General features: G+C 44.3%; 1 protein-coding gene across 1 annotated transcript; it reads right to left on the reverse strand.

The window, feature by feature from the left end:
• Positions 1-15,524: 15,524 nt before the first annotated feature.
• On the reverse strand, positions 15,525-43,688 carry Apcdd1 (APC down-regulated 1). Its single transcript, XM_028774192.1, has 5 exons — positions 43,631-43,688; positions 32,784-32,967; positions 29,551-30,082; positions 17,752-18,073; positions 15,525-16,171 (listed from the first exon to the last, which is right to left on the reverse strand). Exons 1-5 carry the CDS (start codon positions 43,686-43,688, stop codon positions 15,723-15,725), a joined length of 1,545 nt encoding a protein of 514 aa, XP_028630025.1. The 3' UTR covers positions 15,525-15,722.
• Between the last annotated feature and the right edge of the window lie 28,401 nt (positions 43,689-72,089).

Raw genomic sequence — 72,089 nt, forward strand, 5'->3', positions numbered from 1 at the left:
GATTCCAGTAACCTCCCCTCTCCCTGTGATCAGTGCTAGTCCTGTGGGTGAATGGGAAACACCCAGATCTTGTGGTGCAAGGTGAAGAAGCAGAAGCATCTTAACCAGGTTCTTCTCATCCAGTCTTGGGTTCCTTAAGTTGTGGATTTTGCTACTATAGAATATTACCTGTTGATTTTAAAACCAGAGTTCCAAACTGGACCTATGACTAAGAGTAAAGATTAGCCAAAAATTAGCCAAAGCAAATGACTGAGTGCAGCTTTGATGTTCAAGATAGGCTTTCTAGTCAACCCTTTTTTCCTCTTTATTAAAGGATGAGTTTCTGAAAAGGTTTAGCAGCCTCCATGTCTTCTGTGTCCAGACTTCTGCTGGAAGTTTTGTCTTGTGAAGGTCACTCACTTTTCCCTGACCCCATCAGATCAGCTGAGTTGGTGCCTTTGACTCTCAGAGGCCAGTTGTAGATGCAGACTAGTACATGTGCATACACACAGGCACACAGACACAGATACACACACACAGACACACACAGACACACACACACATACACACACACACTGTAAAGACAATACAAAACCTCCTGGGAAGATCTGTTGCCTCTATGATTCTGACAGTACCTAGAGCCTGGCTGCCTTGCTTGTTAGGAACTCAAACATTAAGGAGACTTGTTGCTGAGTCTGTGACATTTTTCCAGATTTTTCCTCTGGTTCTTTCAGAACTCCTGCACTAAGTAATAGAGGGAACTTTCTTTATAGTTTGCTTTGCACTTGACAGTAGTTTTGGATCCAAGATTAAAGTAACATTCATATTAGGGGAAAAAAAGTATATATTTTGCACAGAATTGAATGTTTTGAGTTGACTTGCAAGACAGTTTTTGAAGTAAAAGTTCTTTAGTTTCCTTGCCAGAACTCTGATGAAATCTGTTCATGCTTCGGTTCTATTTCATAATATCCTATACATTTAATTTCATGTAGAGCAGTTCTTAATGAAGCAGGGCTCTGGGGTTGCTAGGAAACCAGATGGCATAGTGTGCTCTCCTTTTGAACATCGCTCTTTATGTGTGTCTGCTGTGGGTGGAGGCTGCAGGGAGGAAAGGAGACAAAGGATTATTTTAAAAGTATTTTCTGTGTTTATTCCTACATTGTAAGAATCTCCAGAAAAGAGTCAGGGTTTTTTTTTTTAAAACTTTGGTTAATAAAGAAAGGAAGGAAGGAATGGGAGGAAGAGAGAGAGAGAGAGAGAGAGAGAGAGAGAGAGAGAGAGAAAGAAATAGTATCTGTATTGCTATGGAACCATTTCCTCTGGTGATGGAAACCCCTTGTCACAGAAGTCTCAGGCCATACAGTAAGGACACGGAGAAGGAGAAGGACATGCAGGGAGTTCTTCAGAGCTGGCTTCCAAATGCTGCGTCTGTGCTTCAGCAGATGACATGGTGGAGAAGGAACCATCACTAGACCCTGGGTGGGGACCCTAGAACACTGCACAAACAAAAAGGCTGCAAGGGAGTGTTTCTTCAGTCCGACAATGTGAGCATATTCTACACTGACACATGTATGCACATGCAGAGAAGGAAGCAAGCATATGCACAGAGTCACATACCACACAGTCACAGTGTATGTATGCATACACAAACAGTACCACAGATACATGTGTGTAGACACATATACTGAGCATACAACCTCTCTCTCTCTCTTGCACACACACACACACACACACACACACACACTACAAAGACACAGATATGTATGAACAAACACATAGCAGAAAAGCACAAATATGTACACACATAAATACCAGACATAGACCCCACATAGACATATGTGTGTAATACAGTGACAAACACCATGCAGGCATATCACACACACACGCACACACACACACACACACACACACACACGATACTAAGATATATGTAAACACACCGCTGGCACTCATTACATACATCCACTGAACACGCAAACACCACAGATACACATCTGACACACAACACAGTCAGAAACTACAACCACATAAGCCATCTGGATATACACAGACATGTTCACCATACATATACACACATTCATCCATAAACTACGGGGAGCAGAGGTAACTGTGGGTGGGTGCCTATTATTGACAAGGACCCAAACATCTCAGATGCAAGGAACTGGCAAAGTCTTATGCAGGTCAGGCTCAGGCACTTGGCCAAGCCTTCCTCTGGTCCATGGGTGAATGTTGACAGAGTGTACGGAAAGCCTTGCTGGCAGTATCCTCTTCCTCCATGTTGACAGCCTGAGACTTCCCCTACAGAGAACTCCCACAGAGAGTAGCAAATCCCTCCTTCTATGCTGTACTTAATAAAAGTGCCAGGTCTTCTGGTTGTCGCACACGGTGTGTAGACAGAGAGTGCACAGCCCACCCGATCCCAGGTTTTCTGTACATGTTCCTGTGTCACTGTCCTTCCTTCATTCCTTCATTGCCCTAGTTAGGTTTCCAAGACCAAACCATGCTGGATGCAAACACATGAGGACTGAAACACAGACACACCACACAGAGAGACATACGGATACACCGAACATCCGTATACTTACACACTTACCAGCATGTGCAACAGGAAGATACTAACACATTTACATACATAAAACACAGATGCGAGTGTGCACACACACACCTATATTAGGAGGATTAGGAATTGCTTTTCCAGGCAAGAGGCTGCCTTAGACTAAGGACTTTTAATAGTTCCTCTGTGAGCAGAGAGGGACATGCACAAAGAGGATGGGATGAGGCGCAAAGGGGGCCAGAGGGGCTCTGTCTGCAAGACGTTTCTTTCCTGGGCTCACTGGGATGGTGAAGTAAGAATTCACATGTTTACTGTTTCTCTGACTCCATGAAGCCACCGTATTATTATCTATTGTGCCCTCTCAGGGTCAGCTGGCTAGTGGGAGGACCACATGAGGAACTGACTCTCCACTCCCGACCTGTGAGAGAATAGACAGGAGGAGAAGCCACTTATGCAGGCCCATGTCCATGGCAGAGCCCCCCCACCTCCACCAGGAACAGCTACATTAAGACCCTGTGAGAGATAACAGCAGGCAGGCAGTGGCTGTCGCCTCCCCAAATAGTCCACCTGAGATCTTTGGTGAGTGTTCTTCTAGAAACTGCCTGGATAGCACATGGTAAATACTTTTGGTTCAGAGAGGTAGAGCAGATTGGAGCCTTAAACCTTGTGCAGCTCAGCCAAAAGCTAATGTCAGGCGCATCACACAGCAGAGCATATTCGGCATGCAGATGGCATCCTGTGGGCATTTATTGACACCTAATAATAGCATGCCCCAGTCACATGAAAGCTCAGAGACAGATAATGAGACTCTCTGAAGAGAACGAGGCCTTGCCTTTATGACTTGTGTAACCAGGAGACTCGCTCTACCTGTCTGTCTTTTATTAGCACGTAATAACATCTCATTTTATGGGAAGTTCCTTCAGTTGGCTTTCCTAATTAGATTTAACTGAAAGATGAAAGTCAAATCCTGCTCCACAAAATCCCTGGGAAAGAGCTCCTCGGTGGTGAACACAGTAATTCAACATGAAAGCCACATACATCAAAGGTGTGCAAAATAAGACAAGTATGATTTCTAAAGCTCCATGGGCCAGTGAAAGCTAATTTTAGATGAGTTCAGGGTTGTAAACATCACTAGTCCTCCACACTAGGACTGCCATGGGAAGCTCAGTGTATGTTACACAGGTATCCTGACTCCATTTTCCAAAAGTGACCTCTGGGGTGGTAGGTAACCTGAAGAGGTCTTTTTGCCTCCTCGTTCTTGGATGAGAATGAAACATACCAAGGTAAACAAGAGCTTATTCTTCATGAACTGAGCTTCCCAGAGGAGAGATGGAGGTCTCTTCATGCTCTTGGAATCAGTTATTCTTTTCCCGGAGCAACTGATTCCTTTGAGTTTCACAAACTGTTCCGCCATGCTGCCACTACAATTCAAGAGAACTTGGCACTGACCACAGCTCACCGCTAGCTAGAGTTTACTCGTTGACAGCATATCCTAACACATACCAAGGCCACATCTGGATTGTTCTTATTTGCATGGCCTTCCATTCTGGTTGTCCAGATGGACGGAGCTATTTTTATACTGCTTGGTCTTGTTGAGTTGTAGGTATTTCCGTAAGCTGCCTTGATCCATTTTTGGAAGAAAGTCGGATATAAATAAGTAAATAAAGAATCGCTGACGGCACAGTGAAGCGCTCAGATGCTTTAACCATACACTCTAAGCTAGAGCAGGAAGATCCAAGCCAAGAAGGCAAGACACCCATTCAAACACAAATAACCAAGCACCAAGACAAGCAAAAGCTGGATTTACAGCCAACCCTCTGCTCTAGGGAGAGCCCTACCCATCCAACCAGGGATTTTCATGGAAATAAAGCCCAGTGTCCCTGCCTCCAGCAACTCTCACTATACCAGAGTTTCTCTCCTCACAGTCCACTGCAGTAAGTACCTTCTGCGAGCTTCCATAAGGATGGAGTCTCCCAGATATAAAATAGTTGAAAAGTGTCTTCATGCACTGAGTGCTATTTTGTGGCTTATGAACGATGCATCCCATGAACACTAGGCACAAAGAGGTAAAACTCTCCTTACCTTCAGATAGCCATCGCAACTATATGCATGATTCTTTTTTCCCCTTCAAAAGCATTGAGTCATCTCAAATTCTTTTCTAAGCAGGGAGTGGGAATATGGATGTGCGGGGTGGGATTGAAAACTTTGCCCATGCAGTGTGGGCATTCTACCAGTAAGCTACCTTCAGGCTGAACCTTCTCAGAGCCTTATGCTGGTAGGGTTTTCTGAACCCCTGTGTTTCTGTATCATACGGCATAAAAGAATCTGGAGCTTTAAGGACAACAGTTTCAAAGTTGGGTGTCTTACTTTGGAAGTAGTCGCTTCTTGACTCCATTGGAATTAATTTGATTCAGGAAAATATGTGAGCCAGCTTTCTATTCCTATAACGAATATCTGAGATAATTAAGTTACAAAGAGGAGTCGTTGTTGTTGTTGTTGTTGTTGTTGTTGTACACAGCTTTACAGACTTCAGCCCATGATCATCAGCCTGTAGCTTGGGGCCTACAGCAGCCCAGCCTTAGCTCACTGGACTTCAGGAGGTAAAACAGACAAAAGAATACACTGGGTTCCTCCTCCAAGTCCACCCTTCCAGAACTTTGTTGACCCAACTTGTTTCTATACAGCCCCATTAGCTAAAGATCCCACCACCTCCCCATAGCTCCGTTTGAGGCCAAGGCTTTGCTACACAGGCTTGTGGACTCCACTTAACATGGGGACTATACAGGGAAGCAGCGTTATCAATCTTATTTGCAATGCTTCCTGCACAGTGATGGTGGGTTAAGCAACATCGTCTAGAAATATTTGTCTGTCAAACTGGAAACTGAGTGAAAAAACAAAAGCAGAGAAGTGACTAGAAGTGCTGGTGTCCGAGTGGGATTGGGAAAGCTCCACGTTCAGAAGAGTAGGAATAGACAGGACACGCAGTCAGTTGGAAGGGAACCAAGTGGAAGGAGAGGCTAATATTCAGACAGAACTAGGGCCATGGGTAAAAACAGACTGATTTCAGGGCAAGAGAAGAAAGAGTTCCTTAGAACTCCAAGTTTCTAAGTAGAATAAGATGCCTTAGAGAGTTGAGCAATGTCCTAGGAAGTGTCCAGCTGGCACTGGGTATCCTCCATCCGTTATAGTGTCAAAGGATCACTACGTTGGATCTCGGTGGGTACTGATGAGACCAAGGCTTTCTTTGCATACACAATCCTGTTTTGTCCCTACACACTTTCTGCCCTTGAGTAGTGAAAGGGTTAAGCCCCAGTGATCAGCTTACAATACACTGGTCTTTTAAAAATTAGGGATAGTTGCTGGCATAGATGCTTAGACTTTAGAATACTTGGTTTAAGTCACAGCATCTGGGGCTCACTTACCTGAGCTTTTGTTAGCACGACTTCCGGTAGAACACAGGCTGGGTGGTTAGCATGAAGAAACATGGAAGCACTTCACACACCTCACAGGAATAGGCAGGGTCGCTGTTTCAGACATGTTTCTCAGGAGAGTTTTGGAGTGAGCGTCACCTGCAGAGCTGTGTAATAAGTTTGAAGGGTAGCAGGCTGTGACATCACAGTTCGTTCATATCCATCAAAAGTAATCTAATGACAATAATGAGTGATGTCTTATTCCCAGCAGCTGTCCTTTTGTGGCAGACAGAATATCGTGAAGTAGAATTAGCTAAAGAAAAAGACCCTGAAATTTATCTAAACCCCAAAACTAAAGTTTGTAAGACTAAGTTAAGCAAGTAAGCCAACTTATCTTTGAGGCACCCAAGGATTTTCATAAATACAGGAACAGACCGAACTTCTGCACATGTAATAAAACGTGTTTATGAAAATTAATTTAGAGGGTTAGCAAGGTCTCAGATTTTCAGGCCAGGGTAGATTCAGCATCAGGGACCTTTTCGGAGATCAACACAAATTATGTTATTAATACAAAAAAGGGCAAAAGTTCTAGACAAGACAAAATGATCTAGAACAGGCAAATCCAGAAACAAAAAGCAGATTAGTCGTTGTTGGTGGTGTGTGTGTGTGTTTATGTGTGTGTATACTTTGTGTGCCCATGCATATGTCTCACATACATGCAGGCACCCAAGGAGACCAGAAGAGGCTGTTGGATCCCTTGAAGCTACAATTACAGACAGATATGAGCTTTCAGACCTAGGTGCTGGAAAACAAACTTGGCTTCCCTATAAGAGCAGCAAGCATTTTTAACCAGTGATTGATCCCGATTGTCCCAAGAGTAACTTTTAAAGGGGACTTTTTGTGTGATGGAATGTTCTCAAAGTAGATAATAGAGACGATTGCGTGAAGGGGCGAAGCACCATGCTTCATGGAATTGTACTCTCGAAGATGGTTAAAATGACAAATCTACACTCTGTGTTCTACAGACAGGCAAATCATTATTTAAGTTACATGTGGGCATTGTTCTTATGTAAGTCTAACTGTATGTCACTCTTTTATGAAAACATATACCTGATTCACAGAGAGCCTTAATTGATGTCACCTTATCAGAGACAACCCTGTTAAGACAAGTCAGCATGGTCACCCCCTTTGATCTCCCATGCAGCCTCTTTCAGTCTCACGTATATGATGGTGCAAGATAGGACATCATCCACCTCCACTGGAGGCAGATGCCTAAAGACTAACCATGGTCCTCTCTCAATTTGTGAGTCCATAGGAGTCTCCTGGGGAATCCCATTGAAAAGCAGGTTCAGAGGCCTGGACAGAGTGCAGATCATGAACCTGCAACAAACTGTCCAGGTGCTGTGGTACTGGTGGACACAGAATATGTACATTTTACATGTATGTACAGGTGTCTTTATCACTCTCCACCGTATTTTTTAAGATAGGGTCTCCAACTGAACCTGATGTCCATGGATCTAACTAGACCAGCACACCCAGGAAGCCCGCAGGATCCTACAGTGTCCTCCCTTAAGTGCTGGAGTTGCATGTGTATGCCACTGGGAATCTGGGATAAGGTCCTCATGGTTGTGTGGCAAGTAAGCATTTCACAGGCTGAGCCTTCTCTCTGGGCCCCTCATTCTCATTTTGTAAGTCAGGAAGCTGAGTGCAGAGATGCTGAGGACTTCCCCAAGGGCTCATATGTAGTTGGGGAGCACAAATTCACACAGGTCTGTTTGCTTTGCTTCTCTTGCACTCTCTCTGTGTGTATGTGTGTGTATGTGACTGTGTATGTAAGTGTATGTGTGTATGTGACTGTATGTGTGTGTGTGTGTGTGTGTGTGTTTTGACATCATAGCACACTATAGAACTCAGAGCATAGTTTTGCAGGAGCCAGTTGGTTCTCTCCTTCTACTGTGAGGGCCTGGGGTATAGAACTCTGCTCAATTGTCAGGCTCAACACAAGTGTCTTTTAACTGGCTGGCCAATGTTTGCCTCTACTTCTTGCCTAGCAAAGCTAATTGTACCAGGCAGGAATGATATTCTACTTAAAAATGGAGGAAATTGACCCAGCTCTGCCAGACTTCTTCAGAGAGATCAGCCAGGGAGAAACCATCTCTAGGGCAAGGACTGTGATGCTTCCACCTCCTCCATATACATGTCTACATCCTGAGCTCAGCTGCAGACAGGGGTGGAGGCTTCCATCATCCTTCTTAGATGTTTGTATAGTGTTCCTTATTCCTATTCAGTTCCTAATTATTTCAATCACTATCATTTTCTCTAAAATCCCGGTGTTTCTCAAGTAAATTAAAATGGAAAAGTTAACATATCAGCTCACCATGGTCTGGAAAAATGATCAAAATCTTAGACCATTTAAGTGAAAAATTAGGTATAGTGGAAGGCCCAATTTTTGTATCTGTGTTGTTCCCTCGGAGAGAGCTTGCTCAGGGGCAGGAAGGATTGCTGGGTTTAAACATGGCTGATCATTTGAATTCATATGCCCTGCTTATTTATGCTGAAAATGCACACAACTTCCTTGGATTTTTGGCTCAAAAAATCACTTCGATGTTTTATTTATTTATTTATTGATGCAAAAAAAAGTGCTTGCCTTTCAAGTGTGTTATCTCTCATTTCAATGGAATTTCTCAAAGTATTAAGAAATGAGCTGCACAGTTCTGTCTGCTCCGTTTTAAGTTGGCACAAGATTCCGAAGTGTTATTGGTGCCCCTGGGTGTTTCCTGCCATTTAGTTTCAGGCTAATAAGGAAACACTGAGATTGGCTAGAATTTGCTGTGGATACTGGAGTGTGCAAGGATAGACTCACAGAAGGCTCTTTAGACAATGTGCTTTGTCATGGGGGGGGGACTTTTTTTTCTTGGCCATTGAGAGCTTTTGTGTGAGGAATCAGAATGATCTCCCGTCTTTTAGTAAACCTTCCATGAAAGCCTAAACCTCCATGTTTATAAAACTCTCTGTGACATCACTAAGTGCTTTTCATGATAAATAAACAGCAGCCAAGGAAGGGGCCAATATAAAATGCCATAGACTTTGGAAAGAAATGTCTTTAAAAGTCTTTTTATTTATTTTTCTATTGATTTGTGCCTTTTATTGTGCTCCAAGACATCTCAATTTGTTCTTATAAGCCAGGATCTAGTTCACGCAGCTGAATAACTCAGGTCTTACACATTTGCCCACTCCACTGTTCCTCTCCATCCCCCCCAGAAACAGACATCATTTAAAGAGTTTTAGCATCTCCTTGTTTATAACTGCTGCATTTGCTGAATCAAAGCCACTGAATTTGAAACATGATCAAGATCATTTCTTTCAAGGTGTAACCCTTCCTTCTGGGATTGAGAGCCAGAATGAGCAACACCTGTCACCATCCAAAGCCTGGGCAGGGATGGACTTTTCACCTAAGGAATTTCAGACTTCAGCAAGAGACCCATTCTCTTGAATTACGATATTGGTGAGGAAATACACACATCAAGGCCATCTTGTAATGGAGCCTGGAGTCGTGCTCTGACTGTGTTCTGTGTCTGAGTGGACAGTGACAGAAATAAATAAAAAAGAGCAGTAGTCCGTTCCTTCTCTTTTTTCCACCAGTTGTCAACCTGCAGCTTCCTTTTCTTTCTGAAGAGACAGTATTGTAACCTCTGTCTCCAGTCCTAGGGAAGTTTCTGTCACACCACCCCGGGACTATGAGAGTCTGACCTGCTTTCTTAGCAGACAGGAAAACGATTTGCAAAGAACGTTTAGACAGACACATGTTCACCATAACTTTGGTCTTCTGAAGATTTCTTTCAATTTGAATTTCTTACTTAGGTTGTCTCATTAGCCGCAGAAAGATTAGACCAGTAGTTCTCAACCTATGGGTTATGACCCTTTGGGGGTGTCAAATGACCCTTTCACATGGGGTCACCTAAAACCAATGGAAAACACAGATATTTATATTACAGCTCATAACAGTATCAGAATTACAGTTATGCATTAGTGCTGAAAATGATTTCATGGCTGGGACTCACTGCAACATGAGGAACTATATATGAGGGTCACAGCATTAGGAATGTTGAGGACCACTAGACTAAGCCTTCTGTGCCCAAAGTCCTCGGAAAATACAAATTCCTGGTGAGCCCTCTGTCACTGATTTAAAAAATGCATTGCTTATATGTATGTAGGTGTGGCTGTGCACATACCATGACACGTCTGTGGAAGTCTGTTGGTTCTCTCCTTCTACCATGCAGCTCTAGGATCAAACTCGGGTCAGCAGGCTTGGCAGCAAGCTCATTACACTGAGCCATATCCCTGGCCCATCAAGTATTGCCAAATGCATCCTCAACTTAATGGGCATCAGTGGATTTATTTTTCCGTCTCCTGGGTGATTGAACCCAGAAGGACTTCATACATGCTGATCAAATACTCTACCACTGGACTGCATCCCTCTGTGATTGTTCTATATTTTTATTTATTTTGGCTGAATGAGAAAAGGTCTGAAGCAACTCCCTATTTGTTGGCCACGGCCAAAAGTATCCATTGCCACCGAAACTCAGGAAGTGAATGCTGAGCTGGTGTGGTGGGTGGCACATCCAGGAACGTCAGGATGTCCTCTCTGTTCATACACTCTCTTGGTGTCAGTTCAGTGGCTCAAAGGAAGGGGTCAAAAATCACTCCAGTGGTGTTTCAGAGAGTGTAGGGCTATGGAGTCCATGTAAATAGAGACAGAATCCAAGGACACCATTGGTTGCTTTGTGAAAGAGAATCTATTATCCAGGATGTCTGCTTGCAGGACGAGGTTGGAGCACAAATGTGTGAATATATGCTGCTGCATAGTTTTATGTCAACTTGACACAAGCTAAAGTCATCTGAGAGGAGAGAACCAAAATTAAAAAAAATGCCTCCCGGCTTGGTCTACAGAGTAAATTCCAGGATAGCCAGGGCTACATAGAGCAACCTTGTCTCAAAAACAAAACAAAAGAAAACAAAAAGGAAAGAAAGAAAATGCCTCCAGAATATCCAGCTGTAGTCAAACCTGTAAGGCATTCAAAATTTTTAGTTATTGAGGAGAGAAAGCCCAGCCCATTGTGGATGGTTCCATCCCTGGGCTCCTGGCCATGGGTTCTATAAGAAAGCAGGTTGAGCAAACACGGAGGAGCAAGATAGTAAGCAGCACCCTTTCATGGCTTTCAAATCAGTTCCTGCTTCCAGGTTCCTGCCCATCATGAGTCCCTGTCATGACTTTCTTTGATGATGAACAGTGATATGAAAGTATAAGCCAAATAAACTCCTTCCTCTCCAACTTGTTTTTTGGTTATATTGTTTCATAACAGCAATAGAAACCGTAATTAAGACAAGGTGTTTGGGTTCATGCCTTTGGTGGTGCAACACTTCTGTTAGTTTTTTTGTAATTTAACTCAGTATAAGACATCGATCTGATCATATCCCAGTGACAGAGAAGTAGAGACCACAGCTTCCCATATGTTTTTTCCCCATAAGATAATATTATTTCTTTCAGCTGAACCATCAAGGAAGTGGGATAATGACTAAAAAGGAACGACCTTCTTAACTGGTGATTGTTTTGCAAGCCAGCAACACTCTGACCCTCTGTTTTGTAGGACATGTAATTTTATAGGTAAAGAAAGAATGCTTATAAATTTTTTCTAGAATCTAGATGTCTGTGGAGAGCATTTACCTGAACTGTCTTTATTTGTTCTTCTTTAGACATAGCCTTATGGGAGTTGTTTGGGCCCATAAAAGTTCAGGTGTCTACATAAAGTCTGGGGAGCACCTGTGTGGAGCACTGCATAGGTTCTGCTGTGTCTCCATCCAACCTCCCTCTCCATTTTTCTTTGGGATAGTACCTGATGTCTGGCTAGTTTCCTTCGTGGTTTCTGAATCTCAGTGTCATGTACTTCAAATCTCGTAGGGATGGGATGCACTATTCATAGCAAAACAGTGCATGGTGTATGTGGACTACCAGGAAAATCATGCATTCAGGATAAGTGGAGAGAGATAGTAGACTCCCAATTGGTTCTTTTACTGAAGTTTCTTCCTCAACCAGAAGCCACAAGACCCATAGGCTGTTTCTGCAGGCCATCATGACATCCAGGAATGCCAGCAACCCTGGTTGTGTCTCTTTATGTTGGGCACTGCTGAATTGCCTCGTGTTTGAGAAAATGGACCCTTTATTCTGTGGTGTCTGAAGGGGAGACTCCATCAATTTCCTGTTGAGATTGGAAGGTGGGGGTGATTTGAATTTTAGAGTTTGAAGTCTTAATTTTACTGTCAACTCAAGGGACTTTTCTGACTCGTACCAGCAAGCTCCTCAGGAAGAAAAGAGGCCTGGTGCTATGCTTTGACTGTGTCATGATTGGGAGTCCTACACTCCTCACTGTGGCAGGGTTGGAATGTGGAGCCAATGGCAGGGTTGGAGGTCAACAATGGAGCTATAATGTACGAACGATGCTACTCTCAGCAGTTCTCAATCTCATGAAACTGGATTCGTTGTCAGAATAGGCTGTATAAATCAAGTCCACCCTCAAGCTTGCCTCAAGTTCACCTAGGGCTCACTGCCCTGAGAAAGCTGCAGAAGACACTCACCGGATGCAGCTGCTCAATTTCAGTGTTCTGAGTCTCCAGAACCACAAACCCAAATAAACCTGTGCTCTTTGCCAATCATCCACCCTCATGTTCTGTTACACCAGTGGCCTAAAGCCTTGTTGCAGCTGACCTGTGAGTTCTGCGAGAACCTTCCATGATTTATAACTTCCCTCAGAGCTAGAATTTACTAGCAGAGTTACACACCACTAAGGGGGAGACTTGCCAGGTGCTGAGTACTGAACTATGGTGTATTTCAAACTTGCTATGTAAATGGAATATTCTAGGGTCGGGCATACCTTCCTCAGAAAGTATCTTGTTCCAAGCCAGACACAGTAGAACTGGCCTGTCAACCCAGCATTTACTGAGTGGAGGCAGAAGGACCATGAATTCAAAGCCAACCCGGGAGCCTGACAAATAGAGGCCGATGCTCGCAGCCAACCATTAGATTGAGCACAGAGTCTCCAATGGAGGAGTTAAAGAAAGGACTGAAGGAGTTGAAAAGAGTTTGCAACCCCATAGGAAGAACAACAATATCAACCAACCAGACCCCCCAGAGCTCCCAGGGACTAAACCACCAACCCAAGAGTACACATGGAGCAACCCAAGGCTCCAGCCACATATGTACCCGAGGATGGCCTTGTTGGGCATCAGTGGGAGGAGAGGCCCTTGGTCCTTTGAAGGCTTGATGCCCCAGTGTAGGGGAATGCCAGGGTGGGGAGGCGGAGTGGGTGGGTAGGGGAACATCCTCATAGAAGCAGGGGGAGGGGGAATGGGATAGGGCGTTTCCAGAGGGGAAATCGGAAAAGGGGATAACATTTGAAATGTAAATAAAGAAAATATCCAATAAAAGAAAAGAAAAAAAAAAGTAAGCAGGAGCTGGAAGACAGAATCATGTACTCCTCTTGCAGAGGACCAGAGTTTGGTTCTTTGCACACTGTAAGGTGCTCTAAGCCACCTGTAAACTCCAGCTCCAGGGATCTCTGCACTGTGTGACACCTGTACTCGGTAGGCATAGGTATAAGATGTGCCTATACTTACCTGTTTCACCATATACATATTAATTAAAACAAGGGAAATCTAAACAATAAAGAAAGCATTTCAGTATTGACTTGTCATGTCTGACCCTCAAGCCTGGATGACCTCGAGCTCCATTGTGGCTTCAAGGCCACCAGAAACCACATACCATCAAGATCACCGTGGGTCACAGGAGGGACCTGACTCTAGAGATTCTATTGCTGTGAGCATGATATAACCAAGCCGAGATGAATGCACGTAGGAAAGATGGTGACATACTTTAGTGTGTTGGTTTGTTGTGAATAAGCTGTTATTATTTCTCTGTAGAGATTTATATTACATCAGAAAGTGATCACACAAACGTCACATAGACGCATCATGCTTGCACTGTGCTAATATCTATTCATTTGTGGGCATATATGCAGCCTATTGTTAAAAAGCAGAAATAGATGAGTCTAGGTGGGTTGCAGTGAACCAACTGGCTATAAACCCAGCTCCTGGTTAATCACTGAAGTGTGTGCCTAGGGTCAATATAGGTTCACACTTTGAAGACAGTGTCAGAATTCACTGAGTCGACAAAGAAGACATATTTCGTGGGGTTACTTTCAAATTCTTTGTTTATTAAACTTAGTAGACATTAAGTTAGTACTTTCATTTTTTTAATAAACCCCCTCAAGTATGCACCATGACTTAAAATATAATCTAAATATAAAGCACTCTGGTATTCCATGCCTTCGTTATAATTTAACACCACACTGAATGCTACTGCTTCATAAAATTAAAGTGAATTCTTAAATACACGACTGACTCTTCTCCTGGGTCCTGGTCTCCATGTGTGCTTTCAGTTCCATCTAGGGTTTCTGTCTCTCCCCAACTTGCCTGCATGGGTCTCTGCGAGCAATAGCACTTGGTGTTTATAGCACCAGTTGCAGTAATACAAAGGAATAGGCGGCCATCCCCTCCTCCCTTCTAATGACTATGAAGCAGCTAACCCTGAATGAGATGGCTCTGGACCTTACAGCTGGGGCAGAGCCAAGGAAATACAGAGAGGAAGCGGAGGGAAGCCAGTAATTCTAGTAACAAGGTGACTCCTCAAAGACTCCATGGAGCACAGGGATGGCTCCTGGCAGAGTGGTTCATCTATAGATGAGTCCCACCCCAATCTCTTCTTATTCGTAAGTTACTGAAGCACTGGTGTTCAATTTCTGTGTATCAGGTGGCAGAGTGGATGTGCCCACCATAACCACAGTGTGAGCCAGGACACAGGGGGCTCACTTGGAGAAAACTCCACAGATCTCCTTGTCACTCGTGTGGCACTTAACATAATGAATCTCCCCCCTCCACTGCTGCTTCTGGCTGCCTGGAACAGGAGCTGCTCTGAATTTTCCAACTGGAGCAGTCTCTTCCGAGGGGTAAGCAGCAGGATGTACTCTGTAGCCACCAAACCAAGTATATGGCACACGTCTCTTCTCAACAATGAAAACCGGTACAAGTAAATGGAGTTTAAGTTACTTTGAAGCTTTACGGACACCCGTCTGCTCAGCATTTCTGAAAGTGTTGATCAGCATTAAGACTGGAACAAAGATTTAGCTGAACCTTACATCTTCTCTTATGTATACAACACCACCTCCGTAATACATGGGGTCTTGATGGCAGTCCCATGCCAACTCTGCACTGGGTTCCAGTGTAGAAAACCTGGAGTGTGGAAGGCATTCAGAGAGATAAAGAGAAGTAATGGCAGAGAAAGCTGCAGCTTGTCATTTGTATCTTTTAAGCTCAGTTCAGAAATACAGATGGGAGTTGGGGACAGAGAGAAGAAGGCAGCTGTCACCCTTGCTGCCCCTTGGCCCCTCCACCCCCCACCCCCACCCCCCGCAAACACACTAGCTCCAGCTCTCTGCAGACTTAAAGTGCAATCACTGCTATGACGTTTTCAGGCCACGGATCAGGCTGGAAGAAATTCAAAGCTGAAACTTCAAACACACTGCTCATGACTCAAGAGGCTGGAAGAGGGGAGAGAGGAGAGGCATTGGCAGATCTCAGGCATTCAAGTGCATCAAAAGAATCAATGTTCTTTCTCTGTGTGAAGAAAAGTCATACATGGTGAAGAGTCTTGGTTTAGAAAATGTCTTCTATCTGAAGACGCGCCAATGTGGCAGAGTCCAAAGGCTGACAAGGGCAGGAAGCAGCAGGGTCCCAGCTGTCCTCCCTGCTGCCCTGCCATACAGATGGGCTTGACTGTCTTCCAACAAGTCTTCAGCTCTCGGTGAGGAAGAGGCACACTGGACCAAGGGCATCTGGTAGGATGTGGCTCTCTTCTCGGGTCTGTCTGGGCTGGAGCCATCGCTGGGCCTCTGGCCATTGAACAGCAGGTAGCGGCCCCGGGCGTCTTGCTCCATTTTGAAGATCTCATACTCTGTGTGAGGTAGTTTGATGCCCAGAGCCACGCAGCCATTGGTGTGCGTCACATCCTGTTGGACACCCACCTGCCAGGAGCCCTCAGCCCCACACTCATTCCCACTGAAGACATTGAGGAGGGAGGCGGTGGCCGCATCCATGGGCGTGACCTTCATGTGATTCACTGTGGAGAAGAGAGATATCCATGACTCTAGGGACACAACTTAGGAGGCAGACACTTCTGGCAAATGCTAGGGATGCTATTTCAACACAGCTTTCACTTTAAAACACAATCCAATCTGGCTGACCACAGAGATCACAAATGTCAGCCTGGGTGGGAGGTTCCATATGCTGATTTGAATGGTGGTCATACCAAATATAGGCAATCAGCTCATAGTGTCATGAACTCTGCAGCTACCATTTAACTACACGGCCCTGCGATGACTACATTAAGTACCAGAAGTAATGTAGAAAAGGTGTCAAGTATAAGAAGATACGCACAGGGTTTGTGCAAGTGTATTCATTTCACAGAAGGGACTAAAGCAACTTTGGGTTTTGGTATCTTCAGGGAGTCCTAAAATCAATTCCCTATGAATGTAAAGTCATGACAGTATACTGTAGGTATGGCCAGAAAACAGTGAGATTTAAATGCTGAGCCCAGTTTGGAGATGATCACACATGTGAGGGTGAAATACAACTATCCCAGAATTCCTCAAGAGCTAAAAGCGCTCTTTAGGGTTACACAATGACCCCGCTACCCTCTTTATTTGGTATTACTCCCCAGGATTAAAAAAAAACATATTTAACAAAACTCAAATGTTAGTTTTATGAAAAGATTTTGAAGTATCTGAGAAGTTTCACATCAACCACATATCTGAATCACTGAGTTCACAGATTAATATGGGCTCGTCCGTCAGGGATCTAAATGCAGTTAGGCTGCAGACAACAAGAATGAGAATAAATAAATACAAGTCCCAGCCCACACAGACCCTTGGGGTCCTCCTAAGGACGAGCTTTGTATATGGGTGCAGTGGGATTTTTAGTGAGCAGACAAGGCCAGTGTACAAGAGCTAAATTCCTCCATCAAAGGAGGCTCAGGGCTTCGCTAAGGCAACACAGACATCTCACAATCATTGGACTACGGTGCTACTCAGAAGGGGTTACCCAAGGACCCAGCTACCCACTTTATTTGGTATTACAAACTGATACCACCTTTCAGGCATTCAAACTTAAAACTAAAGCAGAAAGCCCTCCCTTGGGGTCAGGGCACGTGCCTCCTAACCCCAGCTTCCTTGCTGGGGGGAGCAGTGCAGAGTGAACTTTCCCCACGATGCTTGCACCTTCTAGCCTGGGACAGGTTCTCATATGCAGCCTCAGCTCAGACTAGAAGTGACAGCTCTGAGTATCAAGAAGTAACTGACATCTGCTCCATATTCCTCATTTAGCAAAGGTACTGAGCAAGCAAACAGGCCTGATGCTACCCGACAGGCGGCTGATTTCATTGCAGGAACATTCCTGACTCTCACAGCACAGTGGCTCATGTGATGCTTTGGGTTCCATTGTACCTGACTGTCGTGTGGAGGCCTGGTACTAGCCTGCCCTAGGCAGGAAGGAGGTCAGATGGTATTTTCAAGGATGCTTTAAGGCAGACCTGGCTCTAACGTCATCCCTAGATCTCAAGCAGCAAAGATACCCTTTCTCTTAGGTTCTGCCCCAGCAGAAACGTGCTAAGCAGTGCAGTGAGACGTGAACCAGCAGACTTACCTTTGAACACAAACTCTGTGCCACCCATGACCCTAGAGGAGAGCACGCCGCGGCTGTAGCGGCCTCGAGCATAGATGGTAAACGTGGGATGCTTGCAGACGGGGTCTGAGTAGTGGTAGTAATGTCCTTCCCAGGTGTTGTTGTTGTCGTGGAAGATGAAGTGGCGGGTGAGGAAGAGGACCTCGGGGCGTACCTCACAGCGCTGGCTCACCCATTCCCCATGGAGGCCAATGGTCAGGTCAGCCTTGGGGGGCAGGATGGGAGGGTGGTGTTCATCGGACCGGTAAATGATGCGGCAGGCTATGCACGCATGGTTGTGGTTCTGAAACAAAGAAATGAAGAAAGACATTTAGAGACTTTAGTCTTCTCATGAGCTCAGTGTGCATGTGTATCCCTGAAAATGGGGGCAGGGGACAGGTTCACCACGGTTAGGATTGGGTACTTGGGTGATCATTATTTATCAGAAACCCCAAAAGAAATGGAGCCAGGATCTGGTGCTCAGGGAGTAAAGCACGGTGTGTATATTCACACAAGTGCACATGGCTCTAACAGGACAGCCTGCCTAATGTCAGAGATGGCATGGGCCCTTTAGAATCCTGTTGAGGTTTCAGATCATCACAAACCCAGTGGACATGTGTGGGTGAGGCTGAGGAGAAATCCCAATCCTTTGGTCCTGTTGGTGGGGATGTAAAATGATACAGCCTTTGTGGACAAGAGTGAGATGGTTTCTCAAAACCTCATAGAATTACTATACCATCCAGCTATTACCCTCCTGAATACATGTCCAGAAGAACCCAAAGCAAGAGCACTGGCCCACAGTAGCCAAAAGGAAAGCAATCCAACTGCACAGCCACAAATGAACAGCGAAGCACATGTTCTGCATGTGCGATGGCAGAGAACTTAACTTTAAAAGGCAGGATGTTCTGCACAAGTTACAACACAGATGGACCTCGAGGACACTGAGCTAAATGAAATACGCCAGTCATGCACGCACATACATTGTTTGATTCTATTTATTTGAGAGACCTTTAATGGTGAAATCCAGAGACAGGAGGTGGGAAGGCGACTTTGAGGGATGAGACGGGAGGTAGAGACAGAGAACCCAGGTAACAGGCAGAACTTCAGTTTCACTGGGTGAGATTTCTAGATATGAACAGAAGTGAAAGCTGTTTGACATTATGCCCTTAAGTGGGTATAATGAAACAGATTTATGGGTGTATTTTAGCACAATTACATTTTTCAAGGGAGAAACTGCTAAGCATACAAAGGAAAACACAGAGCTGTGACAACAGATGACAGGAATCACAGGGTCCCCTTGAGAAAGTGAATGCAGGAGGTAGAGAAGCCACAGAGAAGGGAATGGGGGACCTCTGGGGCATGGGCACACCTATCCATGGGTGTCTAGAGGTCAAGGTTCACAGCTCCTTAGCTCTTGGAATGCTTGCTTTCCCAACTTTATGCAGCTTCAGGTCCATAGTAAAGCTGTCCTCTCATTTCCAGGAGCATTTTAGTTGGTGCCCATAGGGCAGATGTCAGCTCTGACTAACCTGCTTGCCCGGAGGCTTCAGAGCTGGCAACCAAAACCTGACTGTAAGTCAGGAGGACTGGTCCTGGGCACAGCAGCATGATTATTGCCACCTCATCCAGCCCACAGGACAACTCTTAACCCAATGGTTTTCTCTACTCTCTTACTCCCTCAAAGTTTGTATGAGGCTCAAGGGGTGAGCAGAGTTGGATCATAGCCTTTAGTCTCTGCCTCCTAATCGGGAGGCAGAGCTCACTGGGACTCCCAGCTCCTGTGTATTCAGACCTACAACCACACCTTCACCCCTCCGAGAGAGGGACACACTTGTGCTCAGCATTTTTTCCTGAAGTCAAAACTTCACCTCCTTCTCCAAGGTAGGGTGGTAGCCTTCATAAATGTGATTTGGCAATGGTGACAAGTTTGCCTTACTGGAAGCCTGTGGTAAGGGTGGGAGGGGCTCTTCCACACCCCCCTTAAGTGAGATCTCTGTACTCACATGACCCTCTTCATCCACTGGATGAGCTTAGTTACAGTTTATAGTAGAGAGCACTTCCTTTGTGCCCATGATGTGTGGCTTGCAGATGAGAGAGAATACTTTGGGTTTAGTGTTAAAGGGTGGCAGGGGCAAGACTTCCCTCTCTCAGGGTCCAGGTTCATTTGCTGGCCTCGGATTCCTGCAGAGGGCTTTGGGGGAAGGGAAGAATATAAACCATTCTCTAGCCTGTTATCAGCAGACCACAGGGTGATATAGGACCCAGGGAGATAACAAGTAAACAGCCCACTGAAAGCAGAGCTGAAACAGAGTGGATGAGAATATCTCTGGGCAGATCCTGAAGGCCTGAGGCAGTCCTGCTGCCTATCTCACAGCTGGAGTGGCCACAGACAAGTTACTCATCTCTCTGTATTTTGACTTCCTCACTTACACCACGGTGACTCTTGGACACGCTTGCATAACTGAGGCAGGAGAGAAATGGCAGAGCAAGATGGTTCCCACTGACTGTCCCCTCTTGAGTAGACTAAAACAATGGTCATGGTCCTTTGGGTTCATGGTAGGAAGGAAAGTTCACACCAAAGTAAAAGTGAACCCAGAGTCCTGAGCTCTGACACACTATGTCCTCCCAGTAAGCTGCCAGGAGGTGAAGACTCCAAAGCTTTTGCCCTAAACGGGTTGTTCTGATATTTAAAGGCTAGGATGGGGAATTAGGCTTGTGTCTGTAACATGTATACTCTGGGGCTCCTGCAAAGAGCAGAGCATGTCAGATTATTACCACAAACAGCATGGAGCCTCTTCACCAAGCCACCAAGGCACTGGACAACTGTGACAGTCTAAAGTTCCTGTAGGTGGCTTGCCACATTCCAGATGAGGTATCAGAAGTTGATGTTCAGTTGGGATCAGAAATATAGATCCACAGGATCTCCAGTGTTCCAGAGCTGGGTCCCTTCCTGCTGGAATCTGAACAGCAAAGATGCTTGCTGCCTACTGCATCTGATTTCCAGAAGGTCTTACAAGGTTCTGTAGGCTGAATAACTTACTTTCACCCATCTCTACCTCCACTTCTTATCCATCCCACCATCTACAACTACATTTTCTATATCCGATGATAGTTTAGGATCATCCACTGTGCCACCTTCATTTCTGGCCTTTCTAGGGAGTTAAGTCTCAATCCCTGAAAAGATTTGTTTTCCCCTTCTGTACCAGTATTGGTTCAGGGACAGCTTAGTGCTGATGGAACGACACTGAAAATCAATACTGTTCAGTTCAACAGGAAAAGGTTGTGTGGGGGGAGGGTCCAGCTGTCACCCAGGCTACACCACAATGGCATCAGGACTGGTAGGTTGATGTTCATGAATAGCATTTCTTTAAGAACAGCAGGCAGGGGTCCTGGGCTCCAAGAGGATTCTTTTGGCCTGTGGTTCCCACAGATGAACTGTGCTCTCAAGATAAAGGTTTTCCATTGGTCAGAAATCAAAGGTAGGCCAGGCACGGTTGGACCAGTGGGCCTGTGGGATGTGGGTTCATGTGCGGAGGCCAGGAGGAACCTGGCTCTTAAGCATTAGTACTACCAAGCTCTGACTCTGGTTATTTTTGTTTTATTGTTATTAAAAGGTTGTAGAACTCATCACCCTAATAATTTTTAAGTGTACCACTCTGTGGCATTAAGTATAGTCACATGGTTAGGTAGCAATCGCACTGTCTATCTCTAGAGCCTTGTCATCTTCCCTAACTGAAATGATTCTCCATTCCTCCCTCCTCATGCCACTGGTAACCACCTCTGTACCTTCTGTCTTTGAACATAACAAGACTAAGGAACTATAAGAGATAACTAAGGACCTCCTATAAGGAGACTCATACAGTATCTGCAATTTTGTGACTGGCCAGAGTTGTTAGCAAATGTATTCTAGGTTCTCCCATGTTAAAGTATGTATCAGAACATCCTTTCCTTTTTAAAACCTAATCATTCCAATGAAGGGATACATTTTGCTTATCTGCTCCTAGACATTTAGCCTGCTTCTCCTCTGTCACTGTTGTGAATGATGCCACGAACATGATTGCGTGGGTATGTATTTGCATTTCTTCTTCAATCATTTTGAGTATATACCTAAATGTAAAATAGCTATACCATATGGCAATGCAATGTTTGCATTTTCGAGGGAGAAGCCTGTGTTCCCCAGTAGTTGTACCAATTTAACATCTCTATCAGCAAACTACAAGAGTTCCAATCCCCCTCTTCCTTGCCAAGATTTATTTTCCCCTTTTTCCTCCTTTGGTAACAGCTGTCCCAATGGGCAACTTCCTATTGTGGTTTAAATTTATCCTTCCATAACGATTTGATAAACAGCATATCTGTCACTTGTAAAATTCTTCAGAGGAGGGTCTGTTTTGCCCACATCCCCATCCCCTTTGAAGCAGTTTTCCAGTTACCATTAAGCAACCAAAGATGTCATAAGCAGAGGCAGAGATTTTGGCCTCAGTGGATGAAGTCAAGAAGGTGACAATTTTAGTCATGGGAGTGTGTAAGGAGAAGTTTCTGTGTGTGAATTAAGTTTTAAAATTGCTTTCTTAAGTTCTTATGCTCTTTGGTGTGAACAAAAATTAAAGGGACCCCCGCAATAGCGTCACAGTAGCAGAGAATGAAGCCTACACGGCGTATTGCTCTACAGCTCCTTCTCTAGGGTGCTTTAATGAGAGAGCCTTTGCAGATCGGCAGAGGAGAACTCCATATGCAGATTGTTCACGTGGAAGAGGATTTGCACCACCAGATAGCATTGGCTTTATAGAATTAGTTTTACTAAAAATTAAAACCTTCTGATGTAAGATTCCCACTTGAGAAATGCACTTTCCTAGGCTTGTCAACTTGGCTCTACACCCCTTCATTTCCCTCCATGTTAGAAAGGACTACCTATTTAAAGTCAGGGCTTCTGCATACACAGGGTTTGAAGATTAAAATGGGGGGGGGCAGTATACCTATCTTTGCTGCTGTTCTTTACACCCACTATAAAACTCTAATCTAGGGACTTGGGGTGCTATGGAGAGTGCTCATTTGGCATGTAAATGACTCTGGGTTCCATGCATAGCACCAGAGGTTGAAGGAAGACTTAATTCAAGAGGGTTAGAGCTAGAAATAAGCCCCATATAAGTGTTCTCTGAAAAGAAGAACTCGTGTTAAAAATGGAGATCCACCCTGCAGTTCCCAAGTACACAGCATTGCGGGCAGGGATCTGGGTTTGCTTTTCCACACATTGCTCCTGGGCAGCAGGATCAAGAACTGCAGCCTGTGCATAAGGATATGGGATTCTAAGGTGTTCAAGTACATCTATCTATGTCTTAAGTTTAATGAGAATGTTGGCATATTTTCCAGCCTGGGTAACCAAGGTGGAGAGAGAGAGAGAGAGAGAGAGAGAGAGAGAGAGAGAGAGAGAGAGAGAGAGAGAGAGAGAGAGAGAAAGAAAGAGAAACTTGGGCCAGATGACCTCACAAACTTAAAGCAGTCTTGGGCTTCTAATTCAATCCTAGGGCTTATGGAGTGCTACCTCCAACTTATTCAGCTCTCAGGCTTGAGGTTCTGCAAACAGCAAATGTACCCTCAACAAGGACTGCAGCCCCATGGAAAAGGGCTCTAAGGCTGATGACTGATGGGGGCTCTTCAGACTTCTCCTGTTTCCTGCCAACATTTATTTCGGGAGGGTTGGTCAACAGCATCTGCTGACAGTGCCCACTTGTTTCCATGGGCTTCCCAGAATGGAAGAAATTACTTGAGAAGATCTTGTGAAAGATCAATTCGAGTAGCAGCCTGGGCAAAACATAGGCCTTCAAAGCAGCAATTCTTGGCTAAAAGTTTTGTTCAAGGAGAGAAATGGGAGAAGATGGAAAACTTCCTTTCCTAAGGCTTTGCTGCATTGGATAAAAAAGTATTCATGATTCTCATACAGAAACCCAGGGTAGCCACAAGCCTATGGTGAATGTTCTTACAATGGCAATCTGCTGTGTGCTGGGTGACATTTCTGTTCCAGACAATCTGGCTTCCACATTAGTCCTTTCAGGCCAAGAGCAGAGAGCTCCCCCTCAGCATTCCCTAGGTCCTCTGGCAGAACACTGCCGAGCCTGATGAGGGTCCTGATGGACAAACAGATAGGGAGAAAGTACCACAGGATATTTAAGGAGCTGAATAATGAAAGTCATATTTATCCATCAGGAGAGCTGCTGTCTAGGGGAGGAGTATCTTTCAGTGCTTTCTGGAGACAGATTCAGAGTCAAGAAGATGGCTCAGTAGATCAGGACACTTGCTGCAAAGCTCTGTATGTGCATATACACACAAAGTAAACAAATAAATATAATGAATACATTTAGAATTGGATTCAGGTAACCTATGACCTCTGGTTCATTTTGATCCCTTAAAGGGGCCAGGATGACTTCACTGGTTCACAGAGGAAGTTTCCTGCCTGCTCCTCTCCTCTCTCCCTAGCTGCTGAGACATACTTTTTAAATGGCCAATTTCCTGCTTCTTGGGGGTTTCACTCTGGCCTCTCAGTGTTTTTGCCTTTTAAGGGATGAAATGTTTACCGCTTGCATTGTCCTTGACAACAAATCTTTCCTAGCCTGCTAACTCCTTAAATAAAGCAACCCTGCATGCCTGTTTGTCTGCCAGAATCCTCTGGAGGAGTCAAGAAATAACAAGATCTATATCAGCAATCAGGGCGTGGCAACGGTGCTGTAGCACAGCCATGGTGTGATGCTTACAACCAAGCAAGAAATCCCAACTGCCAGCGCCCTGTCCCTATATACACCAAGCGGCATCTGCTGTCTAGTGAACACCTCAGCCCAGTAATGGGAAGAATTTTCTTTAGGAAAATTTACTTAAGAATGGCCTGAAAACTCTCAGGCCACACCCCACCCCAAACCTTCAGCTGTGCACCACCACCATCCATCCATCTCCAATCATCTCTGCCGTGTCCTATCCTTTTCCCACTCTGGCAGATGAGAAAGCACACAGGGACCTTCCATAAAAGCACCCTGTCCTTTCCTTGAGTTAGTGTCCTGTCCCATTACTCAAGAGTCCCATAGCATATGCTCAAGGAACTAATAACAAATCTGGCCTGCAGCAGCAATGGGCTGAAAAAGTCTACTGCCCACGGCCACCTGTTCCAGTCCCTCTGATGTCACTAATGCCAGGAAGTTCCACAGATCACTGTCCTTTTCACGCAGGGTCAGCTCTCCCCATGAATAGATTTAGATGAATCTATTCATCTAAATTCAGACCAAAATACCAAGGGAGAAACACTGTATCTGTACTAAACCTGTAAGTGTTTCTGCTTGCTGTATCCTGGAGGATACAGTGTAACAGGCATTTATATAGACTCTGGCTCTCTTAGACACTGTAAGTGCACTAGAGATATATATGTATATAGAGGTATATAGAGCTTCCATGCACACATTACACCATCATAGGACTTGAGCTGTTGTTTGATATCTGTGGGGTTTTGGAACCAATGCCTTGTAGACAATGAAAGCCACCATTCTCAAACAAGACTCTGAATTACAAACTGATGCTGGTTCCCAGCCTGGGAGTTTCTGTAGAACTGGAGAGTGTGTCAGAGCTCTGACCCCTCTCTGTTAGGGTCAGGTGCTGTGAAGGCCTCATGTTGTCCTCCCTCCCACCTGCAGGCAGCTGCAGGAGCAAGTTTGCTAGGCCAGAATATTTAAGACACACAATGCCCAGGGGTTACTTTTCGACAATCCTTTTGCTTTACAACCCTGTGGATGAAATCTGTAGAGGATTTTGGAGAAAGAGCAATTCCATCAGCTTAAAACTCTTGCCATTTCCAAGACTCCTGGCCATTATTTGCTTTTGATAACCATGTGAGTCTATCACTGCGTGAATGAACTGGGTGTACATTCCAACTATATGGTTCTCATGGATCAAGGCAGAGGACGGTACTGTGCTGGGGTTAAACTCCCACTTGGAGCATCTTCTTAGGGGTTATTTTAGGCCACCTTGATTTTTCTTAAGGAAGAGTAGCCAATTTCCTCCTGAAAGAAATCCCCATACACCTGAGTCTGCAAACAGCTCTTATTTGCCAAAGGACTCAGAGCCTTAGAGCCAAGCTGCATAAAGCCTAGAAAAACAGACTGCCTTGAAGTTTCTATTTTTATATGGTATCCTGTTTCCACAGGGGCTAAGACTAGTGGTTTCAAACTCAATTTAGCGTTAAACTAAGTTTCAGCCAGGTCTCCATGGACCAGCAATTAGGGGAGGCAACAAGTTCAAAGCTAGAGATTCCAGGACCCCTGCACTGGCGTGTGTACTCTTTGAAGAAACTCTCTCCCAGTTGCTTCCTGTCCTGGGCTAGACAGCCACAACCAGCCCAAACAACCTGCTGCTGGAATGTCCCATGGGCACAAGCCACTGGGCTTTACCATTCCAGTGTCTAGAAGGATACTGGCCAAGTCCATTCACTTTCTCCTAGCTGTCTTGGGGAAGGATCTAAAAACTTCCTGAGGGGCATCACTATGCACCAACGCCAAGAGGTACAAGGCAAAAGACAACAAGAAAAGAATGGGTCCTTTTAGCTGCTAAACCCAGTGGTCTTATAGTCTTGAAACCATCCTGGCTGGGCAGCCACAGTGGTCCCACAGCATAGGTCTTGCTGAGTCAAGGGAGCCTGAGCCTTTGTCCCAGTGGCTACTAGCTTTATCTATGGTCTCACTATTCCTTATGATGCCGAGCTGGGATGTTTTTTCTTTTCTTGAATTTCAATTTTCCCTGGCAATGGTTATTAGGTTCTGTAAAACCAGGGTACAGATTATAGAAGGTACCTAAAGGAAATCTCAGTCTTGTCACCCCCACCCTTCCTAGAAATCCATTGCTAGGTTTCCCCTCTTCATACCCTCTGTTCCTCCCTGTTTGCAAGCATTAGTTTCACACAAATGAGATCAGTTTACACATGCTGGTCTTCCCCTTATCCCTTTTATGAAGAATGTTCTAGATAAACCTCATTTCCTCAAATTCTTTCCACCATTGATGCTTCTGGAATCTTGGATTTGGACCTGGGGTTTAAGGAGTCTGATTCTTGAGAATCTAGATAAATGCTCCCACAACTGCCTAATCAGAGAAGGGAGGGGAAGACAGGAGGATGTGTCTTACGGCCGCAGACAGTGCTTGTACACTCTCCAGCCAGAAATCTTCATTTCTGCAGGAGCTGTCAGCCAGAAGAAGAGCTCCTCTCTCCAGCTCAGGGAGACAGGATGGACAACATCTGTGTAGTACCTCCATTGTAAAGGAAAGAGAAGTACAGGGCCTCTAAAGGGTCAGAAAAGGAACACTTGACCCCAGCTGATGCCAGCAGGACAGCTGTGTACTAGGACTGGCTCCCATTTCCAAATTCCACATGCTTGCCAATTTATCCAGAGTTCAAGAAAATCTTTTAACTGTTTAGAAATAAAAACTGCCCCAGAGAAGGTCAGCATCATGCCTGTCACCCCGCAATCCCATGCCAGGCCAGGATAACTGGCTCTGAAGACATTCTTCCCCACCCCCAGGAGTCACAAGCCAGTCAGGCTCTGCTGACCTCTAGCCAGGGAGGAATGCTAGCCTCCCAACCTGGACTGAGGACCATAGGTAAGAGGCTCACCTAGAAACCTTCATACCCTGGAGGTATGGCAGAGAAGGTGGGGAAGAGATTCATGTAAGAAAGGGGAGGTGGGAAACAGGAAACAAAACTAATTCTCCTCCTTCTGGCACTTAAAACGACCTTAAGACATCAAAGAACCCAAGTGGGCACATGCTGGCAAAGAAACAGAACCTGGCCCTGGGCATGCAAACATTAGCACAAGGTTAGGTAAGGGGCAGACAGCCTGACGTGACTCTACCCGTGAGTATTGAGGGGATGGGTTTTTGCTGTTTTGGTTTTGTTGTTTGTCTTCAAGACAATGTCTTATACTGTAGCTCAGGCTGGCCATGGAACTCACTATCTCACTATGTAGCCCGGGCATGCTTCTCAGCAATTCTCCCTCAGCCTCTTGAGTGCTAGAATTAGTCTTGAGCCTACTTACCAGGCATACAGCTGTTATTCTTCCCAGTGGAAGAGGTGCAGGGAATGACAATGCCCCTGCCTGCTTGACAGATCGCCATAATGGTTTGGAACAACAAAACAGGGGCATGTTCCTGGCTAAGGGGGAGTTGGTGGACAACCCAGACCACATGAAGTCAGTCTTTACTCAAAGGACACCTCACATGTAGATGTGAAATCCCCTTCCCTTCCTTCATTTCTAATTCATTTCTAAGCAAGATGGCATGCATCTATGAAGCTCACTGCAGAGTATAGATGGTACCAGGCAGTACTCAGAACAGAACCATAAGCCTACAGTCCTTACCTGCTTTTCTAAAAGATCTAGTTTAGCCTGGCCTAGAACCATGCCACCAACAGCAGGCAGCATCCTGTTAAGCAGTTCCAATACTGTGAATGGATGGAGCTTTAGGCCCCTTGCCCATCACAGTAAAAGGATACAAGGCCTTCCTCGAGTACCACAGCTTCCCCTGTCTCTTGGTGCTTCTGAACATAAGGACAGAGCACAGTGGACCTTCCTCCTCCTTCTCCATGTAGGAAGCTACAGGAGCCCTGCTGGGTCCTGCTGGTAAGCTGTCCACAGCAGTGCAGCATAACCTCAGGCAGTCCCGGGCTTGTGTGCGCTGGACCACCATGAGGCACCACCTTGCACACAGGACATAATTTTCATAGTTTTAATAAAGATGATTATTTAGTAAAGCTCCGTTACATGAGCTTACAATGGCAGATGGAAAGAAAGGCATCCCTGTACCATCTCCAGCAGAGAAGTACCTGCCATGACCTGATTAGTGATGAGTAAACTCAGAGGGATCTATGAAGAAGGCTTTAATCAGTGAAGAAAAGTCAACCACGCTCACTCTTCTTAGCTATGTTCCACCAAGGCCAACTAGCATGGCTGGTGGACACTATAGAGAAAATCCCCTGACTACAGGCTTGAATCTGTCTGCTCGCCCAAGTCCAGACCACAAAACATTAACTGACATGATTTGGAGCATGAGGGAGGAAATGTCTTGTGAATTCCAAATACTGCTAGAACATAACTCTAATAATTAGAATTATAAGATTTAATTGCTTCCTGACCTCCTCCGTCCCCCTTCTAATCACAGCCATTTAATAAAAAGGGAAGATGGGTCTTGAAGAAAGAGATTTAGTTCAAGTGTGGGCACTGGAATTCACCAAGTGTATAACAAAGGCACCTGACCCATGATAGTGTGTCTCAGGAAGCCATTGCCAACCTGGAAGCAGGAGTAGGTAAATGACCACAGGGACGTCTAAGGTCCTATGGGACAGCATGCTACTGTCCCAGTAGAAACACTGTTCCTTCCACCTTCTCTAATGTTGGGGTGTGCTGCTGCTGGGAGTCTTTCCCAGTGTGGTGGTCATAGTACCCCTCATGCTATCCTTTGGGCTGTACAGAGCTTCTGTGATGTTGGAGTTATTGTTAATGGGCATCACAACTACTCCCCAGAACAGGAAACACGTGGGTGGCAGAACAGGAAACACGTGGGTGGCAGACCCGAGCTCCCAGTTACATATCCCTTCCCAGCCTTCCACGCTTTTCCTTTTGCTTTCTAGAAACATCTCCTCTATGAGGTAGAACCCTACATTCTTCAGGTTCCCCGGGATCTCTCTGACATGCCCTGTGGGCCACCCATTTTACCGAACCAAGGAGATACAGACTCTGCAGGGCTCAGTGGCTAGGTGAGTACCTTGGCGTTCTGCAGGGGAGGCTGGTAACTGGATGGCCGGTAGAACACCCTCTGGGTAGCGTCAGTGTGGATGTCGCCCAGGAAGAGCTCCTCTACCAGGTGGTCCAGGCTATGGTGGGGATACTGCTTCTCCACACGGATGAGCTGCAGCTCATGCATGGCAAAGTTCACAGCCTTGGTGCACTCATGGCTACTCTCCTCCTGCCACAGGTCATAGGCTACATCCTGTACCCAGGCACCACCAGGAGCCAGGAAGCCCGGACAAGTTCGGTTCACCAGTCGGCTGAGTTGTTCAGCAACTGCCTCTGTGTGGCAGATGACTTGGACACCATGAAGTTGGTAGTCAGCCTCAGTGCCCCCACGGATGATCCAGGATGCCTGACGAAGCCGGATCTTGCCTCGGATGATGAGGGTATAGGTGGGATTTGTACAGCGGTTGCTGCCATAATAAAACTGGTAGGCCTTGAAGGTATTATTGTTGTAGAATCTGTAAGACCTTGTGATGAACTCCGGACCTGACCTTACTTCACAGCTGTTGAAGACAAGAACAGGGGAAGAGCTTGGTGAATCCAATGCCATGTGGAGGACATGGCAAGTCATGGCAGTAAAAAGAACAATGCCTTCTATGTCCTTTACAAATGTCAATTTATTGTATCTTGACAGTAGTCTAAGTACTGTGTATGACTACCATCCATCCACCTCTGAGGAAACCGAGACAAAGATGAGGAGACATGTACAAGATCACATGAGCCTGACCGTGAATCTAGGCAACACAGCTTCAGGGACTGACCAGAGCTACTCTCTTCTAAAAGGTTTTCACTCACTGTATGTGAGGAGATGCAGGGACCCCTTTAGGGAAACTCTCTCTCTCTCTGGATAAGAAGGAACAGTGTGCTGCTGACCTATACAAGGAACACCCACCTGGTAGATAAAGAACAACTAGACTCATGAATACTTCAAATTAGGGACCTTGTCTAGGCTGGTACGAGGTGTCCTTTGTTCTGAAATGGAATCTTGGCAGAAATGGAAGTCAACCCTTCTATCTACTCAAAAGTTTTATCCTCTCAGTGGGAAAAACATTAAGAGGCAGTTAAATGGAAGCAAAGTGAACATAATAAGAGAGACCAGGATTCCTTTGGTTTGTGTTGACTGACAAAGGGGGAATGCCCTTAGATAAATGCTAGGCTCTCAAGCCAGAAACCCTGTGACTGAGTCCTATGGAGCAAAATAGCTTGACGGGCTCAGGGACATTCTCACATGGCTTGCCACCAATCCATACGGACACAGCAGAGCCGGTACCAGTGGAGGCAGGGACTCTTGAATCACTGCCCAGAGTTTGTCCGTGAAGCTTTTTAGACCCTGGTCTTTCCAGTTAGAACTCTTGGCTCGTCAGAATTCTTCCTCTGCTCATGAACAACCCTGAGCTGAGCTGCCAGCATGTCTAAATCAAGCAACTGGGATGCCATCCAAAGCACAGGTGCTTCCCAAAACTGACAACAACTTGGACTTTTAGTTGGCAGACTGATGAGGGATAACTACTACTTAATATGGGTACTTTTTGTTATGTAAATGCATTCATTAATGTTAAACAATGCCTTGTGGATATAAAACACATAGTCCTTTGAGCACAGGTCATGGGAAGCAGAAGGAAGGGGCAAAGGCCACCTTAGGCTTCTGACTCAAAGGAACTGGAATTGAGGGTGATCAGCAACAGAGGTCAGCGGAGGTGGGAAGAGCTCTCCTTTTTCATTGTTTTCTTTTGATCATTTCCTTTTAATCTCAACATCAGCACTCTGCCTCCTGAACTCAGTGCATCTCAGACCCAGCCATTCACTCCAGCCGCCATCAGCTCTAGCCAGATGTGTGCACACCTCTCAAGGGTCACTCCCAGCCTACAGCTGCTCCCGTGTATTTGCCACAAAATTGCTGCAGGGCCCTTTAATAAATCTGGATCCTATCTTAAGCAATCCTTTCAAGTTTTCTTAGACTAGAATACCTATAACCTGGACACAGTGGCACATGCCTGTAGTCTTGCTATCCCAGAGGTTTAATAGGAGAAACATTTAGCTTAGGAGTTCAAGGTTAGACTTGAACTAAGCTAGGTCAAGATAGCTCAGAGTCACCCAACACACAGGGAGCTAGGTTGTAGGGATGGGATCCTGCCTGGTCAAGTCGTACCCATTCTATATCCAGCCATAACTTTGCTACTTCCTCTACGTAGATAACTCTTCCTGCAGGAAGAAACTAGACTTTCAGGGCCCATCCTGATTCTAAAGCAAGGTTTTCTCACACTCTCCTGCTGTCATTGCGCCCCTGCTCCTCTGGGTCCATCTGCAAAATCTATGACAATACAGACCAAGTCTGTTTGAGCTATAAACACAAAATATATACAACTGCTGGCCACACAGCAGCCACCTAATAAATGACCATTTAAGTTATAATTTCGCATTTAAAACATATCTACAAAGAGTTTAGCACAGTCATTTTAAGAGACCCCATTTTTTCTTAAAAAAAATCAATTTCATCATTTTATAGGTTTTCTTTTGTCTTATGTCCATATGTGTTGAGTTATTCCCGGAAGGTCTCTGGGGGCTGCTCTCCATATCCCAGAAACTGTGCATAGGGAGACATCATCAGATCCCAGTTAGTCTTGTTAATGTGCAACAGTTTAATGGGTAGAAAGAAAATCGCTGATCTGCCTCTAGGCTATTTTTAAAAGCTCTAATGGAAGATAAGCCAGAGCTCAAACTAGGATAAATCTCAGCTTCACAGCACAGAAAAGAATCTAAGAACTGGCTAGTAAAGGCAGCTCTTAACTTACTCTCCATGCCCTGAAACTGGAGATTAAGTTACCAGAATATGGCGAGAATATTTAGACCAGAAGAAGCTTTGCAGTCAGGTTTCAGGGATGGCGAAATGCAGACGCTTAATTTCACTTGCTAATGGTTTCTCTTTATACAGGAGTGGTCCCACAGAGTTCAGTAAACAAGGATCTATTCACTCATACTGTGTAGTTAGCAGTGCTGTGATACCATTGCTGCTTTGGAGTAAGATTTCTACAGCTCCTAGTTCTGTTTGCATAACCAACCATAATTTCCTAGAGCTGCCTGGTTCTCCCTTGCTGTCAATTATTTAGATGCAAAGCTAGCATCTAAACCCATCAGAGGGTCTTCCTCAGACCCTGCTCCCAGGTTGCTCTCTGCAGTTCCTGTCTCAAATCATGCAGCTCTTACCCTGTGGACACCCAGTGGCCCTCGATGGTCGGGGGCATCTGCACCGTGATCCGTGCACCATTGTGGAGATGCTTGAGCATGTGATGGCACTGTGACTCCTTGAAAGCCCTCCAGGCGCTTTTTTCTAAGGACCGAGAGTGTGATCTGCTGTCTGGATGAAGGAGGGCAGAGCCCTCTCCCAGCCCTGGAAAAGCAAGAGCAAAAAGTAAGCAAATCCGAAGCCCTTGGTGTGAGTCATATAGACCATGCTGTTTGCAACTGGGAGTGATGGTAGTGGGAAAAGTGTGCCCACTCCGCCAGGCTGTGCACTGTGCTTTCTCCTTCGGAACTCCCATGCCAGAGTGGGGAACCCTCTAGGAGATCATTTCCCTGGTGAAAATGGATGCCTGTGAGAATCAGAACCTAGCTTGCTTGGGGCCACCCAGCTAGTTCTTTGCAAAGCCAGGGTTCAGGTCCGTTCACCTAGGTTTTTTAACATATTCACAAGCACCTGTGTGGTAGAGCCCTGAATGGACCTCACAAGGTCAGCTCAGAAAGGGCATGTTCTAGAAGCACTGAAAAGGAAGAGGTGGAGTTGAAGAAAGAGGAGGGACGGGGGTATCAAGAAGGGTACCTTCACACACTGACATATTTAGGTGAGAAATAACAAGAGCAAAGAGATCAACAGTGTTGAAAACACAGCCTGGCTGATGTGGAAAGAGAAATGGCCAGGAGACAGTTCTCAAATTCCTGGCTGGGACCTGCTCCTTGGCTAGCCTTCCATAGGCTTGCACTGAGTCTCATATTTTCTGGCCATCACAGACTCCAGATGGATGCCATTGTTATGGTTTATCTAAGGGCTTATGAACTAGAATCTTGGCTTCTAGATTTGATGTTAAGAAATGGTAGGGCCTTTTAAGTAATGAAGTCCAATAGTCGTTATCAAGGGCATTGTGGAAGCACCCTAGAACTTTCAGGCTGCTCATATTCAGATATCTGTTCCCAGTGTCTCAAACACTGAGAGGATGGAATGAGTTGTTGGTGCACAGTCCCAGCAGTTAGAAGATATATGCCTCTGAATATGAACCCTCATAGTTCCCTTTGTAAAATGCTGCTTTGTTGACAGAGCTGCTGCTGCTTCTCCTCCTCCTCCTCCTCCTCCTCCTCCTCCTCCTCCTCCTCCTCCTCCTCTTCTTCTTCTTCTTCTTCTTCTTCCCCTTCTCTGCACTATTCAAACACAGTTGGGAGCCATGAGTCTAAGGCACCTATGGGCTCTATTCAACTAATAAAACCTGAGTAAGAGATTCTTGACTTAAGTTGATGGTGATAAGTTATGGTTTGAAAGTGGAGTGTCCCTCTATAGGCTGATGGTTTTAAATGTTTGTTCCCTATCTAAGAGCATTATTTTGGGAAGCTTTCTGGGTAGAGCCTCACAGGGAGAAGTAGGTCACTGGGGATAGGCATTGGAAGACTATAGCCCTGGTTCTGGTTCTAGTGCCCTCTCTGCTTTCTGGCCCATCATAAAGTAAAACGTGCCTGTCACATGACCCCACCACCATGAGCTGAACTACTCTACCATTACCTGCCTTCCCTGTCATGGTGGACTGAATTCTCTGAAAGAAGAAGCCAGAATGAAAGTATTCTTTGTTGTTCGATATTGTGATCGTGGTGATACAAACATTGCTAATACATGTGGTGCTCAGGTTAAGGCTAAGACCACTGCTTTTGACCTGAGCTGCTTGCAGGCAATAGTAAAAACAGTAATTGCTATCATTATTATAGCAATATTGTGACATCATTATTCACAGTCATAGTTATGCAGCAAGGGTCTCCATAGTCCAGGGAAGCTTCCTCCAGTGATTCTTCTAACATTTTGTTCCATCTCACATGTACTATCCCAGACGGACGGCCTGGGCAGTGGAGGAAAAAGCAAGCTTGCTGATCTCAGACCTTCGTTTTCTTCTCTAATCACCGCCTGCTAACACAACAGCATACCCAACATACACACACACACACACAAGAAAGGACCCTCCCCCAGTGTTGTTCAGCTGTGACGACACTGGGCCAGGACAAGTCAGGATTCTGTGATGGACATCATCTACACCATGTGCTCTCATGGAGCATTTAGCACAACTCTGATCATTTAATACCTATTTGTCTGACATCTTTTGATCTTTCATTTGGTTGTAAACTAATACAGGGGACAAAAGTGCCATTCACCATACCTCTACCAATTCCAATAGCTATAATTATCCTGATGACAGTAAACAAGCTCCATTCCTTGTCAGGCAATCAAAGAACAAAATGTAATACAACTCACTATCTGGTGGATCGATAATATAATCAATTATAATGTGGCTAGCTTCTAATAGACTTTAATTAAAGACCTAAGGCATGAAAGAACAGGAGAGGATTCTACTTGAAATGTGACTCTAGGCATTCAATAAAGATGCCAATATCTCAGGGATGACCAAATTTTGTTCTAAAGCTTGATGTGCAAACTCCTTTGTACTCTATGAATGTTTTCTCATAAACGCCTATATCTTAAAAGCCAGGAGTGCAAGGGATGGGGCTGAAGTTGCCCAAGCTGGCCTGCTCGAATTTGAAACTGGATTTGCTGCTTGCAGGATTTTACTCAACTCAAGACTTCCATGGTGTCTGAGATTCACCGTTATTTTATTACCAGTGACAAAACACTTGGCTCTAACAATGACATAATGCTTTAACAATGCCCATGAATCATTCACAGCAGCCTCAGAAGGCTTTGACATTTATCTGTTCAAGGAGAATTGGCAAGTTTTCTGACCTTTGGTGGCAAATGTTGGCTCTTCACGTGTCTTGGTCACAAAACACAAACACAGCTTCATGTTTTTGTGGGTATTCTCATGTCCAAGCCACCAACACATATTGGGTGAGAAACTATGGCATTGCAGTTATTCTTCCCACAATAAATATTTGCCCCACTGAGGACAAATTAATACCCCTCGCTCTGTTGGAAGACATGTTTTCCCTTCACAGTAGTTTTTCTCCTCAGTCTCAGAGTCATCAGTTGGTTATGGACAGAAGGCATGAATGCTGACTCAATAGTTTACTCTTGTGATTTTCAAAACCAGTCTGCTCTAAATAAACTCAAAATAAGGAGTAAAAGATACCCACACAGGAAACAAGCGAGGAGACACGAGTGGCAGAGCACACCAATCTTTACTACTACTTGTAGACCAAAGAGACTGTGACTCCCATCAGTAGCACCACTCACCACGCAGATCTTAAAGTAGAAAAAGGAGGGAGGGAGGACATCTTGTGGTTGCTGAAATACACTATAGGCTGATGAGCTCAACCTCTCTGAGCTTCATCCCACTTACGGGTAATGAGCCCATTCCTCTTGGGCTAGGCCTAATTTAGCACAGTGCCTTCCATACACCGTTAACACTATTCAATAATAACAACGCTCTTATGCCAATCTCAAAAAGTCTCTCCTAACAGACAGTTAAAATAATGGTAGTCCAGAGCTGGCCTCTCTCTGAGCTCTGAGGAGAACGGAGTACTCAAAATTAAGCTTGGGCTGGCAGTCAACATTTTATGATTCTGAAGAAGAAAGCAAAGAGTGGGGCTGGCAGCCAGCAATCTATTAACTATTCTGAACAAGAAGAGAGTGAAAGCTAGGGCTGGAAGCTTGCATTCTACAATGATTCCAAAGAAGAACATATAGCACCAGGCATGTGATTGTTGACACACACCGATCAGCTTGACAAATACTGATCAATCAATTATTTGTGTATTTTAGAGGCAGGAAGTACAAATATGAATTAAGGTACATCTTGTTGACTTAACAGTCTGGATAGGAAATGGGTAGAGACGATTAAGGAGGACTCTGGGAATACAGCCAGGCCCTCAAAGGCATAGGCAGGAGTGATGGGTAGTATCTCCATGGGCCATTCAAAAGAACGGAGTCACACAGGGAAGGAAGGTTATGTTTGTGTTCTTAACAGGTGGCAAGAGAAATAAAATCCATTACGGAAATCATTGGAAAGTAGGAGACATACGCCAACCTAGGATGTGGCTCTCAGTCATGAACACATCTTAGCCATGCAGCCATTTCAGCCAGGGAATACATGGCCAGCAGATGGAGACAACTCAACAGGTGTGATAGTGAATTTATGTGTTAATAATTGTCTTCATTTGTTTCCCATTGTTAAAGGAAGCTACCCGAGACTAGCACTTTTTAAATTAAGTTTATTTTTTAATACAAAGTATGGCATTGACTGTTGCTTGGCTCTACTGGGGGCTGTGACTCTTCACACTGTGCTGGATCCCAGCATGCCTCATGGGAGTGTGATGGGAGTACACTCAAAAGCAGGTAGGGGCCACAGATCTGTTATAGCCATTTGTTCCCCGAGATCATGGTAATTCTTCCCAAGAGCAATGTCTCCAGTGACTTAATTACTTCCCACTGGGCCCCAGTTTGGGGGGAAGAGGAGCAGTTGTGGGGATTGAGCAAGCCTAGAGAGTAACACATGCTAAGCAAGCCCTTCACCCCTGAGTTACATCCCCATCCTCAGCTCTTCTTACAGGGTCTCACTAAGTTGCCTGGGCTGTCCTGAACTCACTCTGTAGTTCTCCTTGGCCTTGGTCTTTTGAGATTTCAAGAAACTGTGATTATAGGCATGTACCAACTCAGCCTGGCTTAGGCTTCACCTTTTCCAGGTTCCACTATCTGACATCATTACACAGCTTTCTACACATGAACCCTTGAGGAGTTCTGTATGGACTGTGTGCACAGGGATAGACGCATGAGTGTGCCCCTAAACAGGGAGGTGAATTACTGCACTAAGAAATCCTAGATTTTGCTATGATCTTATCCACCAACATATAGCAGTCAGCTACTCAGACAGTAGGAATACCCAACAACAGCAAAGAAAACCCAGATTTTCTTGAATAATAGGAAGCACAATGTTGGGTTACCCTCAAGTTTGTGCTCCAAATAACAGATGTCAGTGCCCAGCTCTTACATCACTTGAAAGCATAGGTCACACTTTTGGACAGTGGTACTTAACAGAGCTTTCCTGGGTAAAGATGGAGCTGGGACGTCGACTGTCACCCACACATCCCCTCCCTAGACCCACGATGCTTTCAGGAACAAGCCAGGTCACTGAGAAACTAAAGAAGAGCCTTAAAGAGATGGAAGGGAGGGAGGCAGTGGTGCTCACATTCTCAGAGACAACATTCGTTTACTCAACAAAGTTCTAGATAACAATCGTGTATTGGGTTCTTTCTTATACAAAGATCATTGTTAACTTACGAAAACTATATAGGGCTAAATCCTTGATTTTTCAATATTTTAAGAACTCAATTATCTAGAGATTCTGGTTTCCACATGCCTATGTAGACCTACTGGGAAGAAAATTCTTCTAAGGCATTTTATAGATAACACAATGCAACATTCACTGGAAAACAATACTTTTCAAGCATACTTGGGTCTGAATTAAACTTTGGTCAGGCCAGTCTCTAGAGTTATACTCTAATGCTTAAAATTTAATTTTAAAAAGTAAATAAATGTAATATTAACACATTAGCAATATTTCCTCTGGGCAGAGGGTTCTGAAGGATCATTTTCTCAACTCATTTTGCAGCTTTCCCTACTTCAAATAATATGTGTGCCTCAATAATCAGAGGGGTATGGTATCTCAAGTCAGCACTAGCATTGATACAGAAAATGAGACTGATTAGCTTAACTACAGGTAATTACTTATCCATGAAATCACCCTGCCCAATTAAAGGAGCAGTCATTACTGTAAAGCATGCTTTGAAGTGGATACAGGAAGATAAGCTCCAGCATAGCTCCCAGGTCCTGGAATAAGAGTTTGTATGCTGCAGATGGTACCAGGGCTAAACACCATGTGGGCCCTGGTGCACACCACACTCTTGGTTTTAGTTCCAAGTTTCCGCCCAGTAGTAAACAAAAACTAAAAAGGACTGCTTATACTATCTGTAAACTTTCATGCAGAAAATATTTACCCTTTAGAAAAAAATAATAAAGCAAAAAATTTAGAAGTTCTAGCTATGTTTGATTTAGATGGACATATTTTAATATCTACCAAGGCCTTTGGACTGGATATGGGCTGAACTGAGATAGCTAAGTCCTCTTGTCTATGTGATGTATATCACATATATGTGATATATGTTCATACAGCATGCATATATGTAGTGTATAGTATGTCAATATATGTTTGGTATTTGTTTTAATACATGCTTGTATGTGGTGTTTGTGGTATATCATACCTATGATATCTATACCATATATACATATGGTATGCATGTTTATGTACCTGTGTGTGATATGATCTTTGTGCTATATATGGTATTTGTAGGTAGGCAAAATGCATGATGTATATATATGTATATGTATGATGCACATATATGGGGGGACATGTATGTATGCTGTATATAGTACGTGTTTATGTGTGATATTTGTGGTGTGTGTGTGTGCGTGTGTGTGTGTGTGTGTGTTACACATGTAGGATTCCTGAAAGCAGACTAGTACAATGACCCACAGATGGCCACCCTCCTGGATCTGAGGTTCAAAGAATCATTTCTTCATCACTACTAGATATTCTTCAGGAATTCTTAAGGAAAGGGAAAGCTCCCTCCTCCATCCCTACACCGAGTAAGCAGTGACACACGTTGGCAGTGGACCTGCAGACAAACATTTTTGAACAATGGCTAGTTGGACGAATCAAATCCGGAGAGCACTCACAGGACAGAATACATTCACTGATTTCTCATATGAATCCTTTCTCATACATAGGCAAGACTACTCCATTTTCCAGAGTAAGTCACTCTGAAGCTTGGAAGAACCCAGCAATAGCCTACAACCATACAATCATGACACAGTAGCATGCAGCCTTGCCAGACGTTGGCAGGTGTCTACCTGCAGTTTCCTTGGGGATCACTTCAGCTCAGGCACTCTTGCTCTGTGTGCCCCGAGCTCTACCCATCACTCCCAGGATGCCAGCTCCTACCCCTGCTCTGACATGGTTTATGTTTCCCTTTGACTGTATCAGTTGTCATGTGTCCCTAACCAGTATGCAGCTACATGGTCACATCACTCATAACCACAGGACTGATCAGCCATGTATGATGCAAGTCCATCTATTTAACAAGAGAACATCTGTCCAAGGTCCTTGCCCCTTACTGTGTACAAACAAACTATGATTCTTTTGAGCAGAATTCCATTTGATGACAAAGAAGGAAAAGGAACGGGGAAGAAAATGTTTTCTTGGTCACAGAGACGACTGTCAGTAAAATGCCACTTTGAAGATCTCTATTGTGCTCCATTTCAATGTTTTCTTGAAATTTGTTGGTTAAGCATTGATTTGGCAATTGGTGGTTTTTAAAAGTCTATCCCCTCCTCCCTTTCTCTCACTCTCCCCACTGTGTGTGTGTGTGTGTGTGTGTGTGTGTGTGTGTGTGTGTGTCTGTCTGTCTTCTGTGTGTAGGCCCATATGGATATATTCCTGTGTATGCCTGTGTATGGAAGCCAGTAAACAACCTCAGGTGTCAAGCCTCAGATACTACCATCTAACTCTAACTCTAACACACACACTCACTCTCTCTCTCTCTCTCTCTCTCTCTCTCTCTCTCTCTCTCCCCACACACACACACACACACACTATTCAAGCAGACTAGCCTGACTGATCCACCTCACCAGTACTGGGATTACAAATACGCTTATGTAGGTTCTGGAGATCAGTTCAGGCCCCACTGCTTGCAAGGCAAGTCCTTTATCAACCAAGCCATGTCCTCAGCTCCTAAATGTCTGACAGAATAAAACAAAATCAAAAGGAAGGACTGAAAAAGTCTCCACTTCTCTGAGAAGTCAAACGGTTCTACAAACATAAACAGTGTTTGAGAAACAACTCTCCCAACATCTGCTCCACTATGAAAATGTGCTGGTTGTAAGGTCAGTGTAGCGCCCCTGCCCCCCATGTTCCCCACACCTCCTGCTAGCCTGTGTCGAGAGCTGAATGAGTTTTAAAATTTGACAAGTGAACACAAGCACCTTCTCAGTTAAGCAGAGAAAGCAGTGATAATGGATAGCTGCCAGCTGTGTACCTTTGTGACACTCAAGGGGTTTTATTTGGATTAAGAAGTGCAGTTGTTTGCAGAATCTGAGGGGGAGGAAAGCAACGTGACAGGCACACGCCTGTGCATCACACTTTGAACTTGGGTCTCGAGCTACATTCACAGTCACATGAGAATAAAAGCAAGAAAGCCTGTGGTCGTGGTCCTGTGAGAGCTCAGTTACTCACGGATAGGGGTGGAGGGTGGCTTGTGACTTCCAACGAATTGAAATCCAAGTGGCTACAGAACTGAACAAAGACTGGATCCTATACACGATGCCACTGCCACCAGCATCTCCTGCAGGTCCTTCAGAAAGCCTCCTGTGATTTCCTCTTTAACCTCACTGATCTATGCAGCGTGTCTTCTATACAGGCAGTCTGAAATGTATTAAGGTTGCTACGTGCACACTTAGAACCATACGACACTTGCTTTCATCTACGAAACTGCTATCATAAACAGTCTAATGGCATCGCACGATTAGCAAATCGAATGCCTACACACGTCAGGGAAGAAATCATTCATCCGTTCTAGGATTTCCTTCCAACTTGTGTCTTTTATTGAAATAATTGAGCAGGCTCTAGCTTTTGCCACAGAATGTTTTAAAGTCTGTAAAACCCCTATCTCTTAAATGGGGCAGTTCATCAAGCCACTCCCTGGGGTTAAGTTGATTATTACTCATTTTGTTAAAAAAAGCTTTAATCGTATAAAAATTGCAGCAGGGAAGAATTTCAAATCCCTCCTGATACTTTATGCTATCCTAACCAGTTCTGGCTAACCTTTCTTAGACCAGGAGCACTTGAAACTGAATAACTACTTGTGCTTGCTTCTTGCACCGGATCCTACAACTCCCTCTTGGATCCAAGCAGACAGATAGTTGGACAACTTCTATTTTAATAATTGTACCATTGCAAACCCAATGTGAAGTTGCATTACTCTGTGAAAGTTTATCCAGGTTGTCCAATGAAGCTCTTCAAACCTCCCTTTTTATCTTAAGTTCTCTTCATAAACACGCATGCATGCTCTTTGGCTTCGTTCCTACTCGCAGCCCAGAATGTCTCTTGCAGCTACTTCCTCTGTCTTATTCTTCCCCTGGCACCAGTGGGGAGTCTTCTCCAGATCCCAAGGAGAAATCACAGACTCATGACTTCAGTGTGGGAGATTTCTGGCCACATGGACCAAAGGATACACTTGTATATATGGGCTCTTGCTCTCTGCCAGCTATTCCTATCTCAGTTGGATTGGTGTGTAGGCATCTCATAGCAGCTTCTGTTTCTCAAGAGGCAGCAAAAGCCTCAGAGTGGAGCCATGGTACATTTGTGAAGATGGTCCCTGAAGCTCAACGGGCAATGATTTCATGCAAAATAGTCTAAACTTTCAAGTAACTCTTTATTTGACAGCATTACTATCTCTCCCATCCCCAAAAGAGACATTACAACAGTTTTGTATTTTTCAAAGAGGGGGCAAATTCCCCTGTTTCATCCTCTCTTTTTTCTTGTGTGTGGCAGCTGCTGTTTGATCTGCTCATTGGCTCTGATTTGTTTCATGTTTCAGCCAAAGATTAAAACTGCTCTGTAATTCTAAGCAGATGGGCCTAGAAGTCCAACCCTATAATTATACATTCTCTCTCTCTCTTTGCCCTGGAACTGCAAGCCTTCCATTCTGACTTTTAAGATCTTGGATGGCTGGGGCTCAGCATACACCTTGGCAATCAATTGCTCCAGCAGGTCCACAAAGCCTGGGGGAACTTCGAAAGCTGTCCCAAAGACTACAAAGAAAATAGCACCCCCACCCCCAGAAGCCTGCACTTCCCTTCCCTTCATTCTCTGGGGCACAGGGTGGGGGTGGGGTTCTGTTCCACAGTCCTGACCCCAATAGGCCAGCTGCAGGTTAGGATGGCTTCAGTGGATATTAAGGAAGGAGAGAAGTGAAGCCACGCTGAAATGTCAGATGTCTGAGTACTGCCCCGGACAGCAGAAGGATCACACCAGTGCCTACCACAACTATCAACAACCACCTGTCATAAAACATGCTTTACACCCCCAATGCAATTGTCTTATTTTGTACGGTGCAATCTCTAGAACCCCTTTCAAGAGCAGATGTCTGTGGTTCTGCAGCCTGGAGAACCAGCGCAAGCAGCAGCAGAGGAAAAACTTGATCCCACACCGGCACGAGGGATCCAGCTCCTTCAGTCTGGCTTCCATGATCCGCTACGAAGAGACCCCTTGCGCCCAGAGAACCCAGCAGCACACTAGGCTTCAATGCAGAGCCACGGTGCAGGCAGACTACAAACACTGGTCCTCAGACGGCAGACAAACACCCGCGAGACGTGTCCTCCCTATAAACCACCACAGCTTTCTCTTTACAGTCTCGTAAAGGACAGGACCTCACCGAGAGCCCCTGCTGAGCTCTGACACCGGTGGAAAGGGAACCGCAAAGCCTGCGATTTTGTGACAGTTTACAGCTGGTAAGGCCCTCAGAGTGGATAAAAAAGTTTCCCTTGGCCGTGCAGCTACGGATGTGAGAGATAAAAAATATCTGGGCGAGGTTCGCATCTTTCCAGAAAGAACACTACAGCGGCAAAAACCACTGTGGGCGCCGCTGGGGGAAAGGGGCTCCGCGCACCGGCCAGAATGGGTAAGCAGGCACACTGGGCACCCGGCGACCGGGCGCGACTCCCGACGTTGTCGGCGGGGCGATGGGAGGACCGAAACTCCCACCACCACTCATCCATCCATCCCCGAACTCACCATGCAACAGGAGGGCTGGGAACAGGTATCCGAGCAGAAGGCGGCGCACACGGGACATCTCCGGGCTCCTCCGGGCCTCGCTGTAGTCCGTCTCCGTCCCCTCCGAGCGCGCGCGCGGGCCACTCCGGTGCGGGGCGCGCTCGGCTCCCCAGCCGCAGCCCCCGGCGGCCGCCCGCCAGGCCCGGCCTCAGGCAGCGGCGCGCCCCATACCCGGCGGGCGCAGCGCGGGACTGCGAGGCGCGCGCTCCCTAGGCGCCGTCGGGCCCCTGTCCGCGCGGGACTCCGAACCGCAGCCCAGCCTCTCCGCGTCCCGCCCCGGCCCCTTGGCTCCCAGCCCCGGTCCCCAGGCCCGCCCCGGCCGCGGCGCGCAGAGCTTGGAGGTACAGTGGCCGCTGCTGCCGCCGCCGCAGAGTCTCTTCATATTTGCAGAGCCCCGCGGGCGGCTCGGAGGCGGAGTCAGGGGAGGGCGGGGCGTCGGTGAGGCCACGCCTTAAGTCCCGCCCCTCCTCCCCGCTCTCATAGCCCTTCCTTCTGCTTAAAAGCTCCGCGCCTCTCCTCCGCCTCCTTGCTATCTCCTCCTACTCTTCTCCCACTTCCTCCAGGACTCCTGCTCTTTGGTCTTCTCCCCCTTCTCCCTCAAAGGGACGCCTTTCCCGTCTGCCTGGGCACATCGCCACATCTTCACCCCCTTTTCTGTTCTGCTCCGCGACTGCCCACCCTTGAAAACTGAGACCCTTGGCCCAGGCAATTACAGCTTGTGCCACCGTCACCTTTTATTCCATTAATCTTCACAGCCTCAAACCTGTACAGCCCTGGACTCTTCCTCTCCGGAGATTCCACTTGCAGAAATCATTTGCGAAGGACTGGCCAGGGTCTTTAGGACGACTTAGGTTTTTAGTGGGATCTCGGCTAAGTGGGCTTTAAAAAAAAATGGAGGCTGGGTGTGTCCTTGCATGAGAACTTATAGAGAGGAGAAGTTGGAGGGCATTGAGTTCTGGAAAACTGCTGCAGCGCTGGGCTCTCTGGAAAATACAGTTTTCTCTGCAAATACTACCAACCTATGCTTAGGAAACACCAAAGCCTTGTAGCTGGCCTCTACTTGATCAGCGCGGAGGTTTAGACTGCAGGAGTCCTTTCTCTTTACCACCTCCTTTTCTGTTAGACTTATTGAAACCGGAGAAATTTCAGAGAAACTTGCATAGCTCCTTCGGAGTCGTTTTCTCTCTCAGCATGAATAACCACTACGAAGCTGCTTTAATTTGTGGTCTGTAGTCTGTTCAAGTTCATATTGAACTTTATACCCCAGGGCAAGACAGCTTCCTCTCCTCTCAGTTCTCCTGTACTGTGCATTCTTGTAGCTGACTTACCTGGAAAGCCCTTCTACAAAAGTCTTGCCTGGGCTTCCTCTTCTCCCATGGAAAAAAAAAATTACCAGACTCCAAAGATGACCATCAGGTCGCCTCCTCCTGAAATTGGGATAAAGAACAAACATGAGACCAGATGGAGTGAAAAACATTTCTTGACTCAACTCTGCTGGTGTTTTCCCTAATAAAACACTTCAGCTACATGCTTGATTTCCCAAGAGGGTTTTCTGCCCCTTTGAACAATGCAATAATTCAACGCCTTGGGCATTAGACTTTCAAAACTAGCTGGATCTTAGCATTGGACAATTCCCACTCTTCCAGGTTCTTCTCCCTGGGCTGTCCACGAGTGTTTTAATGTGATGCTACTGGTAACCTTGGATGAGTTTTCATCTCTGTTGTTATCTTTCCATAATTAACACAGGATCATAATGCACAGCAGCCACCTCGTTCACAAGGATCTTAAGAGAATTATCTATGCCACTGTTTGCAAATCTTGAAGATGAAAGAAACTCCGTGTGAGGGAAAGACATCTCAGAAATGATGCCTGAGGAGATTGAGCTGTATTTTTGTCTTTCCTGCTCTGTTCAGTTTTTCTGAGCTGGACTTTGTTCCTGCCCATTGATCTCCCCAGTTGCTAGACCTGAGTAGCCAACCATTGTCTAGAGAACAATGACCAGATTTTCATCTTAAACCCTTAAATTTGTTCCTTCAGAGATGTTGGACAGCTGGAAACGACATGAGCAGTGCTCTTGCCCACATAAGCAGAACATTGGACCTGTAACCAGGAACATTTATGACATTTATTAGTATTTATTTAGTACTTTTTCTGTCTTTTAATCTCTTGATGTCTTTTAGTCTATTGGGGAATACTTGAAATGAGCTGGCAATATAGGAAGGACTTTGGGGTGATGCGTTTTGAGTAAGCAAAACTATGGAGGTCATTCATCACCTATCAGCAGAAAATTAGGTAATGCACTGTATTTCAGTCATTATTTAATTGTGTTATTTAGATAATAAAACAAAGAGTAGAACCGAAAGGCTAGCTGTAATTTGGCATCATCCGGACACTCAAGTTCTTTCAACTTTTGTTTTCCTAGCTGGTCTCACTGATGTGGCATAAACAAAGCCTGCATGATGTCAGCAGTTTGAAATTTGTTTTGTCAGTTGTATTTTCCCCATGCACTCTTCATAGATCTAAGTGCTGGACCATCTCAACGTGATTTTACCCAGAAAGGTCCCAGTGGATGGACTCCTGCCTTCTGCCTTCTCCAGATCCACCCCAGCAACAGAGCTCCTTCTCTCTATCATCTCCTTCCCTCTCTTCCTCCTCCTGCTTTTCTTCCTCTTCTCCTTCTCCTCCCTCCTTTTCCTCTCCTTCTTCTCCCTCTCCTCTTTTCTCTCCTTCTTCTTCTCCTCCTTCTCCTCTCCTTCTTCTCCGTCTACTTCTCTTTTCTCTGCTTCTTCCCCTCCTTCTCTTTCCTCTCCTCTTCCTCCTCCTCCTCTCCTTCTTTCCTCCCCTTCTCTTTCTCCCTTCTCTTGTCCTCCTTTCTCCTTTAGACCATGACTCTATTCAGTATGTTTCCCAAGCTGGCCTTGAACTTCCTAGAGTCAATTGATCCTCTGACCTCATCCTCCCAAGTAACTGGTATTGCAGTTACACTACACTCTAGGTATGGAGTAGCTTTTAACTTCTGTTGCTAGTATACCTACTTGTAGAGAATAATAATGAAAAGGCGCAGTATAAAATTTGTCCTGGAATGTCTATGTTGGGCTCTGTGCCCAGAGGAACAGAGTTGGGAAGAGCTAAAGAGATAAAAGGGTAATTGTTGACTCCAGGATCCTTAGAGCAGTAAGTGAGAACCAGGTGGTTCAGCTCTTGGCAATGATGGAAGAGACCCAGAAGCAGAGAGCTAAACAGGATGCTCCAAGTAGAATTAGCAAGCATGGTAGACTATTCTAAGTCCCCTCCCCCTTCAAATCCTCTGAGTCTATTGATGCAGATGAATGTGTGTAAAGACCTATGTTCTCAGCCACACGGCACCCTCCAAATTCCCAGGATTTGTGTCATTCCCGACACATTCACCAGTCTGTTTTGGGGGACATGTCCTATTTGCTGTGGATTCTGAGCAGAGGTGCTATAGTGGGTATGGTACAGCTCACTGCACCCAGAGATCAATTTGGCTTGATTTGCAATGGTTGTTGGAATGAGATATCCTGCAAAAGTGTCTGGCATTTGAAAGCTTGATGCATAGTTGGTAGGTACATGAGGAGAATACGGCAATATAGCTTTGTTGGAGGAAGAATGCTACTGAGGGCAACATTTGAGGCTTCAAAATACTCAAATAATTTCCAGTTTGTGTTTTGCTTCCTCTTTGTGGTTTGAGATGTGAACTCTCCACTGTTCTAGCCAACCACCACCTACTTCCTCCACTCTGCCATGATGAACTCTAACCCTCTGCAACCGTAAGCCCCAATTAAATCATTCCTTCTAGAAGCTGTATTGGTTGTGATGTTTTATCACAGTGATAAAAAGGTAACTGATGCATGTACACAGGTTGTGTCACAGCTTTTAGGCACTATGAAGCAGTAAGAGCAAGCCCGATGTCACTGTTGCTCAGCAAGTGAGATCCCCCCTATGCCACCGTTTAGTTTTCCAATACAATTCTTATAAAAGTCAAGCTAACAGTATGTTATCTTGTGAGCCACTAGATGTTCCAAGGATTTAGGGGTCTCTGTTCTTGAAGAAACTGATATATTTAAGGGAGTGCAAAGTAATGGAAAGCATACATTCCAAAATGTGCTCAAATAATAGACACATTTGAAAGCACTTTGCAACCTCTCTTCTCAGAGGCTGGAAGACGTCACCAGGAATTGATCGATCTCCTCACAACATGCTGGGTGTCTGAGCCAGGCCTGTAACTTAAGTAGATTCCTAAAGACTAGAAGCAGGGAAGGTTGAAAATTACTGTCTTGGCTATTGTCTTCTCAGCCCAGAGTCAGGGTATCCTTAGACAGAATTCTCCTAAGAGTTGTACATTTAAAATCACTTCCTAGATCAAACTTGATTTAAAATAATACAACAAATTAGAGGTAACTCTGAATGGCACAGACTTTGACCTTAATCAATTACATGTCACATTGCATTTTGAGTTCTGGGGGGCTTCCAGAGGAAATTGATGAAGGGCCACTCCTCTGCTCAGTAGTTCATTATGGTGTGCACATCCCAGATGTGCTGGCCAGCTGCAGAGGACCAAATGCACCCAAATGCATGTACATGTGAGAGTGATACAGCTTAGCCTGCCGTTCACCATCTGTCATCAGTTTGTTTGGTGTGACTCATGGGAAGATTCAGGCCTTGAACACTTGGGGTCACACCACAATGTCTGTTGTTGGGAGATTTGTAACTGTGTGATTACTAAAATTGCCATTCTTATAAGGTGATTGTCTGCCTATCTAAAAGCTTGATCTGCTCATCTAGGGGTTTTAGCATTTTCAGGATAGAAAAAAAGAGTTGATATTTGTGTTTGTTTTGTTTTGTTTTCTTCCTTCTATGGTGTCTTCGCAAGTCTACTATAATGTGGACTGTCAATTGAATATACAAGACATGCTACACTTAGATGACCAGTGCAGATTCTTAGTGAGTTAGTAGTATTCTAAGTCATTAAAAAGACACACCGTGACAGCCACAGGAAGACATAAGAACACTGGCACTCACCGAGGCCTGCCAGAAGGTGTTATAACATACTCAGATGTGAGCTCTAACTCTATGCAACTGTATCAAATATGGCTAGACCAAGGACATCGCTCAGTGGTCAAACATTGCTTAGCATATGCAACACCATGAGTTCCATTCCCAGCACTGAAGGTAGCAACCACAATGACAACAACCCATCGAGATCAAGTGCATCCCAAATGCTAAGGAGCCAGATGATTTGGCTGTGTGACTTTGGGCATGTTACACTGACCAAGCTCTAGTAGCGTATACTGACTGCACATAGTTAAGCATTAGGTAAGTGGATTATCAAATATAACTCATCGACAAGAATACATTTACACTACAGCTTGCATTCTCCACCATGGCAAAATTGACCCCCAGGAGGGTGAAATATTGCTCTTTGCTATTTATAGCTCTTGAAGATTATTTTATTTGGTACTGTGGATAGTATAATATTAAACAATTCAATATGAACCATACTCATAACATGACTTAGAATCCATTATTTTAGCTTGGCATTATTTAAAATTTTATCAACACAGGCTTGGCTTGAAAAAGATGTAATTCTGAAGGTTATAAAGAGATCAAAGCAATGTGTTTTATTTATGTTTGTATTGATTGTTAATATGACTCATATTTAATAAACTAAAAACTTAAGTCTGTGGACAATTAAAATTGTTTTACTGTTCCTTAAGCTCAACACCCTGTTCTTGCCATATACAACTACAACTTGAGATTGCTTGGCAGAATTTCAACATATGTATTTTTTATTTCAAGATAAACTTAGAGAGCTGAGTGATAACATTCAGATCGAATAAATCCAGTGATATGATCTATTCTTGATATATTAGTTACACTGATTCTTTGTTTGATAACACAATTATTGATTCCATATAATATCTGATTTCTAGAGACATAGGTAACCATATTTCCACCATTTAACCACTATCCAAAGATTAAAGTCAAAGACAAGAAGAAAACTCTGCTCTGAATTACATGTTCAGGACCCAGAGGGATGAGTCCTTAGTGTCTTACACAATGATGCCATGGCTCCCTGTCTCTCTGAATGTCTAGTAGCTCTACCTTTGCCTTTAGTTTAGCTAGCTCAGCTCTCTTTGTCTGTCTTTACAGGTGGAAAACTGAGACCAAAGAAAGAGGTCAAATGGTCTACTGCAAAGTCCCAGCTTAGTAGGATTTCTTCCTTAGATTTGCAAGTGCCACATTCAGCTTTAAATCTCCATCATGCATTTCCTACCCCGCTCCACCCCCAACCTAAAAATATCTGTTACTATTTGTAGATGTTTACATACGTATTGACATTGTTACTTTCCTAGTTTCATGTGTGAAGAGGTAGACGATTTTTAGATTGGATATTACCATCTGGGTAGGCAGGTGGACCCACCTGATGACTAAAGGGTTGCCTACTGCTCTGGGGCCCTGAATATTAGCAGTATAAGTAGTCCATTTCTTTGTGAAGCTGTGCTTTTATTTGTGTATAGAAAGAGAAATGGACCGTGTAGGAATGGTCCTGCCCAATAACATTCTCTCTCTCTGTAGGTCTCTTAGTAGGAGTCAGCGTTAGTACCAGATTCAATGTAGATTATAGTGATGTTTAATCTCCACATTCTGTGACATTTTTTAGTTCTCAAAAGACTTCCAGATCTCTTGGTCTTCATGCAATTTGGAGAAGTCCAGGGGACACCAGGGCTAGTTTGACAGGAAAAGAAAGGCTAGCCCTAATCTAGTGTCTTGTTTGCAGAACCTGGTGATTCTATTGCTCTTCTCCGTATAAAGAAAACAAGACAATTCTATAATAGACACAAGCACTGAAAACCACTAGTGTTCTGACCCATGTAGCCTGAAAATTAACCCCCAAACAATAGAAAAACCTTTATATGCTTAGAGTTCGTCTTTTCTGATTTGTCTCCAAATTTTTCACAGGCTTTAGCAAGTGCCTGAATTATTAGTTTTTCAGATTCTCAGTGGATGAGGCAAAACCAAGTATTTAATGGCAATGGGCATACTGAATCAAATGAAGAACAAAATAAAAACCCCAGCATACAAGGCTGTGAAAATCAATAGGGAAGTAAGAAATTCAGTCAAGTGTACAGCTGAGCCCTTAGGGAGTTCCTGAACCAAGAATCAGACATGGTTGGCAAGGTCACCCAGTTCAAGCCACAGAGCTGGCCTGTATAAGTAGGGAGAGTCCTCTGAGTGGAGACTAACAGGGCCCTGCTGACTGCTCTTGAATCTGCTTGATTCAGATGGGAAGCCATACAGCGATGAGGACAGGATACCCCATCAGGGAGGGTGAGTATCCCAATGCACAGATTCTACAAGATGCCTAGGGCAGCAGAGAGTCACACCACATAGCTGCACTGCTCTCAGATTTTTTTTCCCTTGGAGTCTGAGAAACTCTATAACAATCAGTGGGAAAAAAAATCCTGTAGTGATTGTTTCAACACTGGGCAGCAGCATCCTTCTTGAGGTGAATTGTGAAAGTGAGGACACCCAGCCAGAAGGATGAAAGAGACATGGAGACATGGAGGCTCTTCAAAGTCAGAGTTCCAAAGTCACATATCTGGGAATCAGGTCATCTTACGCTTTCACCCTTTACTTCTATATTTTCTCTTATGATGATCAAAAAATTAGAAATCATGGGCCTTATGAAGTATTGCTTGTTAAACTATTGAATCAATTCTGTATTTTCTTTTAACTGGGTGCTACTGGCCTTTTAGATTATAGATTCAACCGAAAGCCAAAGGAATACTTGGGGGAAAAGGTAGAGCTGAACTGAGCAACCACAGGCTTTTCTAATTGTCTCTATTCTATAGCACTAGGGTGTAGCAACTGTTTACATATCATTTATATTGTAATGTCATCTAGAGATGATTTAATGTCTACAATGATATGCAAACAGTGAGAAAGAGAGAGAGAGAGAGAGAGAGAGAGAGAGAGAGAGAGAGAGAGAACTAGTTCTATGTTCTTTGGAAAACTATTTTTCCTGGGGCTTGAGCATCTAAGGATTTTCAGATCCATAGAGAGTTTTCTAACTAAATCCCTTGTAAATATCAAGGGACCCAAGTCTTTCCTCTAGTATATCTATTGTTGATATTGGTACTTTTGGAGTTGTATTGGGCTCTTCTGTCCAAATATTCAAATAGATTTTTACTTTACTACAAGCCCCTTGTTTATAACCACTGCATATATAAATGATACACATAGTTTATTTGTTTTCATTGTTTGTGCAGGATCTGACTGTTAAGCTATCAGTCCTGCTCAACTTCCTGAGTGCTAGGTTTATAGGCACACACAACCATGTGCATCTCTCATTGTATGAGTTTGTAACAGTGTGACTCTGAGTTTGTAACAGTGTGTCTCTGAGTTTGTAACAGTGAGATATGAGTTTGTAGCAGTATGACTATGAGTTTGTAACTGCGCGAGTTTGTAACAGTGTGACTATCTGTGTCACTCCTGGCTTTGCTTTGTCTTCATTGTAAATGTGTCTCTTTCTTGTGATAAGCTATTATGCTTTTGTAGGGCTGGGGGGGCGGGCGCTATGAAGAACATTGCTTGGGAAGAGTCCATCCAGATTAGATAGCAAACCAAAAGAGTAGAAAAAAGGGGAAGAGAGAAGGGAGAGGCTGCCTTTCTACACAGGCCACCAATACCTCCACAGCTTCATACTCCCTTTCTAATATTTTAATGAAAAACAGTCTGGAAACATCATCTATGCCATTGCATAACTGTGATGATTTTGCTAAGGCTTGGTGGCTTTCCAAAATACAGAATGAGAGACAAAAGTGTGGCTAGAGGCAAGAGTCAGGCATGGTCTGTGCTTCACCAAAGTGAGACCAAATCAATTCTACTTCAAGCCGAATTTGATGTATTTCATATTGTCACCAAGGCCATGAAAGCCATTGTTGCAGCATAGCCTCTACTCCTTTTGATGCCTTGCTTAAAGGTCATTTGAAGAGTACTGGTCTAGCATAGTATATTGAATTATGCACCGCAAGTTTAACATTTTGGGCCAATAATCTGCACATTCAGGACTCCCTCTCTTTTTCTACACAGGCATCCACATCTCTGGCAAGAGGAAATTTCCTGGCCAGGGAAATCCAACATGTGTGTAGGTCTGAGTCTGAGGGTGTAGAAAGTGCTGGAGTAGATACCATAAGGCATGATCCATACAAAACCAGTTATTGTAGTAGTTACTAGGGCACATATCCGTTTTAACATTACCCCACTGGATATAAAATTATATCTATGCAGACATGTCATTCTGCCAAGAACTGGTCAGGTTAGTGCAAAGAAATAAGTTGGATGTTAAACATGTTTGTGACCTGAGGATTCTTGATATGTAATAACTGAAATCGTATTGTAATAAGACAACTTAAAAAAAACATGAATTGTCCCTACAGTCAAACAGCATGAACAATAAAGAATAAAAAAGAATATAGAAAAGAAACATTGTGAAAAGGTTTGTTGGTTAGTTTTATGTCAACTTGACAAGCAAGCTAGCGTCACTGGAGAGGAGGTAGCCTCAGTTGAGAAAATGTCTCCATAGATGAATCTATAGGCAAGCCTGTAGGGTATTTTCTTAATCAGTGATTGATGGAGAAGGGTCCAGACCATTATGGGTGGCGCCATTCCTGGGCTGATGGTTCTGGGTTCTATAAGAAAGCAGAATGAGGAAGCTTTGTGAAGCATGGCTTAGCAGTACCCTCCATGGCCTTTGCATCACCTCCTGCCTCCAGGTTCCAGCCCTGGCTCCCTGCAGTGATAGACTACAATGTGGGTGGAAGTGTTAGCCAAATTAACCCTTTCCTCCCCTACTTGCTTTTGGTCATGGTGTTTCATCTCAGCAATGGAAACACTAGGACAGACAGTCTTAGAATAAAGCTCTTGTCTAAGGAGGTTGTCTTCTTGATCTGATGAATAGTTGCTGAAAATAATCTTATTCCCCCTCTTATATATGTGGTTTGAAATGTGGACTTTCTGCCGGGGCAAGTCTAACCACATGTGCATGGGGTTGGGGGGAGGGGCTATGCTAGCAGATACAATGCTTATTCGGAAGCCACCAGTATTCTTGAGTTTTCCATGACCGTCTATTGCATTCTTTCTGTCTCTTTCTGAAACATGGGGAGAGAAGGAATCATGACATACCTGGCAATGTACTTTTCAACAAAAAAGGCAATAGCACCTATGATAGACATGTAGGTTTTTCTTCCCTCCCTTCTCCTCCCCTCCCCTCCCCTCCCATCCCCTCCTGTCCCCTCCCCTCCCCTCCCCTCCCCTTCCCTCCTTTACCTTTCCTTCCCATCTTTTTCTTTACTCAGGTCTTGGAATCTGTCAAGTGAGAAAAAATTGGCTCTTGGGTACCATCCCAGAGCTCTTGTGGGGTGTGTAATGGTCATGTTAGTGATGAAGTCCCTTGTGAGGATGAGTAATGGGTTAAGAAGTGGGATTAGGCATTTATTATAGTGCATCTTGATCCATGGGCAGCACTAGGCCTAGCTTGAACATGAGACCTCAAAGCCCACTCCAGCTGTGACATACTACTCCCTCTACCAAGGCCACACCTACCCAACAAGGCCACACCACTTAATAGTGCTACTTCTACAGGCCAAGCTTTCAAACACAGGAGTCTATGGGGTCCATATCTACTCAAACCACCACAGGAACCAAGCAGAGTGATTTCATGGTCTTTGCTTTTCCTTTAACAGGATAACAGCTGGTTTGTTATTAGCTACTTGCCCTATTTCTGCAACGCCATTCCCAACAGAAGCAACTCCAGGAAGGAAGAGATTGTATTGCTCATGGTTAGAGTGTACCGTTCATCATGGCTGGGAAGTTCTGCTCACGGAAGCCTAAGGTACCTGATCAGTTTGCATTTGTAGTTAGGAAGTGGAGAGAGAAACTGCTTGCGCTTGCTTGCTTTTTTCTCTCCATGTAGTGCAGGACCCAGCCCAAGGAGTGCGACCTCCTACATTTAGGGTTGATCCTCTCACTGTAGTGATCATAATCTAGATGATGGCTCACAGATAATTCCTAGAGATTATTTTCGTGGTGATTATAGATTCCATGAAGACTAGCCATGACCAGCTCATGTACTAAAATATAAATAATCCATAAATCCTAAACCATCTACTTTCATTGAAGTTTACTTTGGAATGGCAGTGAAGCCATGAGCCTGCTCTGTGAAGATAGAACTGAATGGCATTCACACAAGGCTCTGTCTGGAGTACTCCACCCCCCAAGTACTTCATGGGGGAATGAACCCTTGGTCTGAGGGAAACCTGCTTGTCCTTCTCTTTGGGGGAGAGCAGAGATGTGTGTGGGAGCCTTGCACCTTCTATGTTTGTTTTGGGTTCAGAGGAAGATAAAATTTTCTTTCCTTTGCATTTAGAGCTCCAATCCTTTTATTTATTTTTTTAGCTGGAGAATCTGGTAATGCCGTTGGGTGTTGACTTTTGGTTCTGTTCTGACTTGTGCATGTTATCTAGTTTCGTCTGTTTTCCACCTTGTGTAATATAGATTCCATATCTCAATAATCTGAGCACTTGATCAGGTTGCAAAACCTTTTCCCACAGAACGTGAAGGGAAAGAAGGACTCGCTACAGAAGGTCTCATTTAGGTAGATGTCAGGGGGTTTTCTCTCATCTGTTGTCACTCTCCCTCACATACCTCAGGGTCCTAAGGCCAGTAACTGTAGCTTCAAAGCTGATTCATTTACTAAGTCATGACAGTCTCGGCCTGTTTTCCATTCTAAGCCTTGGCCTGATTATACCATGATTATGCTAGGTTCCCCTGACTATGCCATGACTATGCCATGTTCGTTTCTGCTGCTGATTCTCCACAGTCAGCCAGCCAAGGCTCCAAGCTTCACAGTATTTCTCTGCTACTGATCAGTGGCCTCTTCCACAAGTTCTTCTACAACAAAGGGGCTTAGATCCATTATCTCATCATTCAGCAACATGGTGATGACCCCACATACCACACAAGACTACTACCCGACGGGATGATGCCAAAGACTCATGGAAGTAACAATGTATACCATGATAGACTTGCAAACTCCAGATGAATCTCAAGATGGATCAAAGATTTCCAAAGGGATAATAGTGGTGTGGGGTTGGACAGAGTGAGTTATGGCTGGTTTGAGACTCAGTGGCTTTGGCATTTCAGTATTACCTAAGGAAAAGTGAAGTCATTTATCTTTATATGTTCCATATTGAATATGCATATGAACATATGCATATTTCATTATGACTATTAGCCTACTGAGTTAAAGAAGTATGCAGACAGACAGTTGGGTACCTTATAATGTCAGCTTGTATTGCAGGATGAGCCTCACCATTTTAGCAGATGCAAAGAGAGTTATTTTCTTTCCAGACTTCTGAAGAAATTTTCCCTCTTTGCATTCCACTTGGATTCAAAATGCTTTGAAGTTAAAATAAATAGAAACAAAGGGACAGAAAAGAAACAGTAAACTTCAAAACATCTCTCTGTCCTTGGTAAGCTCAGCAGTCTCCTAAGGGTTGGGAAACACAGTGAAAAATTTCCTTCTGTTCTACGGAGTGCACTGTCTGTGTTTATTTAAAAGTTCTCTTTTGTGTATTTTCTTCTTCCAAACTAGAACAACTTCTTTTAGAATAATGAAGGCATAGCATCTTCAAACTATTAAGTTAATTTCATTTCAAGTGGAGAAGTTGTTACAAAGCAGAGATGGATGGCTTAGCTTTAATTCGTTTGCTCTTTGGAAACTCACAGTTCATAAAATATACAGAGCCACTAAGATTGCATCTGAAAAATAATAGTATTAAATGATATTGTATTCTATTTTATTATCCAAATGAAGCCATCTTCAGGCAGCTGAAAAACAACCAAGTACACTTACTCACAATCCCTTCCTCCTCCTTCTCTTCTTTCTTTTCCTTTCCTGCCTCCTCTTCCTTCCCTCCCTCCATCTCTCCCACTCTCTGTGGTGCCTTCTTCATGTTTACAAAATACACATGGTAATATGAATACATTAGAGAAAAACAAACAGAATGAACAAAGCTAATACTACCAGCTGGATTACTCTTCTTTGAGCATTTTAACATGAATGTTAAATGTTCCTTCACAAAAAGAAGGAACATATTAAAACTGTAGAGCCCCAAACTAACTTCTTTTATGTATGAAGTATAGACAGTGTCACCAGATTACGAAATGCTGCTTTGTCAAGCTAAAGTAAACCATCTGTTCAAGAAGACCACAGCACAAGGAGTCAGCCTTGTAGCCACATTGAATGGGCATTTGATACTCTGATTTTCTATTGTTTAAGCACCATGATGTATGCTTAGGCCAATCCTAACACATAACAGAGACACTGGATTAAAACACTGATATGTTAAGTTCTGACAGGGCTGAGAAGAGATGCCAGCAGCACTTTGAGCAACTATGTGATGGGTCCCATCCAGTTGCTTGCTTAGTGGAGAGCAGCTGGCCTTAGGAACAGCCCTCTACACCAGGTTCCCATGGGTGGGTGCTACGACTTGACAAGGGGTGGAAACCTTCGTCTGTTCTCTTCCTTAACAATAGGGACTTGACATTGTTTCAAGAAGGTTTTCTTTCTTCTCTTCTCCTTTTTGTTTTGCTTGGTTTTCTTTTAGTTATACTGAAGCAACAGCCATGGATGACTGATTTGACTTGGTTATTCTGGTAGCCATTTTTAAGTTTACTCTGTTGGCAGCTAAGACTGACTTAGCTGAGCTAACTCAGCTGTTGTCTTCGAGGCCTAGGCTGAAAATGGTTTTCTTCGTGAAAATTGGATCACAGTGGATTTGGAACGAGCTTCATGAAGGCGTGGGAGCCGACACCTGAACATCTGTGTACTGGGGGCATGGAGGGTGGGATTGAAGAGTTCCAGTAGTTAAGAGTGCAGGTGGTAGCTGACTGGCCTCATTTCAAGTCTTTACTGTGTCATGTGACATCAGCACAACCCTCAAATCTCTCAAAAACCTTGTGTGTGCCTTTGTGGCATGGTTGAAAAGGCGAGGGAGACTATGAAGATCTGAAGAGAAAAATTTGGCTGCTCTGGGCCCGTGCCTGGTGAACATGAACCATCAGTTAAGGACCAATACCTAGTGATGGCCAGCAAGTTTGGAATCCACTTAAGAGAGTGGTTTAGCTAGGAGTGTCCTTGCTAGCAAAGCTGCAGACAAGCCTGGGTTGATTAAAACAAAGCAAAGAGTTTGTGTTGATAAATACAAAACTGCACTGCCCTTGGGCCAACCCATGCAGACAACTGGGTGGACACCCATGCTCATTTGACTCTTGAGAGGGCCAGTAAATCTGCTGTCTCCTGCACTGTAAGATAGTGACTGGCTGTCTCTGTCCCACTTCAATAATAATAGATTTTTACAGTCTTTTCACCTTATTGGCATCAATCTCTAACCTAAATTTAAGGTAGATAAGTTGGTTTGGCCATGTGTTAATCCACATGCCTTAACCTTTGCCTACCAAAATTGGTTGGTATCCACAGCTTCTCAAAGGAGGCCGATTCTACTCGTAGACATGTATTTATATTCTCGGGGTTTGGCAAACATGACCCGTGTCCATTACAAGGTCCCCTGCAGATGTCTTTAGCATTTCCCCTTAGCTTTCACTATTCTGCACCCTTAAACCAAGATGTTCCAAAATCTAAAACATTTCTGAGTGCTAAGAGCAATGCCACAAGTAGAAAAATCCCACAAATTGAAAAATTCCATGCAGGAGATTATTGAGTATTTTATAAAAGTAACTTCAGGGCTCTGTATATAAAGTACACATGAGACACAAATCAATTTTGTGTTTAGAATTCGTTATCTTATTAATTTTAATATAAATAATTTAACATCTGAAACACCCAACAATCTACAAGCCTTATTGTCCCCGGCATTTTGGACAAGGAATGCTTAGCCTGTAATAATGAACTGGTTTCCTACAGGCTAATGACAGATTGAAAACAGGCTTTCTGAGTAGTGAACAGGGGAGGAAATTTTCTCTTATACCCTACATTATGTTAACTGGTTTCATGCTGAGAATGAAAGATCATTCCTCACAGCCTCAACAATGAAATTGAGTTCACTTAGTGGAAAGTCTTTTGCACGCTGGAATATTCAGTTACTATTGTGGATAGTGTCAGGGCATGCAGAGTAGTATTTTTCCATGTCCGAGATAGATCCCAGGGTTTTCACATTTTCAGAAAGCAATTCTACCACTGTATGACAGCGCAGTGCTTTGGAAAGGTCTTGACAATCTCTTATTAGTTTTGTGACTTGAGATTAGTCACAGCACATCCCTGGATGTCAGTGTTCTTACTGGGAAAGTAGGCACAGCCCTTAGGATAACTATCTAATGGAGATATGAAGAACAAACAAACAAAGCAAGCAGCTCAGCCCATGATAGAGCCTGGAATGCAGCCAGTGTTTGATGCCCCCCGAGTGATCTGGTTCTTGCCCTCTGATCATCTCAGAGGCTGTGGTGGTAGTCCCAACACCTCAAGCTTCATCACGTCTTTTAGATTTTTAAGCAGCACTGAGGAATAGATCTCGAATGGGAGTCTGGTGGCCTGAGTCTGGGCTTGTAGTGTCAAACAAGAACCCAGAGTCTCTTTGATCATGGGAAAACACACATCTTGAGTCTGGCAAGAAGCCAAGGACAGAAGTCAAAGACAATGAGAGGCACAGCGTGGGGAACAGAAGCATTGATGTGGAACACCCCTGCCTCAGGCATGGGCAAGTCTCCATCACCACTTCAGGCAATACTCCAACAAAGTTCTGTTCCTGAGATTTGCCTGTGGAACTAACTCTTTCTGTCTTCCTGAGTACTTTACCCCCTGGGCTACTGTCTACACTGCTGCCTCATGGGCCTGCCTGCCCATCCTACTGGTAAAGCCCATTGATCTCTCAGGAAACTTAGCTCCTGTGAGGTACGGATCTAAAAGCCACAATATGGTGGGTAGACCTGGTGGCATACACCTGCATTCTAAGATTCTGAAGCAGGAAGATGGGAAAGGCCTATCTAGGCTACAGAGTAGGTCAAAGCTGGCCTGGGTCAGCCAGCAAGACCCTGTCTCAAAATGAAAAACAAAAACTGAGCTGGGGTTGTGTATCAGAGTGCCTGCCTGGTATGCAGAAAGTCCTAGGCTCATCTCTCAAAACTGCTAAGAATAGAAGGGGAACCTCAGTGCATAAGGGCTATCTGGCACAAAGCCCATCAGAACCTCAGGCCTCTTCCTGCAAACCTCTCTGGGTTTGCTCTGGAGCTCAGAAGGGAACAGAACTTTGTTGGAGTATTGCCTGAAGTGGTGATGGAGACTTGCCCATGCCTCAGTCTCCTTAGGGAATTGTGTGAGTTTGTAGGAGAAAGGTCTGAAGTGGTTGGGAGATATAATCAGCATATATCACTGGTAGTGTCAAACCCTCACAGGCCCTGGTGCCCAGGACAGACCTTGAGACCCAGTGGTGAGGTGAGAAAGCTCTCTGGCCTATCTTCATTGTTCAAGGAGTCTTCATCCTTTGGGAACATATCTACTCTTTCCCTGGCTCCAGGTCACTCTTTAGGGAGAGCTCATGCTACCTTCCCAACATATCACCATCTCATGTAGACTTGTAAACCAGGTGAGATCGATGCATGGTGGCCTCTGCCCAGGCCACAGAGTGGAGAAGGGAAGCTAGAGCTATGTGCCAACAAACGCAGCTGAGAGGGCCATGAGGGTAGAGGTTCATTTCCAAAGCAACAGTAGTGCGCTTGTCTCACCACTCAGGAGGCAGGGGGGCAAGAGGAACACGGCACAGGATAGCTGGCTATGGTGTGCGTGTCAAGAAATCCCAAGCTGCAAATCTCATGCTAGGTCCCATGGGATTTTCAGAGCTTTGTAGGATAGAGGCATTCTTCTTCCCAGCTCCCTACTTCCTGTGCTCTGGGCTCACCCATTGGCTTTGCAACAGAGGTTGTGAGTCATCATGGGAATCTCTGTACCACATGGAGCTTCCTGCTCTCTTATGGGGAACCCTTTGAAGAGTTTCCAAATGTATACACTAGGAGTATATATTTTATTAATGAGGACTGAGGAGAGTGGAAGGGGGAAGGCTGCTCACTGAATACTAAGCTACAACAGCTTGGGGAAAGTTCTGGGTACTGTAAGGTGACTAGAGTGATCTTACTCTTTAGGTTTCTACATGATGAGATAAAGGCTTCGGTATTGTCACTATCAAGAAGTGATACGTGTTTAAGGACATGACTTAAACGAGCAATGTGTGTATTTTCTGAAACATCACCGTGAGGCTTATAAGCATGTAAAATTTAGTGCTTTTATATATCAGTTTAAATCTGACTCAGAAAAATCCTCTATTTCTACAAAATAAAAGGCAACATAGTTTAGAAATTTTTCGGTAGTAATAATCCCAGGTTAGTGGAGAGCTACTTTACAGGGCTTCAGGGGTGGGGAAGGTTGTGGCTGGAAGCTGTACCTTGGGGGAAAATGTATCTCCATTGACTCTAGAATTGTCTGACAATGATTTTAGCATTTGTCAAATGAGTAAATGAATACGTGAGAATGCTCCACAGATCCTTCCTAAGTGTGGGGCTCTTCCAGGATTAACAGCACTGTAGTTAGTGACAAGATTGTGCAGGGCTTTACTTTGTGTCTGGTCAGCCAAACATGAGCGATGAAGGCAATCAAATCACGGATCTCCAACTTTGTTATTAGCAGCTTCAGATAATTTTAAATAAATTTTCCAAGTTAGTGAATTGACAACTGTTTGCTTGATGTCAGACTTTCAGTTCTCTTGAGTTCTTTAGAAATGCAAGACCCTGGATAGGATTTGCTTCTTACTGAATAGCAGAGATTTCTGTCCTTAATTGCTTGCAGGTGTCTCTTCGGAACCCCTCCCAGCTCTTCCAGAACGTGTGCCCTCACTTGAGGATGGCAGCTTCCTCCTGAGTTACAGTCTGCATTTGCAAGGCCGGTGCCCAAAGCTGGACGGCTAAAAGTCAGACGTTTGATGTGGTCGATATCCCCATTTCTTTGCGTGTGCTTGATGGATGTTAATTAGTCATTTTAGGTTCCCTCCTAATGACTTCCTTTTAAAGGTCTCACTGATCATATACTCTTTCAAGACAATGCTATATAAAGCACACATCTGAAGTGTCGCACGTGGCTTGTTAAAGACAATTAAGTTTCTTCATTGCGTGGCTCCCCCCCACCCCCCGCCCCCGGCCCCCTTCTTTTTCATTAGTCTTACTGACTTTAAATGTCAAGTAAAAATGTTAAGAAAAAAACCAGTTAAATTATATTCACATGAAAAAGTTGCCTTAGAAGGCGGAACTGTTTGTTTGACCAAAACATATAATCAATAACCCCAGACATATGTGTGCACATATGCATACATATGGGTATGTTTAGATCTGTATCTTCAGACACCAAATGGCAATCACAAGCTTTGAAGATTAACTCCATTTTAGAAAACAAAAAAGAAGGGCACTGTAAAGAGGAAAGCTTTGAAATGCGTCTGTATGCCATGTGAGATGCATTTAGGGCTTCCAAAGTGAATCAAAGGCTTTCAATTTCAACAGAAGTAAATGGCTGTCATTATTAATAGCAGACATGTGGCCATGTTTTTAATTGAGACCAAAAGTGGGGGTTCTTCCTGGTACAGACGGTATGAACTGGGAGTTTGTTACATGTTTAGAAATGACTTTGAATCCCTTGAATTACTGTTCTCTTTTTCTTTCAAAATGTCTAAAAATTTTTCCATGTCCATCCTTAAAGTTCAAGGGGTAAGCTAGCTTGAAAAATGCAGCCATGCTTAGATCAAGAAAGAATGCCTCCACCTGTCACCCCAACTTTAGGTGAGCGCAGTCAAGGCTGTGGCTTTTAATAAGAATTAGGGCACACTTTACCCACAGAGATACTTGGAGGCAGTCTCAGAGAGCCTTCCTTCCATTCTTTGATATTCGTTTTTCTAGGATTACATATTTCTCTCCAATGTGGTTCAATTTATGAAGCTAAATATAGCGTAATAAGTCCGTTCTCTTTATAAAAGGCCCACTAAAACTGTCACAGCACTATAAACACAGATCGATCGTACCTGAACAACTGCAGCACGTAGCCATGTAGCCTTCAAAGAATTTATCATCAGATTATGGAGAAACATGTTGGCAAACAAGTGTGGTGCAGGAAGACAATGATGAGAATAGGAAGCAAACCAGAATAAACAAAAAACTCTGGGGGATCTGGGAGGAGATAAGTGAGGGGAAACTGATAGAATATACTATGTGAAAAAATTATTTAAAAAAAGAAAACTACATGGTGGCTGGAGCTACGTCTCATTGTTCTATGTAAAGGGTCTAGAGCTGGCTCTGGGAGGACTCATGGCTCTGGTGTTCTGGGATTAGTTGCTAGCAGTGAAAATTGCATCGCAGCCTGCAGGAAGATTGTAAAAGTACAACATCGTGGGTTCTACTCCTCATATCAGGTTCTGTAAGTTTGAGGTTATATGAAAGAATTCCTAGACACTTCTAGAAAATTCCCAAGGACTATGGATACACTTGGTTGGGAGCTCAGTGTTCTGTCCATGACTATAGAAAGTTCCCAGGGGAGGTTGATATCCTGGAAAAGGACATGGTTGTCGGAGTTTTGTAGGAGAATAAAGAAAAGGGCCGTTCCTCAAAATACTATGTATTTTACAGAGACAGAAAGCAGACTTGAGATGTGAATGATGCCTGAGCTAAGGATAATCAGCTGAGAAGCTGTGACTACAGGGTCCCTGTATTGTCAGCCCATTTTCCTCATCAGAGCACACCCTGTCCTGTCCTAGCCCCACAGCTGTTGTCTAGGCAGAGCACTGGCCCAGAGCTCCTGATAGTGATTATGCATTGCTTGCTACTCAGAATCTTTTTGGGCCTTGGCTTTCCTTAAGGGAGTGTCAAGCCTCTCCATTGGAGGGTCACCCTTGACTTCACTGTATTTGTGACTTTTTGTTCCTGGTCCACTTTCTGCATGCTTGTTTTTCTAGTCTTTGTCCCAAGGTTCCCATTAACAGTGTGCATTCTTGGCCTTTTGTCAGTCTTTGGGTGTACACTAAAGTGACTCGCATTGGTTTCTAAGTGAATTTCTATGGCTCAGACTTAATCCCCTCTTGAGTTTTGGCCCATGGTGTGTGGACGCTGCCAACCCAACTTTTGTGAACCCTGTTGACACAATGGGAATGTTTCAGGGCTGCGCAAGAAGCACCTTCTACCAAACATCATTACTAATTGGAAGTAAATCCAGGTTTCAGCATGAGTCAACTGCCCTAATAGAGATGCATGCAATGCTGTACTACTGCTGTGCAAACAGCCTAGCCTGCTTTCTGCCTCTGGTGAGGCTTATTCAGTCCAGAGCTCAGCAGCAGGTAAACAGCTCCCAAACCGCAGTTTGCAGAGTGAACAGTGCAGGTGTGGCCCTTACTCTGAGCAGAGGAAAACAGCTGCTTGCAACCTAAATATAAATCTTTTCAATGGACTCCCAGGCACATTTGCCTTACCTTATTGTAAAGGGCCATGTCCTGTAGACTCAGCTGGGCTGAGCTGTTCCCCTGACAGGGAGGGCGTGAAATGTCAAGTTGGCCATCTTACCCTTCTCAAAGTACACATCTTTCAATGCTGGAATTTGACTGTCCTCGTGGTCTGAGGGTAGTTGGGGAACTCATTCACAGTGCCCATCTTAGAACATGCTTAATTTTTTAGACTTACAATTGGACATTTCTGGTGCACAATCTAACGTATTGAACCAGGATCCTCCAAAATATAAGTAAGACAAATCCTTCCTGTTCAAAGAAAAACATTTTCTTTTTTTTTCTTCTTAATTTTTAAAATAAAAAATTGTGCATGTGTATGGTACACATGTACACATGTGTATGTACACACACACACACACACACGTGTGTGTGTGTGTGTAAGATTATGCATTTGCACATCATGAGAGGGTCAGAAGAGGAAGTTGGGAATCTTTTTATGTCATTTGCCATCTGATTTCCTTGAGTAAAGCAAGATCTCTCTCTTTCCCTCTCCCTCTCCCCACTGCCCCAAATATGGAGTTAAGCTGGCAACTTGCCAGCCACGATGATCTTCTTGTCTCTGCCCCTACCCCCAACACTGATGTTACAGTTGTGCTGGCTTTTTATGTGGATTCTGGGTACCCAGTGCATCATCTCCTGGCCCTGCAAAGAACTTGCTTTTATGCTTCTATCTACACATTGCTTGTCTAGTGCATCTTCCCCTTAGTTACTGATTGATGTTGCTTCTCAAGCTGGCATCCTTCCTTGCCATGTTTCATCCCAGCATCTCTGGTTTGCTCTTTCCTCCTTACCAAATGCTGCTTCTGACCATCATCTTTGCTTCCTTCACCTCCAGCCTCCCTGTGTTTCAGGCATCCGTCCCACATCTGTCTTAATCATTTAGCCATCATCCAGGAAGAGAGTCTGGTACACACTTTGATAGAGCCATAATTGACCATTGGAAAGAATAACAATTTGGGGTGGCTGATGTCTTCTTGTGTCCTTCAATTCATAGAGGCTGAGGAGTGGACATTCTGTGCCTAAGGGAGGCTCTTCACGAGAGACTGTGGCTGTTCATGGTCCTCTCTTTCCTACCGACCAGCTTCCCATTGTCTGAGACCAAGTTACTTCCTTTTAAGAATAACTACCTCATCTTTTTTTTTCAAAACAACTCTTAGTTGTTAAAAAAATGCAAGGAATACAGAACAATACAGAGGAAGAAGAGTAGGGGGAGAACCACCTAAAATCATAAGGAATGGAATGTCAATCGTAATGGATGAGGAAATCCCTAGCCATGTTTATGAAAATGTAGTAACTGCCTCACGTGCGACATGAAGTGGTCACAATCTTATGTCGTGCTGTGCAGGTTGTAAGTAAAACAACAAGTATAATTTGTATTACATTCATTAAGAAGAAATTTAGGTGAAAATGAAGTGCTTTCCTGACTTCAGATCTTTGTTTTTTTTTTTTCTACTATGAAAGGTTCTTTCCATCCTACTTGCGGTTTCCAAGTGCTGGCATTTTCAACTCTAGATGGAATAGGTTTGTGCTTGTTGGGAAAATGGGACATTTGAGAAGGCTGCTCAACTTCTGGCTTCCCCTCTTCTGCTATTCTTTTTCCATTGAGATTTATGTTTATATTCCATTCTGTAGCCACCAGCTATTTAGCGTCGGTCCTCTGCAGACAATCCCCGTGTTGCTCGTTTACTGTTGTGGTTTCTTTGTTTTGATTTATCATTTGCCTGGCTACATTTCATTCTTAAATGCCAGAAAGGAAAACCTGGCTGGATGTCCGAGTCCTGGATCTTCCCTCAGACTCTCTGGTTAGGAATATTAGCCCTCAGTTTCTCCATTTGGCCCTTGGATTGCTGTCCATCCACATATCTTAAACAAGGCTATGGGTGTTCTTGACTTCTTTCACACTCGGGGCTTAGATATGTTGTCTTTGTACTTGAATGACATCTTGATTGGGTGTGACATCTTTTTGTTTTGCTCTCTCTCTCTCTCTCTCTCTCTCTCTCTCTCTCTCTCTGTTTGTGCTCCAATGAATATTGTTATGGACAAGCTTGAGGCAAGCCAGAGCTCATGAGCTTCTTTGTGTTGATACTGAAGAATTCTTGATGCTTTCCCTTGAAGGTGAATAGCAATAAGCAAACATCTCACTATTCGCCACTCTTGTCTCTGCTTTCTGGTACTCATGCCTCTATGAACTGGAAGTCCCTCTCTTCCTCAGGAGATATTTTCTCTCCTGTTGTGGCTTTGGATATTTTTGGAATTTATTCTGTTGCCTTTTTCTTCTTAATTACACTCTTTTAATATGCATCATGTCCTCTTTATATTTAATCGGATTCTTTGGAGTCATGCTTTTATGTTTAGGGGTTGATTGCTTACTCATTTTCTGTCCTTGGTGTTCCTAACCTTAGTTTTCATTCTGTAATGGTTTTCCTTTGATGCTCAGCTTAACTCCTTTGCTCTGCAATTTATTTCAATGTGTTTATTTACAACTCCTCCTTTCCCCCACGGTTTTATAGAACTCTTTTTATTAAAGGCTGGGTCAATGATTTTTATACGCTGAAAAGGTTATTTATGGGATATTTGGCTTCAAATGAATGAATACTTCACCGGCTAAACTTGCAAATCTTAAAATCTGGCTTTAGGAGTTCAAGTTTAACTCATGATCCTCATTGTTCTATTTATAAATACAAATTTGGCACAGATAATCACCCTTGTAATTTTCAAGGACTTTATCTCTGTATTTATGTTGAAGGGCCCTGTGCAAGGGGATTGAGGTTTCCTTAGCCAAAAATTCTAGGCATAGGTGGAGTTGTTTATCAACCAATGGATCTGAGCCCAGGATGAGGAATGGGGCTGTGTACTTGGAGGACGGTGCTATCCAACAAAAGAAGTCAAGTCCTGTTATGTGGGTCATGTCCTGTACAAGGCATCTGTAAGAAGACATTCTGGGAACTGAATTCCAGCTGGCACTGAGCCAACACCCGGCCCTACCAGGGATGTGTGGCACCAGACAAAGGACACTTTTAGTAGTGGTTCCATTCAGAGAGGCTGCCTTTTTCTCAGCAGCACAGTATCTTTTGAGATGCCAACCTACATTGCTACAGCTGGTGCCCATTTCTGAACTGCATAAGGGTACTTCATCGTGGCCAAGTGCTGGTGGTAGTGGCTCTATGCAGCCAATGACCGTTCAACCTTCCTGCCATCATGCTTGCTGTTAGCACAAGCAAGCAGCCTATGCCCTTGCTGACAGAGGAGGTTCAGGGTCACCTGCCAGCCCATGGTGACTTCATGTCCAGGTTTATAGTTCCATCCTCAAGGTGGAGAGCTCTGTTTGCAAAGAGTTCTTACAGCATCCACATCGCTGCTATAATAATAAATTGTGATTTGAGTAACTTTATGTATCTGTCTACTGTCTTTGGAAGAGTTTGTACTATTTGTATTCTTCTTAGCAAGATGTCAGCAACATTTTACTCTTTCATTAACATGCATTTAAAAAATGTTACGCTATAAAGCCCTATGGAGTTGTTAATTTTCTTGCTGTATACAATTTTCTTCCATTTTGTAAGTAATTTTTTTTTTCTAATTGAGTCTGTTGTCAAGTGAAGAAGCTCTTCTCACTTTCTTTTCTTCTTCATTTTACTGTTGCAGATTTGCACAGTGACTAAGAAGTTCCTGCCTCCTATGCTAATTAATAGATTATTGAGAATGACAGAGTCAGGGAACCTGGAAACCTATGTCCCAAAGACATCAGGGTGGTTAGGACAAGGTCAGAAGTGTTATGTTCCCTTTCTCCACTGTAGCACTTTACTAAAGACAGGTAGATGCCTGAGGTGTTTCTTACACTTCCAGATTCCTCCTCACCCATGCACACCTGAATGTACCTAGGTTGTCATAGCCACATCTCCTGCCTAGGGACAGAGTTGACCACTGCCACTTTTGTTTATGCCCCCATTCATTTAACAGAAATGTATGAACACATAACATCCTATGGGTGTTGGAGCCAGAAAACACCGGAAGGCCTTGCTTCCATTGATAGTTCCTGTTTCAGAAGACATGACTGTCTACACCACTATCTCCCTGATTTGGGGAAAAACAGTGTCTAATAAGAGATATTTTGTTCTTTGTTTCTGAGAAGCAAAGTGTTTCCCTGATATAAGACAAAGGAGAGACATAAAGTCGTACAAACACAGGTGAGTTGCAAGGTGGCTTGTGGCCAGGGCTCTGCCAACATGTTTGTCACCCCAGTCTTCATAAAGTTGACTGTAAGAGAGCAGCCATTCTCCTGTATCAAGCTGGTGCATGGAGTGAGCTCTGCTCACATAAAGTGCTTTGCCATCAACCCTGCTTTTAGCCCAAATTCCTCAAATAAAAAATATCAGAGGAATGTCAAGTGCACTAACTTGGGTAAATGCCTGGACCTGACAACAGAGCGTGTTGGACAGCCGCCTTGCTGGGTTTCAAGAGTTCTGGGGGAGGTCACAGCTAAGGAAGGAAGAAATCAAAACGGCAGTGTGGAGTTAGCTACATTTGGAAATGCTGCCAAGATATATACTTCCAGCCACGCGCAACCAAAGCAGGCCAGACCATTTGCCCATGAAATCCACACTGCTTCTGAAGTTCTCTGACTTTTCTGGAACATTTTATGAGCTCCTCATTGGTGTGCTCATTTGTGGGTTTACTATTCCAGAGGATGTCCCTCCTGCTCGGTATGACTGACCTTGTGGTCCCTGTGTGTTTTCTAATCCTTCTCTAAGAAGACCGGTTTTAAAAATAGTTTTGACAGGTAGAGAGTTGTTTCTCATGTAGACTTTGCTGTAGAACTATTGCAGAAAATATCATGTGCTCTGGCTCCAGGACGTAGAGAAATCTAGCTGGCACTGAGCTGCAAGCTTCCTTGTGGGAGGCCAGCCCCCAGCAGTCTTACATGGCTGTGGACTTTGTGTACAACAGTTCTGACCATCCAGGAAAGATGTGCCAAGTGGTAGCAAGTTTGATATTCCAATAACCAACTGAGAGAATTTACAACTAGTACTGGAACCTGGTCCAAACCCTGTGGCTGGCGAGCTCATGGGCCCTAATGAAGAAGCTATAGCAGAGGTATCTGTAGAGGTTGTTTGGATAACCATGATATACTCCTCAGGTTGCTCTCTGAATAATTCTGCTTATGCATATGGAGACTATTGTTGCTGGCTTTGTTCACGAAGTCTCCTCCCCTCCTCCCTCTCTCTCATGGTCAGTGTTAATGATGAGACTCATAACTGGTCAAAATATTAACAGTAAGTGGCTGAATGCTCAGCTCTAAAGGAAACATGTACCTCACCCCATCCAAAGCTCATGGGACACCTCAGAGAGGAAGGCTGCAAGGTTGTATGAGCCAGAGAGTAGTGTTGAGACACCGTTGGGAGGATGCCTATCTTCCAGGTGTGATGCAGTCTTTGCCATCATGAACCCAGAACAGCTATGGTCACCTACACAAGGTGAAGCCTGCCAGCACCTTGTCAAGAGCAAGGAGGGTCTACAAGGCCAGACCTCTGTAAATCTATAGACAGTTAATAGTTACTAGTAGAGAGAGACACATGTTCAGTGGTGTAGTCACTGGTAAGTGGTCCCTCACCCCAGCTCCTATAAGCAATCCCAGTGAGACTCATTTGGGTCACTAAAATCAAAACAAAATCATGAAAATAAGAAAGAGGACCAGCTGGGAAGAAGAAAATTAGTAAAAGAGGGAGGGGGGACAAGAAATAATAACAGGGGTTGGATATGATTAAAATATATGTATATTCATATAGGGAAATATCATCATGGAACCAATGATTATGGTTAACTAATCTATGCTATCACAAATTTAAAACAACCTTTTAACTTTTTTGATAAGAAAACTTTGCTTTAAAAATTCATTTCCCAACCCACAAAGAAAGCAAGCTAACACTAAGAAGAAAGATACTGGCCTGTGGATGGACACCCTGTTTAATTGTCAGTTGATGTCGCTGAGGTGGGGCAGGTAGCAACGGACTACAGGCTAGAGAGCCTGGTTCAAAGGATGAGTACAGCTTTTTTGCTGGGTGATCCTGAAGTGAACTGCTCACTCAGTGTCCTGAGGTCACTCACTTCAATGCCCTCCTGATAAAGAGGCATGAAGTCAACAGTCTCACCCGCCACCCCTACACCTTCGTGGTAAGGCAGTGTAAGTGCATTGTTAAATGATAGATACACCTACAGTCATTTCCTTCACGGCTCTTGGACAAATGTCCCATCACAAATGCAGAGCTCCTGGGAATTCTGCCCCTGCCTTGTTTCCAGCCACACACGTTCACTTATCATGAGCTTCTCTGCAATGTCCATGTCCAAATCCTAGGGGCCAGGGATTATGTGAGGGTATATGACTGTGTAGAACTAAAGATACAGGTTAAAGCTGCTTACTTGCTGACCTGAATAAAGAGGTATGGTCTTGAACTTCCAGATGGGCCCAGTTTTACCACAAGAGTCTGTGAGAGATGGGTGCTAGAGCTGGAGCTGGGCAGCAGGAGATGGCCTCCAGGTGCCATAGTTGACATGAGTGTAGAAAGCAGACAGGTGCTTCCATTACTTGGGTGAGGGGAAGGACATTGTAAGCCACATGTCTTGTCAACTTTTGACAGTGGTGACAGTGAGTGGCTGGAGCTCTAATAGCCAACTGACAGGAATAGTCACAAGCACACAGCATCAGCCCTTTGCATCAGTTGCCACCCACGGAAACTGCTCCACCCACTCAACCGACCTAAGGTTGAAAACACACACATGAAAAACCTGCATCTTTACTGAACTCCCACTGACTTGGTTTTATGGTCCTAAGGGGTCCTGGAAGCAGTTCCCCTTCGGATACCAGGGTGCAAGTGTAGTTTATTGCAGCACCAATAAGAACTAGTTGCTTAGTTGCTTGCTCTCTGTAACCTTTCCAGACCCTGTGAATTTATGCCTGCCACTCCAAAAAACTTTGATCCTTTTCAGACTGGGTATCCTATCTATCCTTTAGTCCCTGGTCAAAAGTCACTGCCTCCATGAAGCCCTTCCTTTCTTCCCTTCAACCCAACACACCTTTGTTCTAGATTATAGTTCAATATTTGCAGAAGTATCTTCTCTGATGGGCTGGAAATTGCAGAAAGAGAGGGATGATCCCTGAGTTGTTTTAGTGCTCACCCCTACAGTTCACTCTGAGCTTCGTTGCAGAAGTAACATGAATTCAATGGACATTTCCCATAGTAGCTGCTATATCTGTCAGTGTGTTCTGCAGAGATCAGAACCAATAGCATGCATGTGTGATGTGGAGCCACTTGTGCAGTAAGAGAGGGCCCATAGTCTGCCCTCTACATGCTAGAGACCCAAGGAGCCAAAGGCAAAGTTCAGTCCAAATCCAGAGGCTTACAGATAAGAACAGATAAGGAACACTCAGTCCAAGACTAGAAAAGATGAGATGAGAAGTCTCAGCATCAGTAGTGAGACAGAGAGAAAAAAAGACATTTGTTTTTGAGCTGTGCAGGCCCTGGAAGGCCTGGAGGATGCTTACCCACAGAGAGAGGCACATGCTTTAAAACTCATGGAGCCAGATGCTAATCTCATCTGAAGATGCCTTCACAGACATTCTTGGGATAAAAGTTGAGATATAGCATAGTTAATCACAGCAGCTCTTAAGACCCCTCCCCATGTTGAAGAGATGCAGGTGAGCCAGGCTGTTTGGGGACTGTGCTTCACTTCCCCATTCCCATCAGCCCCCTGACTGAAGTATACGCTCGTTACATTATTATCTTAGAGTGAACGTATACAGT

The sequence above is a fragment of the Grammomys surdaster genome, unplaced genomic scaffold (assembly GCF_004785775.1).
Source record: "Grammomys surdaster isolate TR1022 unplaced genomic scaffold, NIH_TR_1.0 239, whole genome shotgun sequence".
NCBI lineage: Eukaryota > Metazoa > Chordata > Mammalia > Rodentia > Muridae > Grammomys > Grammomys surdaster.

What these genes read in the sequence shown, in the direction of transcription:
- Apcdd1 (XM_028774192.1), bottom strand. Translation starts at nt 43,688, where the DNA reads ATGTCCCGTGTGCGCCGCCTTCTGCTCGGATACCTGTTCCCAGCCCTC. An exon ending in CCCAGCCCTCCTGTTGCATG is followed by an intron (nt 32,968 to 43,630) that starts GTGAGTTCGGGG and finishes TTGCTTTTCCAG; the next exon opens with GGCTGGGAGAGGGCTCTGCC. An exon ending in CTCCCCTGCAGAACGCCAAG is followed by an intron (nt 18,074 to 29,550) that starts GTACTCACCTAG and finishes TCTTTGTTTCAG; the next exon opens with AACCACAACCATGCGTGCAT.